Source organism: Rana temporaria, chromosome 11 (genome assembly GCF_905171775.1).
Source record: "Rana temporaria chromosome 11, aRanTem1.1, whole genome shotgun sequence".
Classification (NCBI taxonomy): domain Eukaryota; kingdom Metazoa; phylum Chordata; class Amphibia; order Anura; family Ranidae; genus Rana; species Rana temporaria.
Genome location: NC_053499.1, coordinates 48,493,253 through 48,565,341, shown reverse-complemented (window position 1 = coordinate 48,565,341; position 72,089 = coordinate 48,493,253).

Sequence of the window (72,089 nt, the reverse complement as noted above, 5' to 3'; positions counted from 1 at the left end):
TGAAAGATCAAGTCAGCAAGATTGATGAAAAGATGGATGAAATAAAAAATAGACTTTGAAGGGACAATGTGAGATTGGTGGGACTTCCGGAAAAGTGCGAAGGGTCTAACCCCATAGAGTTTTTGGAAAATTGGTTCACAAAGCTATTTGGTAGAGAGATTTTCTCTCAGTCGTTTTTAATAGGAAGTGCGCATAGAGTCCCTTTTATACCACCTTCCCCTGGAGGACTTTCTCGATCAATGCTAATGAAATTTTTTAATTACAGGGACAAAGAAACACTATTAAGAAAGGGTAGAGAGATGGGGAATATTTTTTTTGATGGATCTTGGATCCCTTTACCCTGATTTCTCACCCGCCCTACAGAAGCGGAGGGCAACCTTTATAGATGTCAAACATAAAATGCAAAAATGTTATCTCACATATGCCCTATTGTATCCAGCATGGCTACGGGTAGTAGCATTGGGCAGGACACTTTTTTTGATACCCCGAAGGGGCGATGACATGGCTGGAGGACAAAAAAGATCAGCTATCAACAGAATGAATGGGACATTTAGATCAAAGAAGGAATAAAGGATAAGTTAAAGGGGAATTAATAGAATATGTTGTTGGGGTGGGGGTGGGTGACACATGGTTGGAGGGTGGGGGGAGGGGAAAATAGGAGTGAGAACAGTGGAAGGAAGTGTGGGGATGGATGGACCGATCACAAAAAAAGCCCCTTATGCCGCGTACACACGGTCGTTTCCGGCATAATTTTTTTTAAATTTTTCATCATGGAAAAAAAACGAAGTTTTTCCAACTTCATCATAAAAAACGACGTTGCCCACACACCATCGTTTTTTCAAAATGATGAATAAAGCGTGGTGACGTACAACACGTACGACGGCACTCTGAAGGGGAAGTTCTCTTCGCCTTTGGGCTGCTTTTAGCTGATTCCGTGTTAGTAAAAGATGATTCGCGCTTTTCTGTCTGTTACAGCGTGATGAATGTGCTTACTCCATTATGAATGGTCGTTTTACCTGAACGAGCGCTCCCATCTCATAACTCGTTTATGGACATGCGCGGGTTTAAACCGGCGTTTTAGCCCACACACGATAATTTTTTACAACCCAAAAAAACACGTTTTTTCAGAAGCCGAAAAACGATGTGAAGCCCACACACAATGATTTTAAATGATGTTTTTAAAAATGTCTTTTTTTTTTCATGCCGAAAAACGACCGTGTGTACGCCGCATAAGGTTTTCCTAGGAAGGTGTAGGGAAGGGTTGAGGGGAGGGATGGAGAGTAGAGAGGGTGGTGGGAGGGGGAGGCATCAAATTGGGGTATTTTAGTGGACACATAAGGGTTTGAATATACTGAGGGGAAAATATATATACACGCAAATGGCACAAATTATGGTTAAAGGTAAAATAGCACAGATAATATATGAAAAAAGAGATAGTACTGGTTTCACAGAAAGTAATGGTAAAATACACAAATACACAAGTATACTAAATAGCAATTGGGGGAAAAACTATAGATTGGCCCCATATAGTGCTTCTTAAAGATAAGAGAAAAATTAGGAGTAAGTATGCACTAAGCCATGTAAAAAATAGGATTTTTTTGTACTCACCGTAAAATCCTTTTCTCTGAGTCCATGGATGGACACAGCTCCTTAAATCTTGACAAGTGGGTTATGTTCCCTGTTTACAGGAGATGACTAGGCAGAAACATGTTAGATAATTAAATACATGTTACATTAACAAAGTTGAACAGCCCCGCCCAAGGGGCGGTCCCTCCAGACATAACCCTCTTCACTGCAGCATGCAGCCTCAGTTCGTAACAAGCAGTACAAGCCTAAAAAAAGGAGGGGTGGGTGCTGTGTCCGTCCATGGACTAGGTGAGTACAAAAAATCCTATTTTCTCTTATCGTCCATGGACGGACACAGCTCCTTAAATCTTGACAAGTGGGACGTCCCCAAGCAGTGTAAAAAACGAGGGGTGGGAAATATATCAGTAAAACCAATTTTAACTTCACCTCAAAACTAGCAGAGCTCCTCAACGGAGGAGGTGCAACTTTAAACAGCCGCCGGCAAAAACTAGCGGCCAAAAAAGCATCAGAAGATGCACTCACAGCAACATGTAAATTCTGGACAAAGGGTGAAGGGACGAGCAAGTCGCCGCCTCGCACACCTGTGAGACCGACGCATGATGTCATAAAAAAAACCCAGGAAGCACCAATTGCCTTGGTTGAAAGTGCCGTGACCGGAAAGGGGGGCCCGCCCCCTTAAGAGCATAGGCCTGTATGACAGCCTGCCTGATCCACCGCGAAATGGTGGCCGACAAGACCGCCCGCCAAGGCCCTTTTGTGGACCAGACACCAACACAAAAGACAGTCAGAACTCCGAAACGGAGCCGTAGCAGGCTGGTACACCCGCAAAGCGCGTACCATGCCTAAAGTATGAAAGGCAAACTCCGTACCGTAGGATGCGCCGTCCGAGGACAGAAGGATGGAAGAACAATGTCCTTATTCCGGCGAAAGGCCGAAACCACTTTCGGAAGAAGGGAAGGTCACGGGCGCACCATCACCTAATCCTTATGGAGGATCAAGCATGGCGGCTTGCAAGACAAGACCGCCAACTCAGAAACCCCTCTAACAGAGGTAAAGGCCACTAAAGGGGCCACCTTCTGAGATGGTGTCAAGAGAAAATCTCTCTGATGTTTTCAAAAGGAAGATTCCTGAAGAACCGAGAGTACCACAGTCAAAACTCATGGGGGAAGAGATGGGCCAAGAGGGGAAAGATATGACAAACCCCCTGCACACAAAAAGGGACCCACCAGGGAACGGGCTGCAAAAAGGCTGAAATCTGCCCCCAAACGGTTCTTCAACCGCTTAATGACCGCCGCATGTACATATACGTCAACAGAATGGCACGTACAGGCAGATGGGCGTACATGTACGTCCCTGCCTTTCCGCGGGTCGGGGGTCCGATCGGGATCCCCCCCCCCGGTACATGCGGCAGTCGGTTCTTCCATGGGAGCGATCCGGGATGAGGGCGCGGCTATTCGAATAGCTGCCCCTCACGATCGCTCCCCAGAGCTGAAGAATGGGGAGAGCCGTATGTAAACACGGCTTCCCCGTGCTTCACTGTGGCGGCTGCATCGATCGTGTGATCCCTTTTATAGGGAGACACAATCGATGACGTCAGACCTACAGCCACACCCCCCTACAGTTGTAAACACACACTAGGTGAAACATAACTCCTTCAGCGCGCCCCCCCTGTGGTTAACTTCCAAACTGCAACTGTAATTTTCACAATACACAATGCAATTTAAATGCATTTTTTGCTGTGAAAATGACAATGTTCCCAAAAATGTGTCAAAATTATCTGAAGTGTCCGCCATAATGTCGCAGTCACGAAAAAAAAAACGCTGATCGCCGCCATTAGTAGTAAAAAAAATAATAATAAAAATGCAATAAAACTATCCCCTATTTTGTAAACGCTATAAATTTTGCGCAAACCAATCGATAAACGCTTATTTTTTTTTACCACAAATAGGTAGAAGAATACATCGGCCAAAACTGAGGAAAAAAAATGTTATATATGTTTTTGGGGGATATTTATTATATTAAAAAGTAAAAAATATTGCATTTTTTTCAAAATTGTCGCTCTATTTTTGTTTATAGCACAAAAATAAAAACCGCAGAGGTGATCAAATAACACCAAAAGAAAGCTCTATTTGTGGGGAAAAAAGGACGGCAATTTTGTTTGGGAGCCACGTCGCACGACCGCACAATTGTCTGTTAAAGCGACGCAGGGCCGAATCGCAAAACCTGGCCTGGGCATTTAGCTGCCTAAAGGTCCGGGGCTTAAGTGGTTAAGCAATTTTTAGATCCACTCCAAGCTGTAAAAACAGCAGGACCCTGGACACTGAGTACGTCCGTGGATGTCACTCCATCCCTTCGCACCAAGAGATGTAGGCCTGCCAGGTGCGACGGTAGATCCTCCGGAAGAAGACTACCGTGCCCTCAACATTGTTGAGATGACCGAGTCGGACAGACCCCGGTCACTTAAAGTCTGGCTTCCAATAGCCATGTTGAGCAAGTCAGTGACTGTACAACAGGAGGAAGTATGGGACCTCGAGACAGAGGGACCTCCCGTCCTGGCGACCGCCAGGGTACCTCTGCTACCAGGAGCCCGATATCGGCATACCAAGGACGCCAAGGTCAATCTGGAGCGATTTGAATCATCGGGATCTCAGCCTCCACTCTGTGGAGCAGCCGCGGAAGCAACTACAATGGAGGAACGGCAAAAAGTCACCGATACAGACCCCACAGGGCCACCAGCGCGACTTACGCGCCTGTACCAGATCACTAGACCTGGCCACTAACTTCGACACCCTTGCGGTGGAGACGAGCAGCCAGGTGATCCATGCCCTGTGAGGCTCACCTCCTGCAAGGGAGCCGAAACACCCCAAGCACAAAGACCAGTCGCCCTGGTCCAGCATCTGGCGACTCCAGTAGTCCGCCTGCCGATATACCTGATGAAGCCACGGCCGTGGCGTTGTCCTGCTGAAACCAGATCGGACGACCTTGCAACCCCCTCGACCACGAGGAGAAGCATAGCCTGAGCGCCTAAAATAGTAGGACAATGAATGGTAGACAGCACCTGATATTCCCAGGCGGTCTCCCACCCAGGCACTAGCCAGGCCCGACCCTGGGTAGCTACCGAGAACAGACGAGAGCGGGCACATTCAGGGAAGTGTGGCCGTAGGTCCACGCAAGTCCAGCGACTGAGGGCCGATTGGACGCCCCAGGTTCACAACCCGTGAGGCTGGCATCCGTCGTAAACACTGACCACTGGAAAGAAGAAACAACTTCCTGGATCGAAGAGTCAGGGATTTCCGTCACCAACTCAGACTCCGACTAGGTGGCGCACCGGAATCTGATGATTTCAGAGACAAGAGTATTTTACCACCTGGACAGTATTTCCCCTGGAAAACCCGAGTGTGGAACTGGGCATACAGTACTGCCTCAAAGGAGGCTACCCACAGGCCTCAGACCAGCAGGCGCCCGGAGAGAAGACCGTTTGCGTGATGCCAATCCACCAGAGTCCGGATCAACCCTAGATACTCCAACACTGAGTCAGAACCTAGCATGCCCAGGATTTGAACCCTGAATCGCACACATGGAGGGCAGGTTTGCTGCCACTGAGCTACACCTTCTGGTCTAAACGTTTAACACCCACCCGAATCTTCGGAGGGTCTGAATGGGAATAACACATCCACTAGGTCTGAGACAGAAGCTGCTCTCAGAATAAAGTTGTCCAAGTAGCCAATGAGGCAAAGCCTCGCTGTCCCAAGAAAGTTAGGATAAGTGCGAGCTCCTAGCTGAAAACCCATGGTGCTGATGCCAGATCAAAAGGGGGACCACAGGCTGACAGAGACCCTCTCTCATCACGAAGCACAGAAAAAAACACTTTGACATGCGCAAAACGGGACATGCATGTATGCGTCCCTGATGTCCGAGGACGCCAGGACGTCCCCCGGATGGAGCGCAGCTACCACCGAACGAATGGATTCCATGCGGAACTACCCAACGTTCACAAAAGGTATTTAGGGCCTGAGGCCCATAGAAAACCTCAAACCTCTTGTCCTGCAGGAAAGGTAAAATAATCCCACACTGCCCAAAGAGGAAGACACGAGGAAAGAAACCGGAGTACCCGGAGGAAACCCACGCAGACACAGGGAGCGACAATGCAAGCTCCAGGTAGATTGGCGTCAGTGTCCGGATTCGAACCAATGACTCTCTTGCTGCCAAGTAATGGAGTTAACCACTACACCACCGTGTGCATAAAACCATTCTGAAACAGAAGCCCTGGCTAACAAGGGTGCAGCATTCAATGAAGCATCACAGACCTTTATGAGGCCCTAGACCAGCTGGCCCGCTAGCCTAATAACTTCGGGAGAGAGTCGGCGCTCCTCCACTGTCTGGTGCAAAATGCTCACTCCGTGAGTTGTATACAGCACTAGGGGTCAGGACTACTCCAAGATGGCTGCCAAGCGTTCAGAACGCGGCCACAGGAAAATGGCCGACCGCAATGTAAGCTGCGCCATAGCGAGGCTACGACAAAATGGCCACCAATGGGAGTTTTCAATGTAATTGAAAAACCTCCCAAAAAATGGTGCCAGTGCCGACTGAGACCCCAGAGTAGTGGCCACAATAGGCCGCAAGTCAGACCCCAGCATGGTAAACATGGAACCGGTCGGTACTTCGGATCTTCTATCAGTCAGATTTATACAAGCAATAGGGAGAGTGGTCACCTATACATGACACCCGGAGGGTCCACCACCCGAGAAGAAGCCCACCTTTTGAGGCTCTCCTCAAAGGGGCACTGAACCGCCCGGCGGTGAGGGACTACAAAAGCCCTCAGTGGCTGTTCTCATTCCGCCTCTTAGAAATTATCAAAGAAGGGCACAGAAGAAAAAAACCTACACAGAGCGGTCTGATTTGTATGATCCAAAAAAGACCGAGCACTCGGCGGAAACCCAGCTGCACTATCCAGCTTAAGAAAGTCCCTTGCAGCAGTGAGAAGTGCACCCATAAATGCCTTATCCTGCTTTTTTTGTGTTTTTACTACCCAGGTACCTGGTCCATGGCTCCATAACAGAGCATTCCCCAGGGGATAACGGGGGAAGGAGGCACTCTTTTACCGCCCGTTCGCAGTCCACCCCCACCCTGGCACAAACGTGTCCAGGACTAACAATAAAACCTCTGTGGGAAGCCCAGGTGCTAACACCTGCTGCCACCACCAGCATGTTGGGAAGGACCCAGATACTGACTCCAAATATTAATAATATTTACATAGTGTGTATGTATAATATGCACACCTGTCCTTATAAATAAACAAAAACTCCTAGAGCCCTATTCAGGGCCTCTCACCCACTTGCTGCGCTGATCAGGGGTACCCAGGGGACTCACCTCAGGAGGAGACTGCCCAGCGCTGTCATCCGCCCTCAGCACACGGTTTGTGAGAGGAAAAGAACCGTGAGGTAACTGTGCAGCATCTGCAGGGACCTGTGTGCCAAATGGCGGCAAAATGCTGCGTTTAAACAGGAAAAGCCTCCTAGAGCTTTTTAACAGTGAAAAACCCCTCACAGGAAAGCCCCATACAATAAAGAAAAAACACAGGCCAGATAACACAGTCCCCTCAGGAAGGCCCCCTTCCCCCTGACAGCGGCAATGTTAGCAATGCAGCAAGGGAAAAAGAGCAGGGAAGGGAGGAGAAGAGGACCCCAGGAATGCCCAGCCATACCAACCCACCGAAGCTGGAGGGACTGTACTTACCCGTCCGAGCGAAGACTCTCTGACGCATTCCTGACAGAACTGCAACCGCAATGGAGGTAGCTGCCGTCCCGGTCCACTGTGAGTGAGACAACACCACAGCCCAGTCATATGTGGACCTCAGAGCAAAGCTCACCAGCCACCCCAGGAGTCATGGGGTATGGCGTGGGAGACCCAGCCTCTTTGCAAAGGTGTGCGCACGCGTGCTGGTCGGACTGAGTAGACTACAAGGATCTATATATCCAGCCTGTCTCTCAGCCGACAGTTGAAAGAAGATTCTTCAAGAAAAAGTTAAATAAAATAAAATAAAATACAATTTCTCCTCAGGGCGCTAGGCCCAAAGGGAGCCATACGTCCTTCTCCTTGCTAGGCAGAACGAAACTGAGGCTGCATGCTGCAGTGAGGAGGGTTATGTCTGGAGAGACCGCCCCCTGGGCGGGGCTGTTCAACCTTGTTAATGTAACATGTATTTAATTATCTAACATGTTTCTGCCTAGTCCTCTCCTGTAAACAGGGAACATAACCCACTTGTCAAGATTTAAGGAGCTGTGTCCGTCCATGGACGATAAGAGAAAGAGAAATTCCTTTTTTCCTTCTTTTGCCCCATTTTGCTGCTGTCAGGCGGTATATGAGTATCCTGGTTTGTAGAATTTATATGGATGCAATTTAATGCAGGATAGAATCTTGAAAATAGGATCTTGGAATGTCCGCGGGATGGGTACTCCTGCTAAAAGAGCAGTAGTATTTGATATGATGGAGGCGCATGAGGTGGGACTGATCTGCTTACAGGAAACACATTACACTAAGGAAATTAAGAAACAAGTTCAGAATAAGAAATTTCCATATCAATATAATTCAGTGCACACCTCTTATTCAAGGGGTGTGGCGGTTCTTGTAAAAAGAGAAGTGGTGTTTACCTGTAAGCAGGTCAATATAGATGAGGAAGGGCGATATGTTTTTCTCTACTGTGCAATAGAAAATATGTTCTTGCAAACATCTATATACCCCCCGCCATTTAAATTGGAAGTTATGTATAAACTAATTGATTTTATGATGGACAAAATTGGGGTTCCTGTCATAGCAATGGGGGATTTCAATGAGGTAATAAGTATAAAATGGGACAGATTTCCAAGGGAAAGTGTACAGAACGCCTCAGAGAGCCGGTTGTATCAGTTCTTACAGGAAGCAGGGTTATTTGACATATGAAGAGTGAGAAATCCAGAGGAGTTGCAATATTCTTGTTACTCTAGCTCCTATTCCATAAGGTCCAGGATAGATTTAGTCCTGGGCAATGTGGAAGCATCCCGAATAATAAGGGTAATATTATATCAGCCCAGAGGGGTATCAGACCGTTGATTGGTGACAATAACAGTAAACCTGGAAGGGAGTAGGCCGGTTAGGGTATGGAAAAAAAGTCTGCTGTGGTTTGAGTTAAAGTGGAGGTTCCATCAAAAAAACAATTTTGCTTTAAACTGTAGCTTACGACTAAAAAAGAAAAAAAACATTTTTTTACTCATCTGGAAATGCCTGTTGCTATGCGGTCCCACTAAATCTGCCTTTGAAACCACCTAGGATTCTGACATCATCTCCCTCTAATGCTCCTGGGAAATGTGTGTCATCATTTCCCAGGATGCAGTGTGCTGTCCAATTATCACTCCCCATCCAAGACTTCCAGGAAGTAAGTGCCTGTAGGCTTCACAATGCCCACAAGCAAAATGACAACGGTGTAGATATCGTTTTATAAACTATCTTTTTTGAATATCTATGCGGAGCGGCGGCAGATTGTAAAATAGTAAGTGACCAGATTTATATTATAAAAACGCAGGATGAAAGGACATACATTTAAAAAATGCTAATTGTGGTTGGAACTCTGCTTTAATGGGGGAACCAGAGGAGATACTGTCAAAAATAAAAGAGTTTATAGAGTTTAATGAGGGAACTGTGATGAGGGGGGTGATGTGGGATGTACTGAAGGCATTCCGTAGGGGTCTATTTATCCAACAAGTGGTGAAAATTAAAAAAGTGTCAAGGGAGTGGGAAAATAGGATAAGGAAGGAATTAGAGAATGTAGAAAAGGAATATATTGAAAATCCAACACTAGAGAGAAAAAGAATATGGCTGAATAAGCAACAGGAATATAAAGTTGAAATGATAAGAACATCTGAAAATAAGAGCATATTTCAAAAGCAAGTGGCATTTGGTGAGGGGGAAAGTGTTGGGAGAATGTTGGCCCATTTAGTAAGAACGAATTTCTCTCCCTCTGATGTACCTGCGATCAAAACAACTAATGGAGATATTTCCACACAAGTGTCAGTGATTACAGACACATTTAGAGGATATTACGATAAGTTATACAGGTCGCAAGGTGTAGCGGGAGCAGAGGAACTGGAATACTTTTTTGAGAACCTAGAATTACCAACCCTCACAGGGATAGAAGAAAAAGAACAAATTGAGGCCTCAATAACTCTTGAAGAGGTACAGCTAGTAGTTTCTGAGATGGCTAACCAGAAGTCCCCTGGACCAGACGGGCTCTCGGTAGAGACCTATAAGTACTATGGGAAAGTGCTACTCCCAGAGCTCATTAATGTATTTAATTGGGCGATGGAAGAGTGAAAGTTGCCCGCTTCAATGACAGAAGCTACAATAATAGTACTGCACAAGGAAGGGAAGAATCCATTAGAGACTACATCATATAGACCGATCTCCCTTCTTTGCGCAGACGCTAAAATTCTGGCTAAAATAATGGCTGGTAGGGTAAATAAAATAATTGCGAGACTTTTATACACCAGGATCAAACTGGATTTATTCCAGGTAGATCAACCAGTATGAACATTAGGAGGGTCTTTCTCAACTTGCAAATGCCAACAGAGAACAGCGGTACAAGAGCATTAATGTCTTTAGATGTGGTTAAAGCTTTTGATAGCTTGGAATGGGGGTATATCTGGCACGCTTTGGAAGTCCTTGGGTTTGGGTCAAAATTCATTAGGTGGATTAAAATATTGTATAACGGTCCCAGTGCAAGAATCAGAGTCAATAATGACTATTCAGCAAGGGTTCAGTTAGAGAGGGGCACGAGGCAGGTGTGTCCATTGTCACCCCTGCTATTTGCCCTAGCAATGGAACCACTGGCCACTGCAATAAGAATGAATAAGAAAATTAAGGGGTTCGTGAGACCGACTGGGGAGGAGAGAATCGCTCTGTATGCAGACAATGTTCTCCTCTTCCTCTGTGACACGGATCAATCTATTAAGCAGGCAATGACCATCTTTAGAGAATTTGGAAGGATCTCAGGATTGGTTAAAAATTGGGAGAAATCAGCATTATTGCCGGTGGACCCAATGAGGAGTCAGATCTTAGCAGAAATGCCACAGCTGGAGAAAGTGGGGACAATGAAACACCTAGGAATAGACATAACAAATGACCTCAACAAATACATAGGGAATAATATAGTTCCCCTTTTGACTAAATTTAAAAACAAAATTCAAATCTGGCGACACCTCCCGTTGTCAGTTGCAGGGAGATGTCTAAAATGCTGTGGATGCAGCGGTTATTATACGTATTGCATAATGCGCCAATATGGATACATAAGAAATGGTTTAGGAAAGTAGATACTCTGTTTAGAGAACAAATATGGAAATGAGGACAAGCTAGAATCGGGTTGCAAACCCTGCAGCTGCCAACAAAGCAGGGGGGAATGGCAGTACCACACCCACGTTGCTATTTCCTGGCAGCACAATTGCAGCATATAGGAGGAGGTGTTGCAAATGGAGGTTTAACAATTCTAGGGGCACCCCACAAAACAGTGGTAGATGTGTTGGAGGCCAACTCATTTATAAATAAAACCCCCACGGTTAAAATGGCTATTAAGGTATGGAAAGCAGTAAGGTCAATTGGAGGACAGGTAGGCGTGACAGAATATGCGCCACTGTGGAATAACAGGAACTTCCAGGAGCTGGAGACAGTGGGGGAAATCAAAGAATGGGCAGTAAAATGGATAGTTAGATTAGCTCACTTATACAAAGGAAGGACCCTAAAAATGTTTGCTGCTCTAATAGAGGAGTATGAAGTACCCAATAATACGTTCTATAGATATCTTCAAATGAGACATGCGTTAAATGCCCAGTTTGACAGAGCAGGGCCAATGTGGGTTAGGACCCCAGTCTCTCAAAAACTGGGAGAGAGATAAAGGGGTTTATCTCTGAAATGTATCCATACACATGTGAGGAGAGTATTGGGGGTCCAGAACAGCTTAAAAGTAGAGAGAAATGGGAGGAAGACTTGGGAACCATAACTGATGGACAATGGAAGAAGATTTTGGAGAGAGGGCATATGGCGACAGTCTTGCCCGCACAGAAGGTTTCATTTTTGAAGATGATACATAGGACATATTACACACCAAAAAGATTATTTAACTTTGGGTGGAGAGCAGATGCAAGATGCCCAAGGTGCCAGGATACACATGCTATGGAGGTGCCCGAAATTGTTTAGGTATTGGCTTGGGATCATTAATGATATAAATATGACTTACAAAACAAAGTTGGAAATGGACCCTAGAACATGTATATTGGGCTTATGGGATGAAACAAGTTGCCAGTACAATAAAAGCAGTGCTAAGGTGCCTCTTTCAGGCAAGAAAATTAATTGCTCAAAGATGGCAAGCAGAAAACCCCCCGTCACTAAGATAGTGGATTAACGCAGTTACAGAAACAATATGGAAGGAGAAGGTAGTATATACCAAGAGAAGAAATATCAGGGAATTTGAGAAAATGTGGAAACCTTGGTTGGAAAAAATGGGAAATCCCATGTGAAATAAAAATTCATTAATTCAGATGGGGAAGGGAGGGGGGAGGGAGGTGGTTGGAAAGAAAATAGAAAAATAGGGGAAAGGGAAAAGGTTATGGTATGTGTAACAAGAAATGTTTATTTGGACTAAAATAAATGTAACCTGTTTTTTATACGATGAAGAAAATTAATAAAGAGAATTAAATAAAAATTTAAAAAAAGTTAGCGTGGTAATGCAGAGATGTTTTTGAAATTACATTTTTTTTTTATGATTATGTAGTGGTGCACTGCCGCGAGTTTCAAAAGATCCACACATCACCCTGCTGTCTGACCCCGATTCCTTCATCTTGAGTAAGGATGAGCTGAACACCCCCCTGTTCGGTTCGCATCAGAACTTGGGAACACACCAAATGTTCTTGTGAACTTTAGAACCCCGTTAAAGTCTATGGGACTCGAACATTTGAAATCTAAAGTGTTAATTTTAAAGGCTAATATGCAAGTTATTGTCCTAAAAAGTGTTTGGGGACCTGGGTCCTGTCCCAGGAAACATGTATCAATGCAAAAAAAAGTTTTAAAAACGGCCGTTTTTTCAGGAGCAGTGAATTTAATAATGCTAAAAGTGAAACAATAAAAGTGTAATATTACTTTAAATTTCGTACCTAGGGGGGGTGTAAAGTCAGCATGTGAAAAAGTGCATGTTTCCCATACATAGAACTGTCCCTGCACAAAGTGTAATTTCTGAAAGAAAAACAGGCATTTAAAACCAGCTTTGCGGCTCTAATGAATTGTCGGCTCTGGCAATTACAGAGATGATTCATTCATAAAAAATTAAAATAAAAAAGCTAGGGGTCCCCCCAAATTCCATTAACAGGCCCTTCAGGTCTGATATGGATATTAAGGGGAACCCCGCCGTCAATTTTAAAAAAAATGACGTGGGGTTCCCCCCAAATATCCATACCAGACACTTCAGGTCTGGTGTGGATTTTAAGGGGAACGCCACCCCAAATTTAAAAAAAAAATGGCGTGGAGTTTCCCCAAAAATCCACACCAGACCCCTTATCCGAGCACGTTAACCTGGCCGGCCGCAGAAAAGAGGGGGGGACAGGGTGCGGCCTCCCCTCTCCTGAACCGCACCAGGCTACATGCCCTCAACATGGGGAGGATGTCCCCATGTTGATGGGGACAAGGGACTCATCCCCACAACCCTTGCCCGGGGGTTGTGGGGGTCTGCGGGCGGGGGGCTTATCAGAATCTGGAAGACCCCTTTATCAAAGGGGACCCACAGATCCTGCCCCCCCTATGTGAATTGGTAATGGGGTACACTGTACCTCTACCATTTCACGAAGGAAGTATAAATAGTTAAAAAAAAAACACACAGACACCGTAGAAAAAAATCCTTTATTAATAAAAAAAAATAAAAAATCCAGCGATGTGAATCCACTCTCGGCCCAGCCCCCCGCTCCAACGTGGTCTTCTATCCAGTGACGGATGATCTCTCCAGTGACGGGTGATGATCAGCGGTCCGGTCCAGCGATGAGAAGATCCATCCGTCCAAAGCGCAGCAGGCAGCTCCTCTCTCCGCTGGACACAGCCCAGCGGAATGACGCACTGGAGCTGTGACATTTCTTATATAGGGGAAGCGGCCACCCGTCACGTGACCCCTCCCCCTCTGACGCACCCTTGTACGTCACTGGGAAAGACCGGAAAATACCGGGCTTTCCCAATGACGTACGAGGGGGCGTCAGAGGGGGCGGGGTCACGTGACGGGTGGCCGCTTCCCCTATATAAGAAATGTCACAGCTCCAGTATTCCAGATTCTGATAAGCCCCCCGCCCGCAGACCCCCACAACCACCGGGCAAGGGTTGTGGGGATGAGGCCCTTGTCCCCATCAACATGGGGACATCCTCCCCATGTTGAGGGCATGTGGCCTGGTGCAGTTCAGGAGAGGGGGGCCACACTCTGTCCCCCCCTCTTTTCTGCGGCCGGCCAGGTTAACGTGCTCGGATAAGGGTCTGGTGTGGATTTTTGGGGGAACTCCACGCCATTTTTTTTTTAATTTGGGGTGGAGTTCCCCTTAAAATCCACACCAGACCTGAAGGGTCTGGTATGGATATTTGGGGGGAACCCCATGTCATTTTTTTTTAAATTGACGGCGGGGTTCCCCTTAATATCCATATCAGACCTGAAGGGCCTGGTAATGGAATTTGGGGGGACCCCCAGCTTTTTTATTTTTATTTTTTATGAATGAATCATCTCTGTAATTGCCAGAGCCGACAATTCATTAGAGCCACAAAGCCGGTTTTAAATGCCTTTTTTTCTTTCAGAAATTACACTTTGTGCAGGGACAGTTCTATGTACGGGAAACATGCGCTTTTTCACATGCTGACTTTACACCCCCCCAGGTACGAAATTTAAAGTAATATTACACTTTTATTGTTTCACTTTTAGCATTATTAAATTCACTGCTCCTGAAAAAACGTCCGTTTTCAAAACTTTTTTTTGCATTGATACATGTTTCCTGGGACAGGACCCAGGTCCCCAAACACTTTTTGGGACAATAAATTGCATATTAGCCTTTAAAATTTACACTTTAGATTTCTCCCATAGACTTTAACAGGGTGTTCCGCGGCTTTTTGAATTTGCCGCGAACACCCCTAATTGTTCGTTGTTCGCCAAACAGGCGACAACATGAGTTCGACTCGAACTCGAAGCTCATCCCTAGTGTCCACCATAACAGACAAAGGCTGTAATAGGGGACAACAATATGTATGACATATCATATATTAGATGTAACACTTTTCTTACTGCGTGCTTAATCCTTTGGTATTGATTATTTTTAAATAAATGACTGAATACATTGTTTTTACTTACCACCCCAGAGTCCTTCATCATTACCATTACTGTTTGTAGGCAGGTTTCAAGGTAATTTAGGGCACATGGTCTAATCTGGCCATGGACGGTAAACATGGACATTGAACACATCTGAAAGACACAAAATTATAAGACTGGAGGTTAAAAACATAAAAGTAGTAAAATAAAATGCACCAAATATATTTTATATATATAGCAGTGTCCCTATATAGTGGTAATATCATATGCAGAGCACTAATAAGACATCCTTTCAAACAGAAGACTAAAAAAAAGTAAAAAAATGTATCTAAACCTAAAAAGTATGATTTACATATAAATGAATGAATGAGTGACTTGTATAGCGCTACACATGCAAACTGAATTGCCTCTAGGCGCTTTTTGCAGCCAGTGTCTACCTGGTTGGTGTGGTTGTTTACCCCGTAGGATCTCGACACACATGGGACACACAGTCGTACACACATGAACATATATACTGGGCCAATTTGGACAGGATCCAATTAACCTACCAGCATGTCTTTGGAGTGTTTGCATAGCATCTTACTAGTCCTTAAATGTGTTGGCTGCTTTCATTTTCTTTTTTCAGGCTAAAAACATTTTCAGCAAGTACAGAAATACATGTTGAGTTTGACCAAAAAAAAAGTCTTTGTCCCTTTGCTCACTTAAAAGGAAGCACAAAGAACCCTATCTTGCTTGGGTAAACTTCTAGTTGCATCAAACAACCATGTAATGGAGATGAACAAAGGTAGACACATCTGTTAATTGTATAAGTCCAAAATAGGAAGCACAAATCAAACACTATAAACAATTCCTGTAGCGCTCACACACAAATCCTTTGTGCAAAAATGAACATAAAGTAATAAGTAACATGTATAACAATAAAACAAGATGCTAATGACAGTGGGCTAGATTCAGATAGGTTAGCGGATCTTTAGATCCGCGTAACCTATCTGATTTACGATCCGCCGCAGAAAGCACTTGCCTGTAAAGTTGCGGTGGCGTATCGTAAATCCCCCGGCGGAATTCAAATTCCGCGGCTAGGGGGCGTGTAAAATTTAAATCAGGCGCGTCCCCACGCCGAACGAACTGCGCATGCGCCGTCCGCTAAATTTCCCAGTGTGCATTGCTCCAAATGATGTCGCTAGGACGTCATTGCTTTCGACATGAACGTAAATTACGTCCATCCGTATTCGCGAACGACTTACGCAAACAACGTAAACAATTTAAAATTAGACCCGGGACTGACGGCCCTACTTAACATTAGATACGCCGCATATAGCAGGGGTAACTGTATGCCGGAAAAAGCCGAATGCAAACGACGTAAAAAAAATGCGCCGGGCGGTCGTTCGTTTCTGAATCGGCGTAACTCCTCATTTGCATATTCCTCGCGTATACAAACGGAAGCGCCACCTAGCGGCCAGCGTGAGATTGCCGCCTAAGATCCGACGTTGTAAGTGACTTACACCTGTCGGATCTTATGGAGATCTATGCGGAACCTGATTCTATGAATCAGGTGCATTGATCCGACCGACGGCACTCAGAGATACGACGGCGTATCAGGAGATACGCCGTCGTATCTCTTTCTGAATCTGCCCCAAGGTGCCTAATGACAGGTACAATAGAAGCAGAGCAAGGAAGAGGAGCACTAATCAACTTAACACAAACAGGCTGGGCCCTGACCACTGGCAACCAGCATGCATGCAACAGTATAAAAACACTGATGACAGCGCACACTCCTCAGCAATGCCCCATTACTGGTGACATCAGCTCCTGCCTATACTGACATGTTTTGATGGGATACCGCCAATCTTTCTCAATGAAGAGAAAGTTTGAGAAAGATACATCTTGAGAAAGAGAAATCTTAAGAAAGAGAAATCTTGAGAAAGAGATATCTTGAGAAAGAGAAATCTTGAGAAAGAGATATCTTGAGAAAGAGAAATCTTGAGAAAGAGAAATCATGAGAAAGAGAAATCTTGAGAAAGAGAAATCTTGAGAAAGAGAAATCTTGAGAAAGAGAAATCTTGAGAAAGAGAAATCTTGAGAAAGATTGGCGATTTCCAATCGAAACAGGAGGTGGTGTCAACAGTACAGGGGCATTGCTGTGGAGTGTGCACTGTCATCAGAGGTTTTTTACTATTGCATACATGCCAGTGGCCAAGGCCCAGCCTGTTTGTATTACGTGGATTAGTGCTCCTCTTCCTTGCTCTTCTCCTATTGCACCTGTCATTGGGTACACACATGCTTGCACTGCATTAGCAACATTGTAGCAACACAGCGCAGAAGCTGTTCTTGCATATTATTATTATTATTATTATTATTATAAATAATATTATTATTATTATACAGGATTTATATAGTGCCAACCGTTTAAGCAGCGCTTTACAATATAAAAGGTAGACAATACAGTTATAATACAATAAAATACAAGAGGATTAAGAGGACCCTGCTCAGAAGAGCTTACAATCTAATAGAGAGCTTACAATCTTAGGCCTTGTACACACAAGCAGACATGTCCGATGAAAATGGTCCTCGGAACCGCAGACATGTCTGCTGGGAGCTTTTGGTCTGATGTGTGTACACACCATCAGACCAAAATCCCAGCGGACAGAGAACGCGGTGACGTAGAAGACACCGACGTTCACTAAAGCGCAAGTTCAATGCTTCCACGCATGCGTCGAATCAATTCAACGCATGCGTGGGATTTCGGGCCGCTGGTTATCCGTCATAACCAGCGGACATGTCCGATGAGTCGTACTAACCATCGGACATGTCTGACGGACATATTTCCAGCGGACAAGTTTCTTAGGGTGCTAAGAAACTTTTGTCCGCTGGAAACCTGTCCGCTAGGCCGGAAAACTGTCCGCTAGGCCCTACACACGGTTGGACATGTCCGCGGAAACTGGTCCGCGGACCAGTTTCAGCAGACATGTTCGGTCGTGTGTACAAGGCCTAATAGATTACATACAGTGCATATGCCCCTTATCCTCATCTATATACATTTTGTTCGGTATAGATATATCTCCACAATATTTGTATACATAGAGGGTGGAAGGTGGATTCAGGAGAGCCTGTGCACCAGCGGCTGGTTTCTGCAGGTGCTTGCCTGGAGTAATGTAATTTATACATGTTTGTATTTGGATGTTAGTTGCATTGCATTGTCATGTTAATACTCATTACAGTACTCCTACAGTACAGTATCCAAAAAAGGACATGTTTGTCGAGGATAATACGGTGCCTGCCATTGCTGATTTTTGAAAATGTTCAGTCATGTTAAAGTGTTACTAAACCCACAACATTAAACTCAGTCTGTATATGCAGTAAAGCATGCTCAGTATACTCGCTGTTTGATCCTGTCTTCTCTGATCATCCCCTTCTTTTACTGTCCCCAATTCATCTGCTGATAGCACAGAGCCCTAGAAGGTGCTTTGCACATGCCATGCTCAGTTTGGGGTGTATTGTGATCAGCACAAGTCAAGACAGAGACTCAGGGTTCATGCAGCCTCATAGGACAGTCAGAGGAGAACAAAAACTTCTCCTACAAGCTTTAACCAGTGCTCGGCCAGACATTGATAGTTATCACAAGACTATTATACGCTGTATACTGCTGGTGAGAAAAAGGATTTAGCAGTTTATATTTACTAAAATAATTGCCTTTTCATGTTCTGTGTACTGTGGGAGACCAGATACAGTGAATGCAGGGTTCTGGGTTTAGTAACACTTTTAAGACAGTGGCTAAAAAAAAGAACTCACTGACTCAGAGCAAGTAAGCATATCTTGAATTACATTACTGTACTAAACCCTGTCATTAAATCATTCATTTTAACAAAAATGTTTGCGTAAGTGTATCTGTTCATTTAAAGTATTTTACCAAGTTATCTATCTTGCGAAAGCCTCTCTTTTATGGAAGTTCAAGAGCTCTGAGATTGCTGCTGGTAGCCGCCATCTTGGATGCAATGTCAGCAGTCCTAGCAGACTTAAGCCCTGTACACACGATCGGTTTGTCCGATGAAAACAGACCGATGGACTGTTTTCATCGGACAAAGCGATTGTGTGTGGGCCCCATCGGTTTGTTTTCCATTGGTAAAAAAAAACAGAACATGTTTTACATTTTTCCTATGGATAAAAAAACGATAGAAAAAAACTATCGTCTGTGGGAAAATCCATCGGTCAAAAATCCATGCATGCTCAGAATCAAGTCGAAGCATGCTCGGAAGCATTGATCTTCATTTCTCTCAGCACGTCGTAGTGTTTTAAGTCACCGATTTTTGGCACGGTTGGATTTTTGAATGATGGTGTGTAGGCAAGACTGGTGAAAGTCAGTTTCATCGGATATTGGGCGAAAAAATCCATCGGATTAGATTCCATTAGATATCCGATCGTGTGTACGCAGCTTTAGAGTTGTCATATATAGTATTCCCCTTTGCACCTCCTGAAACAACTATAATAAAAAAGTTAAATAGGGAGATGAAGGGAGGAGCAGAGGAGTTGGGCACTGGGACACCCCCAAAAGAGGCAAGGGCTATGACTTCTAATAAGGAAGGCATCTGTGCTAGAGTAAATAAGAATAAAGTGTTGCGTAAACCAAAAATAAATCAAATCAAACTGATGCTTAAAACCAATAACCTCAAATTATCCGAGGTAAGGATGAATAAAATCATCAAACAGATCATTTCACAAAACAGTGTATAAAAGTATTTAACCACCTCAGGGCACTTACACCCCCTACCTGCCCAGGCCATTTTTCAGCTTTCAGCACTGTCACACTTTGAATGACAATTGCGCGGTCATGCTACACTGTAACCATGTGACATTTTTATAATTTTCTTCACACAAATAGAGCTTTCTTCCGGTGGTATTTAATCACTTATTTTTCTTAGATTTCTGTTAGTAAATGTTGTAAATAAATAATTTTTCTCCTTTACTGATGGGCGCTGATGAGGCGGCACTGATGAGGTGGCACTTATGGGCACTGATTAGGTAGCGCTGATGAGGAGGCACGAATATGCCGCACTTATGGGCACTGATAGGTGGCACTGATATGTGGCACTGATGAGCACTGATAGGCGGCACTGATAAGTGGCACTGGTGGGCACTGATAGGCAGCACAGATATGCAGCACTGGTGGGTACAGATGGGCGGTACGGATAGGCGGCAATGATGGGCACTGATGGGTATTGTTGGGTGGCATTGATGGGCAGCAGTGATGGGCATTGATGGACAGCAGTGATAGTCAGCACTGACTGGCATCACTAATGGCCACTGATTGGTGGCAATTGTGGGCACAGATTGGTTGCATTGTGTGCACAGATTGGTGGCAATTGTGGGCACTGGTTGGTACTGATTGCTGGCACTGGTGGCACTTAATTGTAATCAGGACACTGATGATCAGTGCCCTGATTACATACCTAGCTGTCCCCCTGAGAGGAGATGCTGCTGATCGGCTCTCCTCTCCTCACACTGTGTGTTTACATGTGACCGGCTGTGATTGGACACAGCCGATCACATGGTTAAAGAGCCGCAGCTCTTTACAAAGATCGAGGTTACGCCACGTCCTAGCAACACGGCACGATCGCCAACCTGAGCGCTCCCATGGTCGTTCTGGGCGGTCTTCATATGACGTCCACTCAGAACGAGAGCCACAGGGCGGGCGACAAGTGGTTAAATAAAGTGCATATGTGTTAAAAAGTGCATAATAGTCCGTATCAGATGATAAAGTGCCCAGTTTTTCTTTATTCAGTGTAGGCAGCTTCAGTGTGACAACATAAAAAAAAATAGTGTGCTTTCACCTGATAGTGACATCTCAGTGCTCCCAGTATTCTCACCTTAATGAGTTATAAAATACGCTTTTGATGACAAATTATAGGCGTGCGCGAGGGGTGTGCCTAGTGTGCTTGGGCACACCCTAATCCTGAGGTTGGCAACCTGTCAATCGCGAGCTACCTGCTGAACATGGGCAGGTGACAGGTAAACCGTGATCCTTGCTTGTCGACCCCCAGAATCTGGACAGGAGGGGCAGCGGGGGTGGAATTCAGTGGAACCGATCTGTATTTTCCTCCTGCAGCAGCTGAAAGTAGGCTTCTCCTCCTCTTCCTCTCCCTGCCATTCAGCTGCCACAGAAGCAAAATACAGGAGATTGGAACCAATATATGCCACCACCGCCACCCCTCCTGTCCCTGTTCATCTTCTTTATGCTGCCCGGGTCCCCCTTCATCCCCCCTATTGTTTCAGGATGGCTAGTGGGGAAGAGGCCGGAAAAATATGTCACACACGCATATGTGTTGGAGCTTTGAGGTGCACACCCTAATGCAATAGGCTGCGCATGCCTATGTTACATATAAAAAACATCCTCCATCGATGCTAGCCCACTTGCAGTCCTTCTGGGTTGATTTAGATATCCCATGGTGGTGATCCCTTTAAGACTCCCCCACATGTGCTTATCCATATGTTAGGGTACAAACAAAGAAGCCTCCCATAGTGTAATATTGCTAAAAAAAACGTTTTTATTAAAGGAATATGTCAAGGGGATGCCATACACAGGTGATCAGATCATTGGACTGCACTTAAGGAATCAGGAACAGAGTAAGAGCCGGTTCACACAGGGGCGACCTGGGATCCGACTTGAAGTTGCCCCAAGTCGTCCCAAGTCGTGTGGTTGAGAAAATCAATGGAAGTGAATGGAGCCGTCTTAATACACACTACTGAAGTCGCTCCGACTTCAGAAAAGGTTCCTGTACTATTTCATTCCGACTTCTAGGCAACTTGTAGGCAACTTGTACCCATTGATTTCAATGGAAGTTGCCTCAGAAGTCTGATCACTGTCTTAACTGAAGCAACAATACAGGAAGATAACATACATTTCTCAGGCAAACCCCTCCCTCCCACAGAGCTGATTGTTGTTTGATTGGCCACTGGAAAGCCTCCTGTCTTGGAGGCGACTTGAAGTTGCCTTGTACTGTCCTGGAGGCAACTTGAAGTTGCCTTGTAAGTTGCCTGATGATTCATACTCAATTTGTGTCCAAGTTGCCTCCCAAAGTCGTGCTGGAAGTCGTGTTGCCCCTGTGTGAACCGGCTCTAAGTAAATATATATATATATATATATATATATATATATATATATATATATATATATATTTATTGAAGATAAAGACACACTTGTAACCAAACCATAAACAAGAAATTAATACAAAGAAAACCCCAAAACACCTAATCTAACTATCTAACTAATATATACAAGTAAAGGGAACACACATAAACAAGGCAGGGACGAGAGACAAGGGGAGCAGGGGACAGGTCTCAGGGACAGGATACAAGAAACGGAGTCCAGAACAAGGCAGGAAATGGATCAGGATCAGGTTCAGGCAAACGGATCAGGGTCAGGAAGGGACAAGGCTTACAGAAGGAATTATGGAGCATTGAGCCTTGGTTCAGTGCGGGCTTATATAGTTCAGCAGACCCAGATCAGGTGTGTTTGATGGCTGGTTGAAAGCTTAGCAGGGAGACACCCACTGGTGGCCATCAGAACTACACCCACTGGTGCCGAACGCAACAGTGCCACCAGCAGATGAGCCCAGTAATGACTCCATTCCTGACAGAATGACTCTAACATCAAAAAAATATAAAAAAAAAACGTAAACATGCACTTGGTATTATATACTCAGCAGAAAAAATGCTCTCCAAACATTACGTCTGGTCTGGGAATGCCCTACGTGTTACGGCACACCCACGTGACTTCATCAGGGACCAGATTGGTTAGATTGAGGCCACGTACACACGGTCATTCCAAACCAATGAGAATTGTCTGACGGGCCGTTTCCATCGGTTCACCGCTAAAGTGGCCTGATGGTCTGATGTGCGTACACACCATCAGTTCAAAATCCGATCGGGTCAGAACGCGGTGACGTAAAACACACGACATGCTGAAAAAAATGTTCAATGCTTCCAAGCTTCCAAGCATGCGTCGACTTGATTCTGAGCATGCGCGGGTTTTGAACCGATGCTTTTCTGTACTAACCATCGGTTTGGACCGATCGGTCAGCGGTCCATCGGTTCAATTTTAAAGCATGTTTTAAAATTTTGGACGGAAGGACAACGGACTGATGGGCCATACACACGGTCGGTTTGGACCGATAAAACTGAACTTCGGTCCATTCTCATCGGTTGGGAACGACCGTGTGTACGCGGCCTGACTGTCTTTTATCTATTAAAGGCTGGAAATTGTCCGGTGGCCATTTTGTTGTAGTCTCCATTGACTTTCAATGGTGGCCATGTTGGATGTGACCAGAGCTCATGAATCGACCTCTGGAGATCAGAGAAGATCCGTGTTTAGTGGCCATTTTCTTGTAGTACAGAAGGTAACTGATTATTATTATACAGGATTTATATAGCGTCAATAGTTTGAGCAACACTTTACAACATGGAATTGATATAATACATGAACAGCTACTTATGTAATCAATGTGTAAATGCAGAATAAATAATCAAAACACCCAAATCAAAGTAGTTCACAGCCACTCCAGGCATAATTAGATAAATGAAGATGGCTAAAATTAAAGATATACAATCTGTTATGGCCTTTTGAAAGTCAATGGAGACTTCAACAAAATGGCCGCCAGATGATTTACAGCTTTCAATATATAAATGACAGCTAATCTAACCAATCCAGTTTCCCTGATGGAGGTACGTGGGTGTGACGTAACACATAGAGCATCGTGGACAGGAAGTGATGTTTGGAGAGCATTTTCCTGCGGAGTATATGATACATTTTTTTTGATGTAAGAGTTATTCCTTTAAAAAAAAATGTTTTTATTACCAATATTACACATTACATTACATGAGGCTTCTTTGTTTCTACCCTAACATATGGATAAGCACATGTGAGGGAGTCTTAAAGTCAACTGAGGACTACAAGTGGGCTAGCATTGATGGAGGAAAAGTGTATTTGATTACTTATTAAGGTGAGAATACTGGGAGCACTGAGGTGTCACTATTGTGTGGAAGGACACCATTTGTCACACTGAAGCTGCCTACACTGAAGGAAGAAAAACTGGGCACGTTATTTATCATCTGATATGGACTATTATGCACTTTTTAACACATATGCACATTTTTTGATTTGATCTGTTTGATGATTTGATTTATCCTTATCTCAGATCATTTGAGGTTGTTGGTTTTAAGCATTAGTCTGATTTGATTTGTACAACACTTTATTCTTATTTACTGTTTCATTACTGGTGGGAACACACATTTTTCTTTTTTGTGGACTTGTTAGTATACACAATATTTGGTTTACATACCACTGAGGTTTTTTTACACAGAGGTAGCGCAGAGGTATTTTTAATTTATTGTTGATTGTACATCTGTGCTAGAGAATCAACTACAACATTGTTAAAATTTCCAGCAAGTTCAAAAGCACACTGCAAATGTTTACAATGTACACTGCATGTAAACTTTTTAAATACTTTGGGCCAGATTCAGGTAGAAGTGCGGCGGCGTAACGTATCGTAGATACGTTACACCGCCGCAAGTTTTCATCGCAAGTGCCTGATTCACAAAGCACTTGCGATGAAAACTACGCCGGCGGCCTCCGGCGTAAGCCCGCGTAATTTAAATGGGCGTGTGCCATTTAAATTAGGCGCGCTCCCGCGCCGGACCTACTGCGCATGCTCCGTTTCGAAATTCCTGTCGTGCTTTGCGCGCAGTGACGTCATTTTTTCGAACGGCGACGCGCGTAGCGTAGTTCCGTATTCCTGGACGGCTTACGCAAACGACGTGAATTTTTACATTTCGACGCGGAAAGGACGGCCATACTTTATACAGCAATAAGTTTGCTGTGTAAAGTTAAGGCACCAAAAACGACGACTAACTTTGCGACGGGAAACTAGACTAGCGGCGACTTAGCGGACGCGAAAATCCGTCGTGGATCGCCGTAACTCCTAATTTGCATACCCAACGCTGGTTTACGACGCAAACTCCCCCCCCCCCAGCGGCGGCCGCGGTACTGCATCCTAAGATCCGACAGTGTAAAACAATTACACCTGTCGGATCTTAGGGATATCTATGCGTAACTGATTCTATGAATCAGTCGCATAGATACTCTGAGAGATACGACGGAGTATCTGAGATACTCTGTCGTATCTCCGCTGTGAATCTGGTCCTGTATTTTTAACAGTGTTAGTTGGCGAGAGGGTGTCTTTAGGTCATTGTCTAGACAGGTGTCCAGCAAAGCAGCTCCCATGTTATTCTTAGTGCAAGTTTCTTTTAATACATTCAACAAATTTATATAAATATTCTTTAAAATTCAAGCACTGACTGGCATTAGACTGTATGATATTATAGTAGTTTAATTATTTCCAAAACAGCTTAGGTGTAATTGTTCTAAATCAGGAACAAAGATGAGAAGGTAATATTTGTCAAATTGTAGGAAGCACAGATAGACTGTTCAGTGAATTTCTCCAAAATGTTTGAACAGTGGACTTACCTTTGCTAGAATATAGGTACAATCTCCATGAAAGTTGTAACGTCTCTGATCAAATGTTGCAATGTGGGCACCTCCCTCAATAGAGCAAAGCCCAGGGCAGGGTTTACGGACACAATCCCACAATCCATTTTGGCAGGTACTTTGAAACAAAAAAAACAACAAAAATAAAATGTTGGTTGCTTCAAAATATTAGCTTATTAGTAACATACTGGATAACTTTTAGCAATTTCTAAAATTTCTTGTGGTAGTATTATTATCTGCTGCTCAGTACATGCAAAGCCGACTGCTTAGTATAGCAGTGAGTTTCCCCAAGCAGAAGGCTATTCTAAACTGAAATAACTTTTTACTTACTTTTTTTGGTTTTATACTGGTTTTGCGATCTCTTGCTGCACACATAACACATACATTTAGAGGTGTGTGGGCTTAAATGATGACAGCACACTCACTGCACGCTCTCAGCACAGAGACAGATCCTTGTCTCTAGTAATAATTGGAAGCAGGTTCTTAATGAACTTGTGGAAAATTTGCTAAGTGGGTGGCCCTGTCCTCCACCTGCAGGCAGGCACCCACCGCTGCTTCACATGGCAGAATCCTGCAGCTGGGACCTTACCTGTAAACAAGGCTTTCCAAGGCATATTCTGTATGTAAAAACCACACAAACTTACCTGTATACCTACACTCACTCATAGTGTTTTTTTCCCTCTTTGTGAATCATCCTGCATCATTAAATGCCCTAGTCATGTACTCATCTTTCATACCAATTGATAAGTTAAGTGCAATAGATGGGCTGAACTAGTCACATTCCATGGACATTTTTTTGCTGTATGCTCCTTTTAATTCTGGCTACATAGATAACCTCTGTTGAAGGTAAGGGTCAGATCCTTACGTTGGCAAAGCTCCTGGTCTCCAGTAATAATTGGGAGCTGGTGAGCCCACCTCCTAATCATGTGACCACTGTGACAGCCAATCACAGTGGTCAGGTGAGTAGACAGACCTTGATATTAGGTCACACCACACAGTGGCTGCTTGATGTATTTTAATCTCCCTGGCAGTATTATTATGTCAGATTTTTGATGCTCAAACCAGTACAATGGAAATTTGGCGTTTTATATTGTAGGCCTGTAATTCTTAGAAATAACTCACTTAAATCTGTCCAAACAAGATTCTTGTAGACAACCGGGTATGATAACATTTGAAACACAAAATCATAAATTATAATATAATAAATAACTATAAATAATTATAACAAATAATAATATAATAATAATAAAAATTATTCAATAATGTAATCAAATCAAAAACACAGAAATTTGCTCAGTTGCAGAATTGTTACTGTCATTACTTTCAGTGTTTGGTGACAAATTTTCCCACAAATCACTATCGCTCAATTCTACAAATGTTTCTAATTTATTAAAGCTGTTTTCTAGCTGATCTAAAACCACTTTTGACTTAAAGGGACAGTTTTTGGTTGCTATGGACAATCTCCTGTTACAATCAGAAGCAGGTATTGTGATGCTTAGTGGGGCCAGCTGTAAAGGTATAATTGCTGCATTGAGAGGTTCATCCTTCTGCGCTTTGTAACTTGGATAGAGGAATCTGATTTTTTTTTGTTCAGCCTACAGGCTAAATAGAAAAAAATCTATAAACACTGTATATAGTCAACGTTGCTCTTAAGTAGGGATGGGCTATCTGTTTGAGTGCCCTGTTTGGCTCACATCCTTAATTTAATGGTGCAGCGGTTCTTGTGCAGGTACCCAGGCTTACAGGATCTCCTGAGGCAGGCCAGGAAAGTCTGTGGGCATTTCAGCCAGCTGACCTCCAAAAGGAATGCAACCTGCCCAAGAACTGCCTCATCTGTGACATGCCCACTAGGTGGAACTCAACGTTGGCAATGCTGCAGCGGCTGAAGAGGGCCATCAATGAGTACCTGTGCGAGTATGGCACCAGGACAGGGTTTTTTCCACCACGCCAGTGGTTTATGATGCAATGTCCTGTCACCATTTGAGGATGCCACGAGGATGGTGAGCAGTGACAGTGCGTGCATCAGTGATACTGTCCCTCATGTCTTCCTGTTGGAGCACACGCTGCATGGAATAATGGACAGGGCACTTGAGGCAGAACAGAGGGAGAAAGAAGGAGGACTTCCTCATCTCTCAAGGCCCCCTTTATCCAGACAATATTTCTGCGGGCCTGCCTATCACACAGGAAGAGGAGGAGGATTGTGTCAGCATGGAGGTGGAGCCTAGCACTCAGCATCAGCAGCAGTCTTCATGGGATCGTTTACAGTCCCCAGAAACCCATGGACTTGTACGTGGGTGGGAGGAGGTGGCTGCGGATCATGTCACCCTTAGTGACCCAGAGGACTGTGGTTCGAATGCCTCAGCAAACCTATGCTGCATGGCCTCCCTGATCCTGCAAAGCCTGCGAAAGGACTCTCAGATTCGTGTGATCAAGGAGAGGGATCACTACTGGCTAGCAACCCTTCTTGATCCAGGTTACAAGGGTAAGGTTGCGGAACTTATCCAGCCTTTGCAGAGGGAGCAGAGGATGAAATATCTTCGGGAGGCATTGCAGAAAGGTTTGTGCAATGCGTTTCCAGAGCCTGGGAGGTTACAATTTCCTGTTGTATGTTCAACAGCGGCATGTAATTACAATTCTTGATATAATATTTTACATCAGGGCCCATTCCTGCGCCCACAGAGAGTAACTGTGAGGACTTACAGTGTTGTGGCACCAGCATCATCACCACCACCACCAAAGGCCTAATTTTTCTGACCCTGTACAACAGGGGCATGTAATTACAATTCTTGATATAATAGTTCACAGCAGGGCCTGTTCCAGCGCCCACCAAGAGTAACTGTGAGGGCTTACAGTGTTCTGGTACCACCAACACCTAAGGTCCAATTTTCTGCAGAGTATATAGGGCAGGCCTAATAGTATATACACTGCTCAAAAAAATGTAAGGAACACTTTTGAATCAGAACTCCTGGGATATTGATCTGGTCAGTAGCAGAGGGGGAGGGGTGTATACAAAGGGGGTTGTTAATCAGTTTCAGCTGCTTTGCTGTTAATTGAAATTAACAACACGTGCACTAGATGGGCAACAATGTCTGCCATTTTTTTCCCCTACTCAGCTTTTCTGACTGTTTTTCACTAGTTTTACCGTCCTTTGAGTAATTTTTTCTGTCTTCTAAATTTACGGATGTGGCAAATGTGGGTGCTCCCCCCTTGTCCTATTTTTGGTAGCACAAGGTGATACTTGGACCCTATAAAGGTTGCACAGGTAGTCCAACTCCTCCGGGATGGCACATCAATACGTGTCATTGCCAGAAGGTTTGCCATGTCCCCCAGCACAGTCTCAAGAGCATGGAGGAGATTCCAGGAGACAGGCAGTTACTCTAGGAGAGCTGGACAGAACCGTAGAAGGTCCTTAACCCATCATCAGGACTGGCATCTGCTCCCTTGTGCAAGGAGGAACAGGATGAGCATTGCCTGAGCCCTACAAAATGACCTCCAGCAGGCCACTGGTGTGAATGTCTCTGACCAAACAAACAGAAACAGACTTAATGGGGGTGGCCTGAGGGCCCGACATCCTCTAGTGTGCTCTGTGCTCACTGCCGGACACTGTGGAGCTTGATTGGCATTTTACATTGAACACCAGCATTGGCTGGTCCGCCACTGGTGCTCCATGCTTTAGACAGATGAGAGCATATATGACAGATGTGAAAGGGTCTGGAGAAGCTGTGGAGAACTTTATGCTGCCTGTAACATTGTTCAGCATGACTGGCATGACTGGTTTGGTGGTGGGTTAGTGATGGTCTGGGGAGGCATATCCAAGGAGGGACGCACAGACCTTTACAGGCTACTCAATGGCACCCTGACTGCCATTAGTAGGGATGAGGTTCGGTTCGCACCAGAACATGCGAACGGACCGAAAGTTTGCGCAAACTTTCGAACCCTGTTAAAGTCTATGGGACTCGAACGTGAGAAATCAAAAGTGAGAATTTTAAAGGCTAATATGCAAGTCCTAAAAAGGGGTTGGGGACCCGAGACCTGCCCCAGGGTACATGTATCAATGCAAAAAAAAAGTTTTAAAAACTGCATTTTTTCGGGAGCAGTGATTTTAATGATACTTAAAGTGAAAATAAAAGTGAAATATTCCTTTAACTATTGTACCTGGGGGGTGTCTATAGTATGCATGTGAAGTGGCGCATGTTTCCCGTGTTTAGAACAGTCTCTGCACAAAATGACATTTCTAAAGGAATAAAGGTCATTTAAAACTGCTTGTGGCTTTAATGTAATGTCTGGTCCTGGCAATATGGATGAAAATCATTGAGAAACACGGCATGGGTACACCCCCCCCCCCCCAGCCCCTTTGGGTCTTGTATGGATATTAAGGGGAACCCTGCACCCAAATTAAAACAAGTAAAGGTGTGGGCCCCCCAGGCCATATAAACTCTGAACAGCAGTATACAGGCGTGCAAACAAGACAGGGACTGTAGGTTTGTCTTAGGTAGAATCTGTTTGTAATTTAGAACTGGTACATTTCTAAAGTGTAGCTCCAGCCAAAAAATCTATTTGTAAGCTTTTTGGAAAACATAGGGAAGGGTTATCACCCCTGTAATATTTGTTTTGCTGTCTGTGTACCTGTTCAGAACATTTCACCTTACTTTCTATCCCAATGACAATTGTTTTTTGAAAATGTGTTTTTTTTGGTGAAACAAGGATTGGTGATAAAGCATAAGTGGAGAGGAGACATGTTTTTCCCATATTAACTCTTACAGGAGAGAATTTCCCTTCCTAGGGGTAGATTTCCTCTCACTTCCTGTTGTCTCCTTCCGTTTGCAAGTGGGAGTCATTTGTAAGTTTGATGTTTGAAAGTAGGGGCCTGCCCTATATACTCTGCAGAAATGTGGGCCTTAGGTGTTGGTGTTGCCACAACACTGTAAGCCCTCACAGTTACTCTTGGTGGGCGCAGGAACGGGCCCTGCTGTGAAAATTTAGATCAATAATTGTAATTACATGCACCTGTTGAACAGCTTCGGAAAAATAGGGCCTTTGGTGGTGGACGGTGTGGTAGTGTTGCCACAACACTGTAAGGCCTCACAGTTACTCTTGGTGGGCGCAGGAACGGGCCCTGCTGTGAAATATTAGATCAAGAATTGTTATTACATGTCCCTGCTGAACAGGGGCAGAAAAAATGGGCCTTAGGCACTGGTGCTGGTGCCACAACACTGCAACTTCTCACAGATACTCTAGTTGGAGTCCAGGAATGAGCCTTGCTGCAAAGTATTGCATCACAAATTGTAATTACACGCCCCTGTTAAACAGGGGCAAAAAAAATGGGCCTTAGGCACTGGTGCTGGTGCCACAACACTGCAACCCCTCACAGAAACTCTAGTTGGAGTGTAGGAATGAGCCCTGCTGCAAAGTATTGCAGCAAAAATTGTAATTACACGCTCCTGTTAAAAAGGGGCAGACAAATTGGTGCCCAGAAGAAAATATGTTTTTAGAAGCTATCAGCATGATCATTGAGAAGGAAGAGGATAGTCACTCAGCATCAGCATAGGCAGTCTTGAAGGGATCTGACATTCAAAAAAAAATTATTTGGTTACATCAGCATCAGGTGCTTGGTAGCTGGTGATCCAAGACTGATTCATTTTTATGAAGGTCAGCCGATCGACCGAGTCAGTGGACAGGCGCACCCTTTGATCGGTTACAAAGCCTCCAGCAGCACTGAATGTGCATTCTGAAAGAACGCTGGATGCAGGACAGGCCAGTAGCTCAATTGCATACTGTGCAAGCTCTGGCCAGTGATCCATTCTCAAGACCCAGTAATCCAGAGGATTTTCAGTGGGAAAGGTGTCCAAGTCCGATCTTGCCCCTAGGTATTATTGCACCATGTAAATCAGATGCTGGCGATGGTTGCTGGAACCGATCATACCTTGGGGCTGCGGACTTAAAAATGGTCTGAACGCATCGGTCCAGGATCAGGAATTTGTAACCTCCCAGGCTCTGGAAACACGTTGCACAAACCTTTCTGCAAGGGCTTCCGAAGATTTTTCATCCTCTGCTCCCTCTGTGATGGCAAGACAAGGTCCGCAATCTTACCCTTGTAATGTGGATCAAGGAGGGTTGACAGCCAGTAATGATCCCTCACCTTGATTCCACGAATATGAGGATCCTTCTGCAGGCTTTGCAGGATCAGGGAGGCCATGCAGCGTAGGTTTGCTGAGGCATTCAGTCCGGAGTCCTCTGGGTCACCAAGGACAACATGATCCGCAGCCACCTCCTCCCAGCCACGTACATGGGTTTCTTGGGACTGTAAATGATCCCTTGAAGACTGCTGCTGATGCTGAGTGCTAGGCTCCACCTCCATGCTGAGACAATCCTCCTCCTCTTTCTGTGTGATTGGCTGGCCAACAGGAACACTGTCTGGATAAAGGGGGCCCTGAGAGTTAAAGAAATCCTCCTCTTCCTCCCTCTGTGCTCCAACAGGTGGACAAGAGGGACAGTTTCACTGATGCATGCACTGTCCCTGCTCACCATCCTTGTGACCCCCTCAAATGGTGACAGGACAGTGCATGCATCCCTGATCATGACCCACTGACGTGGCAAAAAAACAAAGCTCCCCTGACCCTGTCCTGGTGCCATATTGGCACAGATACTCATTGATGGCCCTCTGCTGCGTGTGCAGCCGCTGCAGCATGGCCAAGGTTGAGTTCCACCTAGTGGGCATGTCACAGATTAGGCCGTTCTTGGGCAGGTTGTATTCCTTTTGGAGGTCAGCCAGCCGAGCACTGGCATTATATGACTGGCAGTGGAAATGCACACAGAGTTTCCTGGCCTGCCTCAGGACATCCTGTAAGCCCGGGTACCTGCCCAAGAACCGCTGCACCACCAAGTTAAGGATGTGAGCCAAACAGGGCACATGGGTCAGTTGTCCCTGTCGGAGGACAGAGAGGAGGTTGGTGCCATTGTCGCAAATCACCATTCTTGGCTTAAGCTGGCATGGTGTCAACCACCTCTGAGCCTGCCCCTGCAGAGTTGACAGAATCTCTGCCCCAGTGTGACTCCTGTCCCCCAAGCACACCAGCTCAAGCAACGCATTGCATCTTTTTGCCTGCGTACTTGCGTAGCCCCTTGAACGCCTACGGAGCACCACTGGTTCCGAGGATAAATCAGCACAGGAAGAGGCCATTTAGGAAGAAGAGGGGAGGGAGTGGAGGAGGTGTCAGAATCACCACTAGTAGCATTTTGGAGGCGTGGTAGCGGAACAACCTCCAACACTACTTCACCCTGTCCTGCATCCTTCCCAGCTGCCAGCAGAGTCACCCAATGCGCCATGAAAGATAGGTAACATACCTGTCCATGCCTGCTAGACCATAAGTCAGCGGTAATATGCACCTTACCGCTGACCACCCTGTCCAGCGAGGCCAAGAAATTGCCTTCCACATGCCAGTAGAGAGCCGGAATCGCCTTCCGTTTGGGAACCTGCCACTGAGGAACCGCACATTCCACAAACTCATGGAAGGGGGAAGAGTCTACCAACTGAAAAGGCAGCAGTTGAAGTGCTAGCAATTTAGCCAAGCTAGCATTCAACCGCTGGGCATGTGGATGGCTGGGAGGGAACTTCTTTTGGCGCTGCAGCACATGGGGCAGGGAAATTTGCCTGGTACAATCTGATGTTGGTGTACCGATAGCAAGTACTTGGCTGTGACACACCTAATTCTACACCTTCATTCCTCTCAGTGCAGGTTTCTGAGAGGACTGAAGGTATAGTGAGTTTGGAGATCCCAGCTGATGAGGAGCAAGGAGAGGTCCGCTTTGTTCTTTGGTGTAGGTCTTTTGTGTACGCTTGCCAAATGACTGCATGGCAGGTTGACATATGTCTGGTCAAGCATGCCCAAGCGTGCCCAAGCGGCTGGTGTTTTGGCCACACAAGATACGCTCGAGACTTATGTTACGGTGCGATCTGATGCACACGTCTCAAAAAAGCCCCACACCAAAGAACTTTTGGAATGACGTGTACATGCGGTACCTGCACATGCGGCGCTCTGCGGTGTGATGCAGTCGGTGTGCTGCCCTTAAGCTGGCCCCTGGAGGGCATCCTGCCTCATCGGAGATGTGCCTCCTCCTCCTCTCTCCTATCAGGCACCCATGTAGAGTCAGTGACCTTATCATGCCCTCCCTCCTCGTCACTGGAGCAAACCTGGCAGTATGCTGCAGCTGGGGGAACATGACTGCCAATTTGCTGTCGTTCTTGGGCACCCCCTCTCTCTGGGCTCACGTTACTGCCTTCTTCAAGCTGGGTACCATCATCGGAGCCTTCAAAATGCTGCGCATCCTCCTGCAGCATGTACCCAACACTGTGTTCAAACAGTTCAGGGTACTCCTCAGGAGGACATGGTGGGGCTAGAATTTGGCGCGAACGGCCCATATTGTGCGAAATTCGGCAAAGCTCATCCCTAGTGTTCAGCAATATCTGGGATAAGTCATTTTATGAGAGATTTCACTGCTGCTTGCATCTCTTTTTTAGATTCAGGGAGCCCCCTAATCCTAAAGTTATAGCGTCTCGATCTGTTCTTGAGGTTGTCAATCTTTGCAAAAGCTGTTTCCAGTTGATCCTGAACATATTGCAGCCTGGCAGAGTTCTGGTTGATCTGAGCCACAGATTGATCAGCTTTTTTCTCTATTGTATCCATCCTCATCCCTATTTGCTGCAGATCAGCATGGATGGATGAGGTAATCTGTGCTGCATTCAATGCTAAACTTTCAGAGAGCATTTAAGCAAAAGCTGGCATCATGGAGGGGAAGTCAGTGGGGGTGGGAGTAGCGTCATTTGTTTCACTGACAGCGAGGAGCAGGCCTGTGTGAGGATCCAGCATGGGGGTAGTGGGGAGGCCAGAGCTCATGCTGCCCAGCAAGGATTCTGTGGAAGCCGGGGATGTGACCAGGGGCAGAGGAGGATAGTCAGTACCTGGAGATGGCGGAGGGATCAAGTCCTTGTCCGATATAGAGTCCTCTGCAGTGTGAGAACCTCGTGGAGCCACCACCATCTTAGCATAGCTGAGCGGGCCGGGCACTGCTGACATCTGGCATGACAGATTCCTCTGGGCTTGCGCCGCAGTCATCGGAGGGTTCCAGGGAGTTTCCTCTGCTCGAATATCCCCATGAGAGGATCGAGGGAGCGCTCTGTGAGCTCCGGTGGCTATTTAGGGGCCGTGGTGGAGCTCAGCTCTAGACGCCGGTGGTTATCTTGTGGGCTGCCACTCAAGCACCCCGACCAAGTTGGTTTTATTCTGGGACGAGAAGCAAGAGATAACACTACAAAGGCTATAAATCTCCACCACTGGATGACCACCAACAAACATAGAGGGTTCTTCCTATCATTGAATGCAGAGAAGGCGTTTGACAGACTGGCCTGGGACTACATGGGAGTAGTACTAAGACACTTAGGACTTCAAAACAGTGGGCCAGATTCATGTAGCTCATCGGATCTTTAGATCCGCCAGATCTACCTGTTTTATGATCCGTTGGTGCAATTTAGCGAGGCTAGTGCATGATTCATAAAGCACTTACCTCGCAAATTGCACCGTCGGATCCTAACTCCCCCCGGCGGAATGCAAATTCCGCGGCTAGGGGGAGTGTACAATTTAAATCAGGCGCGTTCCCGCAACGATTTAACTGTGCATGCGCCGCCGGCGAAAAATCCCAGTGCGCATGCTCCAAATGACGTCGCTAGGACGTCATTGTTTTCGGCGGCTAGGTTACTTACGGCCATCCGTATTCCCGACGTACTTACGCAAACGACGTAACAAATTTAAAACTCGGCGCAGGAACGTCGGCCATACTTAACATTAGCTACCCCTCATATTAGCAGGGGTAGCTCTCCGCCGGAAAAAGCCGAACGCAAACGACGTTGAAAAAGAGCGACGGGCGTACGGACGTGAATCGGCGGTTCTCCTCATTTGCATATGCAACGTTTAAAAAAAAGCGACGACACCTAGCGGCCGGCGGGAGATTACAGCCTAAGATTTGACTGGTGTAAGTCACTTACACCAGTCGGATCTAAGGGAGATCTATGCGGAACTGATTCTTATGAATCAGTCGCATAGCTCCGACCGTGGGATCTCACAGATCCGACTGTCGGCTCTCACAGATACGACGGCGGATCAGGAGATCCGCCGTCGTATCTCTTGATGAATCTGGCCCAGAATGTTCAACTCAATTATGTCCCTGTATACGACACCAACTGCCAAGGTCCGGGTTAATGGCCAACTGTGGAACCACTCTTAAATTGCCTCAGGAAAAGCAACAACATCAAAGGTATACCCATAGCGGATCACATTTATAAATTAGCAGCTTTTACAGACGACATTTTACTATCCTTATGCGAATCACTTATATCAATCCCAAATCTATTGAAAGATTTCAAACTATTCCAGAATCTTTCCAATGTCAAAATTAACTTTACATAATCCCATACCCTTAATATCACCCTCCCACGAGAGACGGTCAAACAGTGTGAAAATGATTTCCCCTTCCAATGGCGACAAGATGTGATACAAATACTTCCTAACAGTGAACCTCTCAGATCTTTTCACCAAAAACACCCGAGAATATCATATGACCTTTTGACACGACCATTTGTCTTCCGGATCTGAAGAAATACTACTGGGCATGCCATCTGTCCAGAATTGTTGACTGGGCACTACATAGTAACTGCAAAGATTGTGTGAGACTAGAAAACTCACTGTCCCCTCTACCAATACGATCAGCACCCTGGCTGTCGCTTAACCATATCCCCTCCACACTCAAGGAACATCCTCTCATCGAACCGACACTTCGTTGTTTCAGGGAAACATGTATAAAACTGCACATCTCTTCCGTTTTGGGACCCTTAACTCCTTTGAGACTTAACCCCGCCTTCCTTCCTGGTATGTCCGCACAATTCCTAACAAACCAATGGCAACACCCAGAAATACTAGAACATGAATTCTTTCACAACGGCTCTCTCCTAGAACGTCTCGTGTTAGAACCTACTCTCACCAACAACCCTCTCCTGCTCTGGACTAATTTCAAATCCGTCACTTTCTACAAGAGATCAATCGTGATATTTCATGAGCATTCACTCCATTTGAACACTCATGCTCCCAATGTACAGTAGCCCCCAACAACATTTGATCTCCAATATATATACCATGCTATTTGCAGATATCTCCCCCAAATGCCTCGTACACACGACCAGTTTTCCCGACGGGAAAACTGCCATGTTTGCTTTTGGTTGGGAAAGCCAGCCATGTGTATGCTCCATGGCAACAGGAAAACTGCGAGCAAAAAAATGAGAACGTGTTTTCTTTCAAAATGCTCTAGCAAAGCGCGGTTACGTTCAGCACGTACGGCGGCACTCTGTTCCATTCAAGCTTGCGTCATAACTTGCTTCTGAGCATGCGCTGGTTTAAAAACGTTGTTTTAAACTTTGTTTTAACCTACACACGATAATTTTTTATGACACAAAACAACATAAAAAATTGAAGCATGCTCAAATTTTTTTTTGTAGTTTTTTAGAAGACATAAACAACGTTTTCCCCACACACGGTAATTTTAAATGACGTTTTTAAAAATGTCGTTTTTTTTCATCACAAAAAACTACCGGCTGGGTTCACATCTAAGCCGCATGCGGCTCACAGCAGGGGTCTGGTACGGTACGTCCCTGTTCACAGTTTCAGGTCTGATTTCAGCCCAAGAACCAGGTGCAAATTTCCCCCAGAGCCCCAGAGCAGAGATATGTGAGCCGGTTCCATAGAGAGCTGGTCATAATCTCCTGCTATTGTGAATTGGATGCACATTGGAACCCACATCCAATTTGCACTAGTGTGAACCCAGCCTCAAGCACATCAGAGAAACAGACATCTTCAAAGATAAAGCAATGGCTTTGTCAAATATCACAGCAAACAATGACTTAAGACCCTTTCACACTGAGGTGCTATAGCGCTAAAAATAGCATTTGCAAAGCGCCTGTAAAGCGCCGCTCCTGTCACTCCAATGTGAAAGCCTGAGGACTTTCACACTGGAGTGGTGCACTGGCAGGACGTAAAAAAAAGTCCTGCAAGCAGCCTCTTTGAGGCACTTTAGGAGCGGTTTGTACACCACTTCTAAAGCGCCGCTGCCTATTGAAATCAATGGGCAGCGCCACTACTGCAGTAGTGCTTTTAACCCTTTTTTTGCCAGCTAGCGGGGGGTTAAAAGGGCCCCGCTGGAGGCCAAAAAGCGCTGCTAAAATGATGGTAAAGCCGGCGATCAGATGCTGTGAGTGTGGAAGGCCTCTTAGGCCTCGTACACACGACGGGACATGTCCGATGAAAACGGTCCGTGGACCGTTTTCATCGGACATGTTTGCTGCCGGATTTTGGTCTGATGGCTGTACACACCATCAGACCAAATTCCCCACGGACAGCGAACGCGATGACGTGGCCGCGCCATCGCGGCGGCGATGACGCGGCGACGAGCGCGACCCTGGAAGGTCAATGCTTCCACGCATGCGTCGAACCACTTCGACGCATGCGAGGGCTTTCGGCCGAGCGGACATGTCCGGTGAGTCGTACAGACGACCAAACATGTCCGACGGACAGGCTTCCAGCGGACATGTTTCTTAGCATGCTAAGAAACATTTGTCCGCTGGAAACCTGTCCGATCCGCCAGAAAATTGTCCGGTCGGCCGTACACACGACCGAACATGTCCGCGGAAACTGGTCCGCGGACCAGTTTCAGCAGACATGTTCGGTCGTGTGTACGGCCCATTAGAGTTGAACTAAAGGTAAATCTTTTCCTTTGCCTTTCAATGATACAGAGAGTGAATCTCCCTAATGGGGGCACAGACAGCAGTAATAACTGACTCCCTGCTGTATACATCCCACTGCATATACTGTCATGTGATAAAATACAGATCAGTTTCATGTGATAAATAATACAAATTTATAAGGAATAATGCAAGCTTGATTTTATGAGCTTTTTTTTGATAAAATGCTATTTTTTTTTTTAAAACGCTATGAGCTATTTTACCTCTGACGTTTAAGCAGTAGAAAACTTTTGTGAATGGAGCCCACTGTCTTATTAATTATCTGTGGCACTTTGACTTAATTGCGCTGACAACATAATATGGAGCCGTTAAGCCCTCATTCATGGGCGTAATAAAGCATGCAACTGTGTGAAGTACCGTATTTGTCTGAATGGGATCCATAGGTGTTACATACATCCCTGTGGAGGCAGTCCCATGACATGTCAATTGTGATGCAAAGTAACAGCTGCATGGACATCTGTGTGGGTGCAGGTGTTTTTGCGGGTGCATGTCCTCAAATGCAGACAGTGTGATCTGCACCCACATCCACACAGATGTGACATTAGGAGCAGCAGCTGTCTCTATGCAGCCGCTGCATCCCAATTGGTATGGATAGAATTGACTACACACAGATGCACATAACACACATTCCGTGTGGGCAAACAGGGCCCTTTGCACAGGTGTATGTGTTGACGCTTAGGTATTCCTGTGTAAATTAGGCCTAAAGTAATACCAAAAAATCCATATTGCTTACCAGTTTTCACATGGGAGGCTCAATGAATCTCCTGTAGCATAGGCAAGTCCAGCGTATTTGCAGGAGCACTGAGAAACAGGAATACATCCTGTTTCTGTAACATCATCATACACAGTGCCTGAAAGGAAAAAGTTTTCAATAAAAGGTGTATAAGTTACAAAATATTTATTTATTTTGTCCTGATTGGCTGGTTATGACACACATTTAAGCTGATATGAAATATGATTTTTTTTATGCTTTTTAAAGAGATGCAGGATCAGTAATTATTCCGATGTGACTGGTCCTATACTATCACCCTAAGGAGGAATTGGACACTGGCAAACAAAAAATATGTTGGTCAGCCAGGTATGACTCCCTAATGCCAGGTACAGACAAGCTGAAAATCATCCAGAAATGGTCGGTTTGGCAAGGAACCGGATGATTTTTGTCCTGTGCATACAGCTCCTGTCCAACAGAAAAAACAGAATCCAATCAGCATGCGAGCACTAACTGGTGTGTTCTGGCGGGGGGCAGTCCCCCTGAAAGAACACAATAGCACAGAAGGGAAGATTGGTGTACTAACATCACTTGTGCTAGAACAGGGATCGGTCATTTATTTTTATTTTCGTTCAGCCCACTGGATTGAACGAAAAACAAAACAAAAACATATATAGCCAGATTCAGGGAGAGATACGCCGGCGTATCAGTAGATACGCAGTCGTAACTCCGAATCTGCGCCGTAGTATATTTAAGCATATTCTCAAATTGAGATATGCTTAAATGTTGCTAAGATATGACCGCCGGCGCCGTCGTATCTTAGCTGTCTGTTTACGCTGACCGCTAGGGGTGTGTACGCTGATTTACGCCTAGAATGCGCAAATCAGCGAGATACGCCTATTCACAAACGTACGCTTGCCCGTCGCAGTAAAGATACGCTGTTTACGTAAGGCGTTTTCAGGCGTAAAGATAAACCGCCAAAAACATGGCGCAGCCAATGTTAACCACTAGAGGCCCGCGCTATATCCGAATGATGGCTACAGCGCGGACCTGAAAATCCAACTGGAAGTCAATTGACGTCCGCCCCTTTTGGCATTCCCCGCGCTCCTGAGCACGCAGCGGGGAAACTCTGTGTGGGCCGTGTCCCTTGGACACATCCAATCACAGATCGCGGCGAACGGCCAATCAGAGTGGCTGTTTGCTATGCGATCTGTGCAGCCAATGAGAGATGATCTCAAACCCATGAACCCATGAGTAAGTCGCGTGCCTGTGACGTAACGCGTAGGGAGGAGCCTGCGATTGAATCCGAGTGCATCGGATCGAGCTGAGGAAACAACATACTGAGTGGCGTTTTCATGCTTTACTGAAAGCCGGGATTCGTGAGTGCATATGTCAATGCTCTGATTAAATTTTTTGATCTGTCATCGAATATTGCGCAATGAGATTTTTTCTCTTTTCTTTCATGCAATCCCTGTCTGTGAGTGCCTGTATCATCTGATCACAGCGGTGGAGGGCTGGATTAGCATTCAGATTGAAGAGAGTGATTTTTTCCCTGCATGGAATCCTGCTAATCACTGTGCACTAATTAAGGACATATTAGTAATTCACAGTTTATGGAGTATTCTCCCTGATTAGTTTTTCTTTGTACGTTTTATCACCTTTTAAGTTAATATTAGCGCATCTATATTTTATATGTTTCAAATGTAAACATTTGAGATCATCTCTCATTGCCGGCTCACACAGAGACAGCGTCCTGTCTCTGGAGAGAAGACCGATCTGTGTCTCCTGTACATAGGGACACAGATCGTCACCTCCCCCAGTCACCCCCCTCCACCTACAATTAGAACACTATACAGGGAACATATTTAACCCCTTCCTCGCCCCCTAGTGTTAACCCCTTCAATGCCAGTCACATTTATACAGTAATTAGTGCATATTTATAGCACTGATCGCAGTATAAATGTGAATGGCGCCAAAAATGTGTCCGATGTGTCCGCCATAATGTCGCTGTCCCAATAAAAATCGCAGATCGCTGCCATTACTAGTAAAAAAAATAATAATAAAGAAAAAACAATTCTGTCCCCTATTTTGTAGGCGCTATAACTTTTGCGCAAACCAGTCGCTTATTGCGATTTTTTTTTTTTACCAAAAATATGTAGAATACGTATCGGCCAAAACTGAGAATTGTTTTTTATTTTTTTATTTTTTTAATTGGGCTATTTATTATAGCAACAAGTAAAAAAAGTATTTTTTTTTTCAAAATTGTCGCTCTTTTTTGTTTATAGCGCAAAAAATAAAAACCGCACAGGCGATCAAATACCACCGAAAGAAAGCTCTACTTGTGGGGAAAAAAGGACGTCAATTTTGTTTGGGAGCCACGTCGTTCAACCACGCAATTGTCAGTTAAAGCAACGCAGTGCCGGAAGCTGAAATTTCACCTGGGCAGGAGGGGGGTATATGTGTCCAGAAAGCAAGTGGTTAAGTATGGACATCGGAACCGCGTCGAATTTTGAAATTTTTACGTTGTTTGCGTAAGTCGTCCGTGAATGGGGCTGGCCGTAATTTACGTTCACGTCGAAACCAATGAGTCTTTGCGGCGTAATTTGGAGCATGCGCACTGGGTTAAGTGCACGGACGGCGCATGCGCCGTATGTTCAAAACGTCAATTACGTGGGGTCATGTCTTATTATCATAAAACACGCCCACCTCTTCCCAATTTGAATTAGGCACGCTTACGCCGGCACATTTACACTACGCCGCCATAACTTAGGATGCAAGTGCTTTGTGAATACAGCACTTGCCTCTCTAACTTGCGGCGGCGTATCGTAAATACAATACGCTAAGCCGGCTCAAACATACGCCGCCCTACGTGAATCTAGGTAATAGTGTGTACCAGGCTCAACATTCCCAGCATGCTTCAGTTATGTAGAAAAGCAGTAATTAGAAGTGGATCACAAGAATTTCAAAAGATGGAACCTCTGTCCCTGAATGAATTTCAAGAAATGGATTGTACGTTGATGCCGCGTACACACGATCATTTTCCAGGTTGTAAAAAATTTAGTTTTTTTAATGTCATTAAAAACGATCGTGTGTGGGCCTCAGAGCATTTTTCGGGTTCTTAAAAAACGACCAAATTTTTTTTCGAACATGCTCTATTTTTTAACAACGTTTTTAACTTTGTCGTTTTCCGGGTTGTAAAAAATGGTTGTGTGTGGGTTTTAATGACGTGAAAAATCTGCGCATGCTCAGAAGCAAGTTATGAGACGGGAGCGCTCGTTCTGGTAAAACTAACGTTCGTAATGGAGTAAGCACATTCATCACGCTGTAACAGACAGAAAAGCGCGAATCGTCTTTTACTAACCCAAAATCAGCTAAAGCAGCCCAAAGGGTGGCGTCATTCAAATGGAACTTCCCCTTTATAGTGCCGTCGTACGTGTTGTACATCACCGCGCTTTGCTAGAGCATTTTTTTTTCACGATCGTGTGTAGGCAAGAGCCTGAAAAACGTAATTTTTTACAACCCGAAAAAATGATCGTGTTTTGGAAGCTGACTCTTCTGCTACAGAGCTGCTTAAAGGGTGCATCACTCTGGATAACACGAGGGAACTGTTGGACCCCATTAACTCATTCCCTACTGCCAACCAACCTATTTTGGACACCACACTGAAAGATATGTTGTCTCCCTCCGTAGCTCCCTGCACTCTGAAATGATGACCTGTATGCAAAGATGTGCTGATGCGGGTACATTTTTACCACATTAAGGACCAATTTCTGTCGGGATTCCGCAAATGTTCCCAACCTCCTAACAAATATACTACAATCCAAATCTTCACAGACCTCTCCCAATATACTATGCAAAAACGCAAATCCTTACTACCTATCACTAAGGCTCTGTGCAACCACAGCATGTTCTACCGTTAGGGATACCCCACTAAACTTACAATCACCCGGAATGTATCATCCACCGTGATCACATCCTTAGAGGATGGCCTACAACTGCTACGCTCCTGGGATATCCTTCATGAGCAGGAGCCTACTCAACACCCTCCTTCCCAGAAGCTGAACACCCAGGAGGACTGGAAGCTGGTGTCTCACAAACGCTGCAACAAAAAATAACATCCTCAAAACCATCTTATAATAAGCGCAACAAAACCCATTGGTGCTTAGGAGCTCAAAGCCCACTTTCTTACACCCAATTAAAATGAGCAGTACCACTGCTAACGGATTCCTGTTGGGATCCCCTTTTTTATCCCTTTACTATATTGTTTGTTTGACGTTTTTACTTGTTGACTTTTTTTTTATTCTTGTTCTAACTATCTAAAGTCCAAACTACAGGCTGCAAAATAGTTCCTCACCACTATCTGCTCGCTGCTAGTCTACTTGCATCTGATGTCCTATCTTACTCCTCCCGGCGGGGATTAGAACCACTCCACTTCGCACATGAGTCATTTGAGGTACTGTTCATTATCTCCTTTATACAATATAAATGATAATTAAGTTAATCTCTTTTAATGTCAACAGATTAAATCACCCCGCAAATCGCTCGGCACTATGGAAAGAAGCCCTTAAACTAGGAGCTGACATTCTATGCTTCCAGGAATGCAACTTCCAGGCATCCAACGATCCAACCCTTAATCATAGACTATTCCCTCACATCTACCTGGCCTCAGCACCTACGAAACAAAAAGAAGTAGGTATAGTTATTAAGAACTTGGTTGCCTTCAACTTACTAGAGCTCCATGCTGACCCAGAGGGTATATACCTAGTTCTCATTTGTGAGCTTAATAACAAGACCGTTACGATCGCCAATATCTACTCCCCCAACTCCAGTCAGCTCAGATTTATTGATTATTTATGATTATCTGCAAGGACTTCAACATTACTTCAACATTACTGATGATGAAAAGAAAACCCTAATTTAGTGTGCATCAAGCGTAAGGTGATAATACGGATGCACCGGTATTAGGTGTGCCAGTTCAATTCAACATTACTGATGACCCCACTCTGGACACAACCACTAAAGCTAAACATCCTTCTTCTGCATTACAGCGTATGTTACATGCCAATGACTTATATGATGTTTGGAGATGTCAGCATGCCAATGAACATGATTACTCCTTTCATTCCTTAAGACACAATTTGTATTCTTGTATAGATGCAATTTTAGATGTTAGAATGTTACTAGAGTCTATGTCTTCCTTCTCCATCCACACAATATCATGGTCCGACCATGCTCCGGTCTCAATTGTGTTGCAGGAGGAAAACACTGCTAACCCGACCTTTATTTGGCAGGCAAACTCACAAATAATTAATTCACCTACATATGCAGTTTCAATAGCAAAGCAGCTTACTGAATTATTTACAATTAACACCCCCTCTGTCTCCAACCCCACTACTCTGTGGTGTGCCCACAAGGCCTTTCTCAGAGGAATAATATTACAGACCGTTTTCATCAGACTAACCTATCGTGTGTGGGCCCTATCGTTTTTTTATCCATCAGTCAAAAAACTAGGAACTTGTTTTAAAATTATCTGATGGATAAAAAAACCTATAGAAAAAAACAATCGTCTGTGGGTACGTCCATCGGTTAAAAATCCACGCATGCTCAGAATCAAGTCGACGCATGCTTAGAAGCACTGAACTTCATTTTTTTCAGCACGTTGTTGTGTTTTACGTCACCGCGTTCTGACACGATCGGTTTTTTAACTGATGGTGTGTAGGCACGACTGATTATCAGTCAGCTTCATTGGATAACTGATGGAAAAATCCATCAGACCGTTTTCATCAGAGGAACTGATCGTGTGTACAGGGCATTACTACAAGGTATTCCTCGCTAACCTCAGTCCATCCATTGCCTCCGTCTAATCTAACGCAATATCCTCTGCATCGTTCCCTCCCGAGATGTTACAAACGTACATTGTCACCATCTTAAAGCCTGTAAAAGATCCTGAATACAGATATAAAAATGTATGCAAAAATACTTGCCCTTAGATTACTCCATATTCTCCCTCATCTTATTAACCCTGACCAGACTGAATTCACCTCAGGTAGACAAGCATCAGACACAACCTGTAGGATTATTAACATAATCCACCACTCTAAAACTCGTCACACGCCTTCTCTGCTCCTATCGGAGAAGGCGTTCGATTGGATCCATTGGAGCTATATGATGCAGAATCTTATCGTTTGGATTCGCTGGCTCTATCCTCTCTGCCATTCTAGCCTTATGCCCCATACAGACGGTCATTTTTTGTGATGAAAAAAAAATGACGTTTGAAGTGATGAAAAAAAACGACATTTTTGAAACTTCATTTTCAAAAACGATGTAGCATACACACCATCATTTTGAAAAATGATGAACAAAGTGACGGCACTCTAAAGGGGAAGTTCTATTCGCCTTGAGGCTGCTTTTAGCTGGTTACTTGTTAGTAAAAGATGATTCGTGCTTTTTTGTCTGTTACAGCGTGATGAATGTGCTTACTCCATTATGAATGCTAGTTTTACCTCCCGTCTCAAAACTTGCTTCTGGGCATGTGCGGGTTTAAAAACGTCATTTTGCCCACACACTATCATTTTCATTGACACAAAAAATGACATTTTGAAAAACGACACAAAAAATTCGAGCATGTTCGAATTTTTTTTTTGTCATTTTTCAGAAGACATAAAATGACATTTTGCCCACACACGATCATTTTAATTGACATTTTTAAAAATGTCATTTTATTTCATCACAAAAAATGACCGTCTGTACGCGGCATTATACTTATCCCCATCTGCACAGGTCTATATTTCAAACACCCTATCAAGATCCTTTGCTATAACCAATGGACAGGAATTCCCACTATCCCCCACCATATTCAATCTTCTTATAGAACCCCTAGCTGTCGCTATTAGAGCCCCCCCAAGTATTCATGGTTTTACATTTCAGGACAGGGCGCATACTATAAATCTATTTGTGGACGATGTTATTTTATGCTTAACCAACCCTATCTCCGCCTTAACTAATGCCCACATGATATTGACTGCCTTAAGTGAGATTTCATATTACAAAGTTAACTATAGCAAATCCATAATTCTAGGTATGAATATAACACCCCTTATTAAATCTAAACTTCAGTCTTCATTCCCCTACCTGATCAGGATGCCTAGCTTCATTTAAAATTGTATGCCTTCCCCAAAAAAAAAAATGTTTTCACAATCAAAAGCAAATTCTATACTTATTTCGTACTTTACCGACCCCCCTGAATAACAACCACTTAGGACCACTACAGAACATACTAAAACAATACTTATGGCAATCTAAGCGTCCCCAATGTTCCCAAACTCTCCTCACAAAACATAGAACAGCGGGAGAGATGGGTGACATAGATCTCAAGGATTACTACCATGCATCTCCGCTCACACAACTCAGACACTGGTTCTCCCCCTCCTTTGATATTCTTTGGTCCCAAATAGAAAAGACTCTCAGTCCTGGAGGGAGCTTGGTTCCTTCTTACTGACTGATATATCAACAATTTTCACCTACTATCCAAGCCTCCCTGATGACCTGGAGGGCAGTGAGGAGAATCCAACCTTCCTCCACTCCCCAAACCACTTTACCCCTTCTCCTTACAATTCTAGAAAGACTAATCTCAAATTTAAATGTATTCACTGGCAACAGAAAGGTATCAGTTCAATAACAGATCTCCTCTCAACCAAGAGAATTAAAACATTTGAAAAACTCTCTACAGAGGTTAACCTTTCCCCCACAGACTGCTATTTTCACCTTCAAGTTTCCCACCTCTTGAGATCTCAACAATCTCATGAATTATATCTACCTTATGTGGCTTGGAGGTTCCACACTGCTCTCCCTCCTATACCTAAGGGAATAGCCATATTTTATAATATTTTCCAGGATAAACTCACTTACATTAAATCAGCACCATAATTGAAATGGGAAACAGACCTAGGAACATCCTTTGCCCCCCGAACCATTGGGAACTTTCCCAAAAAATTGCATTGAGATGGTATCTTATCCCTCTACGCATATCCAAGTATTTTACTTCCTCCTCACCTCTTTGTTGGAGGGGATGCGGAGATGTTGGACACCTATTGCACATATTCTGGGCCTGCAAGAATATTACCAGCTTCTGGGAAAAAAACTTTTGCCTCATCTCTGAGGCCTCGTACACACGACCGAACATGTCTGCTGAAACTGGTCCGTGGACCAGTTTCCTCTGACATGTTTGGTTGTGTGTAGGGCCAACCGGACCGGATTCCCGGCCTAGCGGACAGGTTTCCAGCTGACCAATTTTTCCTAGCATGCTAAGAAACATGTCCGCTGGAACCATGTCCGTCGGACATGTCCGATGGTCAGTACGATTCATCGGACATGTCCGCTCGGCCGAAATCCCGCGCATGCGTCAAAGTGATTCGACGCATGCGTGGAAGCATTGAACGTCCGCTTTAGAGAACGTCGGTGTTGTCTACGTCACCGCGTTCTCTGTCCGTGGGGATTTCGGTTTGATGGTGTGTACAGCCATCAGACCGAAATCTCCGAGCAGACATGTCCGATGAAAACGGTCCGCGGACCGTTTTCATCGGACATGTCCCCTCGTCTGTACGAGGCCTTATATCACTGGCATCCCTACCTCACCAGATCCAAGTCTGGCTATACTCAACTTAGGTATTGACAAATTTCCCCCCCTCCTGCCACTCATATACTTTTGGCTGTTAGACTACTCATAACAAGGGGGTGGAAATCAGACAAAGCCCCAAACCTCTCGGAGGCAGTGGAAATTGTCTGCATACACTACAAATACAAAGCTATGCTTGCTACTAAACAGGGCGCTGGGAAGAGTTTTGATTCACAATGGAAACTATGGTCTGATAGATCCACAGTGAACTAAGGTGTTATATTGGTTTTATCTGATAGATTCTTAGTGAGCTAAGTGTTATAAAGCTCCTGTTTTTATGTCATTGAATTACGTGACAGCCTCACACTCCTGGACCTAACCTTCTTTGTACTTTCTACTTTTGTATTTTTCTATTTTTTGTATAAATGTTGTATTTACTTATGTACTCTTTGTACAAATTTGTATCCCCTAATCTTGAAATTACTAAAAACGAATTGAATAAAAAACAAAATTCCACTAAAAGAATGGGGGGAAGCCATTTAGGCCCCCCTTTCTTGATCATACATCACAGGACACAGAGCCTTAATTACTTAATGGGTTATGTAGTCACCACAGGTGATTGGACACTGGCAAACCCAATTGAAATTGAGTTCCTCCCCTATATAACCCCTCCCAAATGGAGAGTACCTCAGTTTTTTCGCCAGTGTTAAGGTGGTTGGTCACGTTCAACATGTGCTAAGAAGAAAAATGCTCATTTGATGGTCTGGCTGTGGAGACCTAGGAGCTATAACCGGATCCATTCCTCAGGCTGATATCAAAGGCCTTAGATGGTTGGTACCAGGGCCTTGTGTAAGAAGAAACGAGATTTGCCTGTAATGTCTCTCTGCGGAGGTCTGGGATCTGGGATCCAGGCTTTGGTGTACTAATACATCTGTGGCAGAGTCTTCTACAGGTCCAGGTATGAGGTTTTCTCTAATAAAACCCTTTGTAAACCTGAAGGTTGGCACAACTTGCCTGCCATGATGGGTGAAATCTGGAACTACTTTTAGTAGCTTTCCTGCTGCGTGGATCAGGTAAGAAGAAAATAGGCCCAGATTCACGTATCTGGGCGTATCTTTGTGTGGGCGTAGTGTATCCTGTTTACGCTACGCCGCCGCAACTTAGACAGGCAAGTGTAGTATTCACAAAGCACTTGCTCCGTAAGTTGCGGCGGCATAGCGTAAATGGGCCGACGTAAGCCCGCGTAATTCAAAGTAGGCTGGTGGGGGGCGTGTTGTATGGAAATTAATCGTGACCCCACGTAAATGACGCGCCTAAAGAACGGCGCATGCACGCACATGCTCAGTATCACGTCAAATTTACAACCTAAGATACGCCGGCTCAATGCCTGTGACGTGAACATAACCTACGCACAGCCCCATTCACGTACGACTTACGTAAACGACGTAAAAAGATACGCTTGTTCCGACGTCCATACTTTGCATTACCTGCCCCTCATATAGCAGGGGTAACTTTACGCCGGACATAAGCCTTACGTAAACGGCGTAGCAGGCGCAAGTACGTTTGTGAATCGGCGTATCTAGCTCATTTGCATATTCAACGCGGAAATATACGGAAGCGCCCCTACTGGCCAGCGTAAATATGCACCCCAAGATACGATGGCGTAGGAGACTTACGTCGCTCGTATCTTGGCCAAATTCTAGCGCAACTGATTCTAAGAATTAGGCGCATAGATACGACGGCGCGCATTCGGACATACAACGGCGTATCAGTAGAATCTGGCCCACTATTTTTATTTATGTATTATCTTCGTTGGAGTAGGATGTCTTTCCTGGTTCTCACCACTGGAGGGAGTAAGTGCAACCTAGTGTTTTCTTACATAGCCTTCCAGGATAACATGCTCAGTGAAGTCGGTCAAATATAACACCACTCACCTCCTTCCGCTGCAGGCTCTGACATGATACGCATACAGGGGTCCACAAGATGTCCTCCAGTAATCTCTCCCCCTTTTCCTCGTCCTCATGGGTGCCGCCATGACAGTGACACATGTATGCCGGGAGCGCACGTTTTCTGTCAGCATAGAGACATGGATGGTAGTGACCGTGCGCAATGCAGGACACCTGTGTGCGGGTGCCAAGAGGCTGGTTCAAAAGCCCAGCATGCCAGAGCCTTCTGTAAGCGGCATGGACACAGAGCTGTGGGCTGTAAGCATCCCTGTGGATTGAACCAGGCAAACCTAAGACTCCTACTCATCAGCATCAGGTTGTGCAGTGAGCTGATAATTTTGTGTATTGTAAGACTATAGCACAACAGTGCTTGCATTTATATTTGTGGATAGTACCTTTGCTTTGCAGTAAGGACTATGGGCCAGATTCACAGCCAGCGGGCGCAACGTAAATTTTCGATTTAAGTTACACCACCGCAAATTACACAAGTTAGTGCCCGATCCACAAAGCACTTACCTGGAAATTTGCGGCGGTGTATCCTAAATCAGTCCGGCGCAAGGCGGGCCAATTCAAATGGGGCGAGTCCCATTTAAATTAGGCGTGCTCCCGCGCCGGACGTACTGCGCATGCTCCCGATGCTATTTTCCCGACGTGCTTTGCTCGAAGTTACGATGCGCCAAGGTTTTGTGAATCGCGACGGGTAAAAAAAGTTGCGTCTGGAAAAAAAGAGTTGCGCCGGGAAAAATAAAAATGTTAAAAAAAAATTGACAGCGACGCGGGAAAGACGGGTAAACTTTTACATGGTGTACTAACTTTACACTTTGTAAAAGATACCCTATCTTTGCGACGGCAAACTAACACTTACGGCGACTTAACGAAGGGAAAAAGCTTTGTGGATCTCCGTAAGTGCCAATTTGCATACCCGACGCTGGATTATGACGAGAAATGCCCCCAGCGGCGGCCGCGGTACTGCATCCTAAGATCCGACAGTGTAAAACAATTACACATGTCGGATCTTAGGGATATCTATGCGTAACTGATTCTATGAATCAGCCGCATAGATAGAAACAGGGATACGACGGCGTATCAGCAGATACGCCTGCGTATCCCTTTTGTGAATCTGGCCCTATGTCCCTGAGAAGAGGGACTAGGGCGAGTAAAAGAGGCACTAGAAAATCCCTGCATACTGTTAGCCTGATAGCAGCCTCACAGAATGAGCCCCTGTCTGGTTTTGCAGCTTCTCCTATGGCAGCTCCTGTATACGTCACTGAGGACGCTTTAAAAGTTGCTTTGGATGGCTTGGAAGGAAGGATTGCTAATATTGTCGCAACCTCCTTAAGAGATAGCGGAAAACTGCTTATCTGCTCTGGTTCTCCTTTCAGATGAGCCTTCTGAGGGTGAAAAACACCTGGCGGAACGAGGTTCAGGACTAGTGGATCATCGCCACAGTGTCCTTAGGCTACAAGCTAGAGTTCAGAGAACTTCTGCCACCCCATTTTCTGAGATCAAGAGTTGCCAAAGATCCAGAAAAAAGAAGGCCCTTACTATTGGCCTTGGAACACATGTTGTCCCAAGGGGTAATCTTGGAGTTAGCCCCAGAGGATCAGGGGTCAGGATACTATTCAAACCTATTTACGGTTCCAAAACCAAATGGGGATGTCAGACCTATCCTAGATCTAAAAAGTCTGAATCAGGTTCTGAACATTCGCTCCTTCTGCATGGAGTCTGTCCGTTCAGAGAATTCCTGGCATTAATAGACATCAGAGATGCATATCTACATGTGCCAATATTTCCCACTCACCAAAGGTTTCTAAGGTTTGCGGTGGATCAGTGCCACTTTCAGTTTGTGGCCCTTCCTTTCGGGCTAGCTACGGCACCTTGAGCGTTCGCAAAAATACTGGTCCCGGCTCTGGCAAGGCTAAGGGCACAAGGCATAGCGATAACAGCCTACTTGGACGATCTGTTGATCATAGATAAGTCCGCTGCATGCTTGGGCCACAATGTGCATAACACAGTGGAATATTTAGAGTACCTAGGCTGGGTCCTCAATCTGAAGAAATCTTCCTTGCAGCCTCAAAAAAGGCTAGAGTACTTAGGCATGATTATAGACACATCCTCAAGCAAGTTATTCCTTCCCAAGCCAAAGGCAAAAGCCATAGGAGACTTGATCCGAGTGGTAAAGGTGAAAAGAAGGCCTTCCATCCGTCTATGCATAAGATTGTTGGGAAAGATGGAAGCCTCCTTCGAGGCTGTCCCTTATGCCCAGTTTCACTCAAGATCGTTACAGGGCAGAATTCTGTCAGCTTGGAACAAAGATGTTCAGACCCTGGATCTTCCTATGAGCTTATCTCAAAAACCGATTGCCTCTCATTCCCTAGTCAGGGCCTTTGTTCAGGGTGCACTGCGGTTGAATCCGCCGATTAAGTCTCCTGTGTGCCCATGGGATTTGAATTTGGTGTTGTCTGTTTTACAGAAGATACCTTTTCAACCTTTACACCAGGTTTCTCTAAGTCTCTTGACACAGAAACTGTTTTTTCTTGTAGCCATATCCTCGGCTAGGAGGGTATCGGAATTGGCGGCTCTTTCGTGTAAAGAATCTGCGGCCTCACTCAAATTTATTACCTAAGGTGGTTTCAGGTTTTCATCTGAACCAAGATATAGTCCTACCGTCTTTCTTTCCAGATCCGCAGTCTGTGGAGGAAGAGAGTCTACACTGTCTAGATGTTGTAAGAGCGGTAAAGGTTTATCTGCAAGCTACGGCTCAGATAAGGAAGACTGATTGTCTATTTATTCTGCCACAGGGCCCAAAGAAGGGCCAGGCAGCATCAAAATCCACTATTGCAAGGTGATAAAAGTCATTATTCAGGCCTATGGTTTAGAAAAGAAGATCCGCCCTTTTCAGGTAAAAGCGCACTCGACTAGAGCAGTTGGTGCTTCATGGGCAGTGCATCACCAGGCCTCCATGGCTCAGATCTGTAAGGCAGCTACTTGGTCTTCAGTCCATACATTTACTAAATTCTACCAGGTAGATGTGAGAGGTTACGAGGATGCCGCCTTCGGGCGTAGTGTGCTGCAGGCAGCAGTATAGATCCTCTGGCTCGATGGCAATCTTATTCTGATCTGTGTCTCCCTTCCCTCAAATTTTAACATTGCTATGGGACATCTCATTAAGTAATTAAGGTTCTGTGTCCCGTGATGTATGATCAAGAAAATAGGATTTTTTAATACAGCTTACCTGTAAAATCCTTTTCTTGGGAATACATCACGGGAGTCAAAGTGGAACACTTATTGCTTTGCTACAAAACTGAGGTACTCTCCATTTGGGAGGGGTTATACAGGGGAGGAACTCAATTTCAATTGGGTTTGCCAGTGTCCAATCACCTGTGGTCAGGTAGGTATTGGTCAGCTAAGGTCAGGTGACCTTTCAGAACCTTCCAGAAGGCCTTTTAGGTCTATTTAAAGAGCTGCTTCCCAGGGTTTTCTGCCAGTCCTCAGAGAAGAGACAGCGCAGGGATCTCCAGGCAAGAGAGTTATAATAATGCCAGCTCTTGTGGTCCTCTCTGGCGGCATAAAGATGCTGGTACGGCAGCTCTTGAAAGGAGCAGAGAAGGCAGGAGGAGAGGACTGGATATGGCAATGGCTTGCCTTACCTGCGAGTCAAGACGGGGATGATCTGGAGGAGTGTTGCATTGATTTGGAGCCGGCATCGCAGAGAAGTGGCACGGAGGGAACACACCAGCGGCCATGTGAGGGTGAAGAAGAGGGGGAGTTTCCGGTGGAAGAAATTGCGTAGGTGGTTGGGCAGGAAGGCATCATACAGAGGAAGAGGAGCGACAGCGAGCAAGCAAAAGGAGGCAGTAACAGAGGAGGAGCTTCAGCTCGGCTCCACCTACCATGAATGGAAGAGGCAGATTGAGAGTGTCATCGACATTGGGAAGATGCTGCGCAAGCGTAGATTCAGCGAGCAAAGAGAAAAGTAGGAGGAGCGGAAGGCATCACCAGGAGTCAGATCATCACCTAGGCAACGTAGAATTCCTGGCGATCGGCCGGGGATACGGGAGATAGGACAAGAGGCAGTCAGCAATTCCAGAGCCAAATTTCCTCAACAGGCGGGTTTAGAGAAAGATGGTGGTCCCATGCCTGTGCAGTGTGCTTCACCCTTGTCTCCTCCTGGGGTCATCAGCAATCCTATGAATGATGGCGTGTTTAACACTGGGTCACAACTCTCTGCTGTATCCTCTTCTCTAGAACAACTTATTTGTGTGTTGCGTGAACAATCTAGGTTGCCACCTAATATTGCTGGAGGGAATGATAGTGGCTCTGCAGGGGTCTGGTCTATAGTTTTGTCAGCCCCAAAGTCTATTTCTTAGAATCCTATTAATTTACTGTCTTCTGAATCCATGAAGCTCAAACAAGTTCTGGGACTTTTTTAGGTTGATTTGGGCGTTTTTCTGCTTTTTACATTGGTGACCTTTTGACCTGTACAAAATCGCGGCAAAAACACTGTAAAAAAACGCTGCAAAAAACACCGCAAAAAATCACGGTAAAATTGCGTGACTTTCTGCCTGAAAACGCTATGTTCAGGTGTGAATGGGGCTTAATGCACTGATTGCAAATGCGGATATAAAGTCAGCCTTTTGTCTCCTTCCACTTAATCTGAGATGTTTTAATTATTTACCCTCATACTACACCAAGTCACCTGGATTACTACACTGTGAATGAACTTTCCATGAGATTTTTTTTTCTGTTTTCTAACATCAACCATCACCTTTATACACTTATTTTTTCGACTATATTCCACTTTTTCACTCTCTCTTGGCCGGTTGTCCGGTCAATCATATATCGCAATTAATTTGTGTGTACACTTATGTGGTGTTTGGACACTGGTCCTAGTTATTATTATCTTTGCACAGATATTTATGTATAGTTTACCCGCTGTTCATAGAAGGTTTATATTTATACTTAGGTATCCCCTTCAGGGATATGGACTTCACTTTTTATAGGATATGATACATATTGGTTTATATCAGTCACTTTAGTGGGACCCTCATTATTACTATTATTATCATTTTTTAGATACACCCCAGGTAGCGCCATTACCCCATCCTTTTACACTTTACAAGATTCCTGTGTGGAGCACTATAGGGGAGGCAGCAACCTTTCCTCATTTTTTGTCCTAATTGCGGTACTCTTCTGTTACAAAAATAGGTACAGACTAACTGCACAGTCGCTGACATGTTACACACCAGGCACAGTGCTTAGTCATAGCTGTAGTAGATACATAGTAGGTGAGGTTGAAAAATGACACAAGTCCAAGTTTTTATTTATGGGTCCAGCTCGTTCAAATGATTGTCTTTATTTATTACAATCATTCTATCTAGTTTGGAATCATTTTGGGATCCCTTTGGCAGAAGAGAAAACCTTTTTTTTCCACGACATGCACTGAGTTTTTAGGTATAACATTTGACACAGTTGCTATGGAGTTTCAGCTGGCTAGTGAAAAAATCTATAGGCTTATTCAGTTATTATTACTTTTTATCAGAAAAAAAAAGGTAACATTAAAAAAAATACAATCTCTTTTAGGCCAATTAGCTTTCACATCCAGCGTTCTTACAATAGGAAGAGTTTTTTCAAGGAGGCTATGTGTGGCAAGTTCTGGGTTAAAGAATCCAATGGCACATATTAGAATTACATCTGATATGAAGGAAGATATATTAATTTGGTTTAAATTTTAGAACATTTTAATGGGAAAGATTTGTGGCAGCAAGATTTTGTTACTGACAGGAAATTCTGCCTAAGAACTGATGCAGCTGGCTTGGTTGGATGTGGGTCAATTTGGAGGAACCATTGGTGGGCATCCACTTGGCCATCTAGGTGGTTTTGCAAAAATATAGTACTGCTGGAATTGTTCCCTATTATTGTTTCTATAGAGATCTGGGGTTCTTATTTTTCTAAAAAGAGGTTATTAGTTAGTACAGATAATAAAGGAGTGGCATTCACAGTCAATTGTCTTTCATCCAAGTCTCCTCAGGTGGTTTCATGTTTTACGTTATATGGTTTTTCTGTGAAAATGAACATATGGATAAAGGCTAAGGCCCGGATTCTCAGTGGAGATACGACGGCGTATCTCCAGATACGCTGTCGTATCTCTGCGTTGCGCAGTCGTATCTATGCGCCTGATTCTTAGAATCAGTTACGCATAGATTTCCTGTAGATCCGACTGGCGTAACTGTGTTACACCGTCGGATCGTAACTGCATTTTTTTGCTGGCCGCTAGGTGCCGCTTCCGTCAAATTCCACGTTGAGAATGCAAATTGGCTAGATACGCGAATTCCCGAACGTACGCCCGGCCGACGCAGTAAAGTTACACCGTTTACGTTAGGCTTTTCCCGGCGTATAGTTACCCCTGCTATATGGTGGCATAAGTGCGGCGTAACAATGTTAAGTATGGCCGTCGTTCCCGCGTCAAAATTTGAAAAAGTTACGTCGTTTGCGCAAGTCATCCGTTAATGGGGCTGGACGTCATTTACGTTCACGTCGAAACCAATGACGTTATTGCAGCGTACTTTGGAGCAATTCACACTGGGAAATTCCATGGACGGCGCATGCGCCGTTCGGGAAAAACGTCAATCACGTCGGGTCACAGAAGATTTACATAAAACACGCCCCCCTGATCCAAATTTGAATTAGGCGGGCTTACGCCAGCCGATTTACGCTACGCCGCCGCAACTTACGGAGCAAGTGCTTTGAGAATACAGCACTTGCCCGTCTAAGTTGCGGAGGCGCAACGTAAATCAGATACGTTACGCCCGCACAAAGTTGTGTGTACAAGAATCTGGCCCTAAGTATATTCCAGGTAAGACTAATGTAATAGCTGATGCTCCCTCTCGCCTGCAGATGGACCAGTTTTTCTCGTTAATGCCAGAGGTGGATCAAGTCAGAGCATCTTGCCCTTCCCATTTATGGGATCTGATTTAATTTTCAGAACATTAAACAATCTGTGGCTGATTACACCTGGAAACATTAAACTCATGCATGGCTACTGTGGGCAACCTTTTTGTCTTCCCTCCAAGATAATACATATTCAGAGCACCTTGTGCTTTTATTTCTTCAATATTTAATGAAAAGGAAATATTCATGGTCGCATATTAGTAACATTTTATCTGGCGTTTCTTTTTTCCTACGCCTTTTTAGCCTGCCTACATACAATATTTTTTTCTCAGCTCAGTAAGACAGGCTCTAAAGGGATATAAAAAGGCAAACTTGAGAAAGGATAATAGATTCCCAATTACCCCAGCTATTTTAGCACAACTTTGTGTCACTACATTAATGATTTGCTTGTCTAGGTATGAGGCAATTATTTTTAATTCAGTTTTTTCAATGGCTTTTTATGCCACATTCAGAGTTTCTGGAATTTTACCTCCGTCAAAGGCTAGTAAGTAATCTTGTTATCAAATATTATATTATTTGAGGAGAGTTTGAGAATTTTTCTACAATTTAGTAAGATGCTTTAGGTATGGGATCCTGGATAACATTACAGAAGAGTCAGGATGAAAACATTTGCCAAGTTAAAACTTTATGATCATATGTTTGCTTAAGGCCGGAAATTTTTAATGTATTGTTTATTCACAGTGACGGTTCACCGTTGACAATTTATCAATATTCATTGTTCTAAAAAAATGTTTGACACATCTTAAATTAAGTCATCTCGGGATAACAACTCATTCTTTTTGAATTGGTGCAGCTACTGAAGCTGCTCGGATTGGTTTAGAAGAAAAAGCCATTAACAAAATAGGTAGATGGAGTTCAAACTCATTTAAATTGTATATGCGTCCTTATTAATTCACTGTTCTAATTCAGTAATTCAGGTAATCATCATACAGTGTGGATTTTGGGACATTCGTATATTTTTTTGGGCGCAGAAAAGAGCAGCTGCTAGAATTTATTCAGATAATTTGGGCCGGGATCCTTCTTCTTTTTCCATTTATTGGCATGGAAGTAGGGATATGGTTTTGGAAAAGTTTGTTTTTGAGTTGGGCAGACTTTATGCCATTTTTCCTACTCCAGATATACTTATAGTTCACCTTGGTGGGAATGATATTGGAAACATTTTAGTTAATTACCAATATGAAGGAGACATTTAAGTTCCTTAGGGTAACTTCTCCAAATACAGTTTTAGTGTTTTCAGAAATTATACCAAGATTGAGATGGTTAGAGTCTGTTATATTCAAGCCACTTGAGAAGGTGCATAAGAGAGTAAACAAAGTGTAAAATTCTGGGGAGTGTGGCCGGCAGCCGAGGGAGATGGCTGCTCAGTGATTCTGCTCCAGCTCCTCAGGATCTGACAGGTGACGCACGGTGAGATAAGCCAGAGATATGAGGGGGAAGAGGAAAGAATGTGAAGGACCCTACATCTACAGCCTGACGGGATCACAGTCCTCACAATTCGGAGTCGCGGCTCTCTCACAGAGGAAAACAGGGACAGCAGCACCAATGAAGTATCCCTCTAGGCAGAGTGTGTCAGCAGTGCAGGACAACAGTGATTGCTCTCCTCCTTCCACCTTTAACAATCCAGTGAAACAGAGGAGGAAACTGACAGCAGATAGTGACACAGTGAGTGATTCCCCTCTAGACACTGACGGCCGGTCACAGTGACATTAATGGCTTCAGTGAGAAGCTGGAGGCCGTTCCTACTGTGGGCCAACCTATATCAGATTCTGCTCTTAAAAATATGCTCATTACTCTTCGTGGAGCATTATAGCATGATATGTCAAATTTTATGAGACAAACAAATAGGAAAATAGACGCCTTGGGAGATAGAGTGGACCACATAGAGAATAAACTGAGCGACTACAAACTCACACATAATGAAGTGGTAGATGCCCATGATGATCTCACAGAAGAAATACGCAACATGAAAATCAAAATGGTGGATATCGAGGACCGAACAATATGAAATTTAGAGGCATTCTGGAATCGGTCTCCAGAGCAGAGCTCCATCCATACTTGCAGAAAATTATAAATAAACTGCTCCCAGCTACAAAATCCCACAAATTGACGATTGACAGGGCTCAATGTCTCCCCAAACTATCCTACCTACCAGAGCGCGTTCCAAGAGACGCGATAACAAGGATCCATTACTTCCACATAAAAGACCAGCTAATGGATTTCTCCCGCAAACAAACTTTCTACCAGAGCCCTATTTGGGAATCTCACTATATATAGACCTCTCACAAGCAACCATACAAGCACGCAAAAACCTCATCACTGTTACCAAGATCTTGAGAAACAACAATATTCTCTATGAATGGAAATTTCCGACTAAGTTGTCCATTGAAAGAAACAACAAAACCTCAATCATATTCACTCTAGAGCAATGTTTGGAGCTAGTGAAATCATGGGGTCTCCTCCCATGCGATGAAGAAGACATCTCGGACCCGTCGACTCATACCTTTTCTAAGCCAATTACAAGAAAAAGAAAAGAGGTGTTATGGTAGCAATCAGAGACTCAATATCCTTTAAGCTACATGCTTCATTAATCGATGAAGAAGGCAGATACGTAATTCTGACAATGTGTTGCTGATATAGGATATGAGTGCCCTGGATAACCTCTATCACCACTGCGCCAATAAAAATAATGTGAAAAGCTAAAGCTGCCACTTAATGAATGAATAGTAAAACAAAAAAAAATTAACTTAAAACAAGGATAAGGAATTTGTAGCGCTACTAAATAACTAAAATAATGTAAAAAATGCAGTGACATATAAACTCAATAACACCACGTGACAAGTGATAAAAAGTCCACAAGATAAATGACATACATTTCTTGTTTCTGTAAATCTTCCACCACAACTCCCCTCTGAAAAATGCACTCACTGAATGGGCCTGCCTTTCACTTTTGTGTTAGGCTAAATCGCTTGTGTATGATCCCACAAATGAAAAAAACTAATCTCAACAGGAACATCGTGATAATTCTCGATATTTTCACATATAAAGACAAAAGACGTGCTCCAATAGTGTAAAATTGTACCACCAGTTTAATGAAAAATCACAGCAACACTTCAATCATTAAACTCACATGTAAAATATAAGAAATCAGCTTCAAATAAAAACCACAGCAAACATTTGTGATAAGTTGGCTTTGCAGTGCTATGCGGCCACGGCAGACCTGAGGTGTGTGCTTAGTTGGTAAAATCTCACCACACTCCAGAGTCCCGCCTCACAATAACGGTATGTTGTTTGGACAGCAGCGACGCCTCTAGTCAGTGAAGCTAGTGTTACTGTAGCCACGCCCCAACATGTTTCGCAATGTATGCTTAATCATGGGATTGGCTACCAGGTTCTCCCTCACTTCCTTTATAAATTCCCCATATCGATCACGTGGGTGTCCATCTCGTGTGCGCGCACACGCACGTCATGTCCCCATGATCACGAAGCACAGCAATCAACGGAGCCAGGATGTGAGAAACTGCCCGATGAAAACACACTCCATCACAACAGCCTCACATCCATTACTGCACCAACTTAATCTGCAGAGTGGCAAATGGCATATGCATAAAAAAATAAATCGACACGTGGGGTTTCTTTCTTTTATACCACTCTATCTGGCCCCATGTTAACGACTAAAACACCTGACATGTGTAAATTGGAAAAATACCTGATTACATTTTTTTCTCTGCAGCAATGGTTGAAATCCATACAAATGAGCCTCCCTATGTCATCTTGTGTGGAGCACTGGGAAAATGTACCCAAAATTTACCATAGATGGTATATGACTCCATACAGGATGTCCAAAATATTCAAAGACTCCACGAATACAAGCTGGAGAATGTGTAACCAAATTTGGAATCTGTATAATTTTTTTTTGGAATTGTCCATAAGAGAATTCAGGACCGAAAGTGTCTCATCGTAAAGGAAGGTCTGTGGCAGAGACTGTACTTTATTCCGTGTGCCATTCCGGCTGCTAGGCCAGTGAGAGGGACCTATCCGGGAGAGCAATACCCACTCTGGCTAGAGTGGCGACGAGAACTGTTCGCTGGAAACAGGAGTGTTTACGAATTGAGATTATGCACCTGAACCTATCTATTTGTTTACCTACTACGAGAAAAATAACCACAAGGGTTAATATACAATGTCAATATAAAAAATTACTGGCATTTAAAAAGTTTAAAGCGCCACATTTTATGAAAGTATGGCAAGCTTGGTTCCATCATCCAGAAGTAGCCAAAGACCTGCAACCTTAGCTTACCATACCTGCAGGAAATATTTGGTATCTTAACTATACTGAATATGGTGGTATCAGAACGAAATGTTGGTAACTGTACTGACACCATTGAAGTCATTTATTAATAAAAAAAAAAAAAAGAAAAAACCTCCAGCGGTGAGAAATCCACTCGTTCCCGGCTTCCTGCATTGTCCTGATCCTGCGACGGCTGCGGGTGATCTCCAGCGATGAGAAGATCCTGCGTCGGGTGATCTCCGCTCCGGCGATGAGAAGATCCATCCATCCAGCGCAGCAGCATCCCGGACCTCCTCTCACCGCTGGGCACAGCCCAGCGAATGACGCGCTGCAGCTCTGACATTTCTTATATAGAGGAGGCAGAGCCACCCGTCACGTGACCCCACACCCTCTGACGTACCCTCTGCTACGTCACTGGGTAAGCCCAAGGTCTTTCCTCTTCTTGGGCTACCCCAGTGACGTAGCAGAGGGTACGTCAGAGGGGGCGGGGTCACGTGACGGGTGGCTCTGCCTCCTCTATATAAGCAATGTCACAGCTTCAGCCGCTCATACAGTGTACCCCATTACCATTTCACACAGGGGGGGTCAGGATCAGGGGGTCCCCTTTGTTAAAGGGGTCTTCCAGATTCTGATAAACCTCCCGCCCGCATACCCCCACAACCACCGGGCAAGGGTTGTGGGGATGAGACCCTTGTCCCCATCAACATGGGGACATCCTCCCCATGTTGAGGGCATGTAGCCTGGTGCGGTTCAGGAGAGGGGGGCCACACTCTGTCCCCCCCTCTTTTCTGCGGCCGGCCAGGTCAACGTGCTCGTATAACGGGTCTGGTTATGGATATTTAGGGGGAACCGCACGTCATTTTTGTTTTAAATTGACGGCGGGGTCCCCCTGAATATCCATACCAGACCTAAAGGGTCTGGTTATTGAATTTGCGGGGACCTCCGCGCATTTTTTTCCCGAAATCCGATCCTGGACCCGAACTTTTTTCAATTATTCGGGTTCGCTCAACTCTAATCCTAAGCTTTAAAATATTTATAAATACATCTCACTACAATTATGCCATCCAAATGGGCTTGAACTACAACTCTAAAACATGTTCATACAGTTATGCTGTAAATCTGATTAGTTTATAAAGTCTTACCTTCTGGGCAATAGCAGCCAGTGACACACTTCTCAATACAAACGCCCACGTCCTGATTGCTACAGGTTTTTTCACAAGGTGATCCACATTCTCTATACTCCCTGTTTGATGGACATTCTATTCCTGAAAAGAGAGATTAAGAGAGGTACACCTTTCATAATACTGTATATTCTCTGCTCCTCAGTAGTGTAGCAATGTACAATGTGATAATGTGACTTACATCATGGAAAGTAGGCTTTATAAAAAAAAACTTAAAATGACTTTTAATAAATTCTAAATGTTACATTTATTGTTTTATGCATTTATGAGAGGCACCAATCTTAATCCCTTTTTACTGCAATATAATTGTATTTTTTATTTGGCACACATGCAAAATTGTATACTTTTTACATTGTCAGAACATTTGGGGTTAAAAGAATACATATAATGTCGCACATAATATATGTTTCATAGTGTTCCCTATTCATGTATATGATGAACTGAAGGACAGCCATTTTTCCCTGTTAAAGTTTAAACATAGGTTCTCAGGCATGAATCGACATTGTTCTTAGGTTGTAAGGAGCCTAGATGTGCCATCTCCCAGGTCATATCTATTTTGGGTTTGACACTTATAAGATAAGAGAATGGTGAGGAGTTCTGGTTTCATGTGAGATGAAAGGCCCTGCACAGCATGACACAAAACATAGTATTGTTTTTGTATAGTGAGGCCTGGAGGCTCACCGATTAATAAGCTATCGTATTATCCAATCTTAAATAGTATTGTCTCTTTGTAATGCCTTAACAATATATGTGTATTAGTAATTCATATATAAACCTGTTTAATACATAGACATTACTAGGGTCCCAAAAATAAGATCCTATAATAGCTTAGAAGTATTAGACTGCTTTGATCAAATTTCCGGTATCAGTTCAAAGGAACCTCCCAGACCATTTGTGTGACCATAAAACCTTATCTCAATCATAAATTCAGAATTTGCCAAAATATCTGGGTTTTTTGTCGTTTTGTTTGACATATAGGACAACTTATTGCGACTTTTATAGGCCCAAGTCAGGGGGGACCATAAATCCTGATTAACTCTGGTTTACCCTATCATTAGGAATAATTCCTTATACACCACTGCCCCCTACAGGTTAATATTGGCATGGTTCAAGATGGTCAACCACCAAAACATATTGTCATGTGACGTTGTCAATCACGTGATAATGAAATACACACCCACTTCTTTGGGGAGATAAAAAGTGATTACACAGGACAGGAGAGGGATCTGAGGGCTAGGCTGATCTGAGATGGGTAGGCTGATGGGATCGCGAGGCTGATGGGAGCTGATCTCTGAAGGAAGCTGGAGGGCAGAGATTGATCGCAAACATGTAGCAATGGTTCAAAGAGAGTCATTCATTAGGACTCTCACTTCTCAAAGAGAAATAACTCTTACATATTGGTAATGTATAATTTTGATTATTTACCTTTTGGTAATTAGAAGGTTTTCACATACACACCACTAAGACCATTTAAATATACTTGGCAAACATAATTTGGGAGTTGGTTATTTCTAACTGCAGTATGAGATAATTAAAAGCAAGGTGAATTTGCGCTTCTCCTAAATAACAAATATAAAAATAAATGAATTAGTGATGGCAGGTAACCAATTAGTGAGTGATACTAAAAGGTAAAATCCAAATTAGGACACTTCAGGACTCTAATTGGATTCAATGTGTGAAAAAAGAAAAAAAGGGGTTTTGAGATGAAAAAATTTTCAATATGGTGCTGCAAAAATAAGGTTTGCTGGAATATTCAGCAAACAAAGGTATATTGGTAGAGTGATAGTGCGCAACACACAAACCTAAAATTAAAACAATTCTATATATAAGGAAAAGGTAAAAATAACATCTGGTAAATTAAACCAGAAAAAACAATTCTATACTGCAAATTCCTGTGTTAAAAATTAAATCAAAAGCACATAGGGGCTGGTAGTCCAAAGCACATAAGCTAGTAATGAATGAAAGGAATCAATCATAGTCCATAAACCGACATTCCTAGCTTCTGACACCAACGATCCACTTGCTTGAACATAGAAATGTTGATACATCCATATAGTGCAGATAACACAGTGAATAATGTAGATAGATGAGCCTCTTACCAGAGAGACATTTTCATGGGCATATCATCCCGGACCTAGGAGCTGTAGTTCATGCAGGTAGAAAATAAACTGGCGTGTCTGAACTTCTCAGGTGCAACAGCGCTTGTAATCCACTCCTCAGTAGTAGAACAGTCAGCATACACAGCTCTCCCGGATATTTAAAATTCAAGTAGCAACAAAGTAGAAAAAAGAAGAGGACTTCATAGTGTGATACTTTCCAGCAAAAAAAACACTTCTTTAATAAAAGAGTTTCTGAATACAAACAATATTGATACTTTTAAAGTAGCAATTGGAACAGAAACAAAAATAAAAAAGGAAGCGGTGTAATAAATCCAGATAGCCACGGTAGCAACCAGCAGGCTAATAGATATATATTGGCAACGTCTTTGAAAAATATACTCCAACCTACGCGGCGTTTCGCCTTTCTAACAGGCTTCAACTTGGGAAAGGAGGCAGTCTCTTGCCTCCTTTCCCAAGTTGAAGCCTGTTAGAAAGGCGAAACGCCGTGTAGGTTGGAGTATATTTTTCAAAGACGTTGCCAATATATATCTATTAGCCTGCTGGTTGCTACCGTGGCTATCTGGATTTATTACACCGCTTCCTTTTTTATTTTTGTTTCTGTTCCAATTGCTACTTTAAAAGTATCAATATTGTTTGTATTCAGAAACTCTTTTATTAAAGAAGTGTTTTTTTTGCTGGAAAGTATCACACTATGAAGTCCTCTTCTTTTTTCTACTTTGTTGCTACTTGAATTTTAAATATCCGGGAGAGCTGTGTATGCTGACTGTTCTACTACTGAGGAGTGGATTACAAGCGCTGTTGCACCTGAGAAGTTCAGACACGCCAGTTTATTTTCTACCTGCATGAACTACAGCTCCCAGGTCCGGGATGATATGCCCATGAAAACGTCTCTCTGGTAAGAGGCTCATCTATCTACATTATTCACTGTGTTATCTGCACTATATGGATGTATCAACATTTCTATGTTCAAGCAAGTGGATCGTTGGTGTCAGAAGCTAGGAATGTCGGTTTATGGACTATGATTGATTCCTTTCATTCATTACTAGCTTATGTGCTTTGGACTACCAGCCCCTATGTGCTTTTGAATTAATTTTTAACACAGGAATTTGCAGTATATAATTGTTTTTTCTGGTTTAATTTACCAGATGTTATTTTTACTTTTTCCTTATATATAGAATTGTTTTAATTTTAGGTTTGTGGGTTGCGCACTATCACTCTACCAGTATGAGATAATTGTATTCCAAATATTAAAGACATACACATTACGTTTGTCTTTGAAAAGCTAAGTGCCAACGATGGTAAATCGGTTTTAGAATGAGGTATGTAAAAATATATTCTCTCCAAATTTAAAATAAGCTTGTGTACAATATGACATTTGTTCTGTACACATATATAAGTAGTAGCAAGAGATCTGTTTGTTATTGAGAAGAGATAATACAATGTCAAGGTACAAGCCACCAGGTTTTAAATACTCCAGGACGATTTAAATAAGAGCTATGAATATACCTTGTCATAAAATGTAAATATTATCTGAACATTCAAACATCAAGTATCTCTGATTGTAGAAGCATATCAATTAGTTGTTTTATCACAAATTGTACCTGATTTTAATTTTGCACAATATCTTTAGTTAATAAATATATATATTTTAAATATTCATTTGTGTTGCTTGTCCTCAAAATAGCACGGATTAAAGAATTTTGATATCTTGTATTGTAGGAAAATTGTATATCTCCCAAAGCACATATTTCCATATTTGCATAAATACAATAATATTTTATAGTTCAGTATAAACATTCTGACTGTATATGTAGGCTCTAAGCCGAGATACGTCAATGGTTCTGACAACATCAACATTTATTTAAAAACCCCAAACTATATCAGTTGCCTGAAAGCAGAATACCTTTACAATAAAATTAGGGAAGTTACAACATTTTATGTTGCACAATATTTGAGCAACTGTTATTAAATCTATATGTTATAAAAATGCACTAAAATTTATTTTCGTGCATACGAATAATAAACACAATAAAGTGTGATTCAAAAGGGATGGTGAAAAAAGTAAAGATGCTTTATTAATAATGTAATGAACCTAACACAGCAGTAATTACATGAAAAGACACATTACATGTCTAAGTTTTACCTCTGCACTACAAATGTTTGATGTGAGCCCTGTCGGTGACATGACAGATGTCAAGACGGTACTCCAGTTCTTATTCCAGCATGTCCTCAGGTATTGACTCCATTGCTTCTGTGATGCGCCGTCTCAGGTCCTGTGGCATTGGGGGACATACACCAAGTCCTCGTGTTCCCCCATAAAAAGGAGTTGTAGGGTGTTAGGTCTGGCGAATTCAGAGGCCAGAGCGACATTGGTGAATCGTTATTTCCTACATAGCCGATCCAGCATTCTGGTAGGGTTCTGGTATCGGTGAACATCCAAGTGGAACTGAGGAGAAGCCCCATCCTGCTGAAATATAAGGTTGGACAGATCTTGCTCCGTCTGTGGCAATAGCTGTTCTGTAATCATGACCAGGTAGAAGCAGCTAGTGACAGTATCTTCACCAAAAACGGCAATGGTAAAAATCAATCATCTGTCGTTTCATGGACGGGGCTCACATTGAGTATTTGTAGAGCAAGGGTAAAACTTGGACAGTCAATGTGTCTTTTCATGTTAATTCAGTTGCATTAGGTTCATTCCGTTATTATGAATAAATCAGCTTAAATTGTGCACCATCCAATGTGTAGCACTACCCCCGAAGAAGCTGCTGGTTTACATTTGGGCCTGCCACAGCAAGCAGGGGGGAACTCCTCCCACTTGCTCTCTTTAGCACTTAGTTTGCAGGCTTTTCTATTCCTTGACTCCGACCACGGCCCATGTGGTCCCGAAGTTATCGCAAGTTTCTTCCCCGTTTTAGTGCAGTCTTTCTCCCTCTATAGAATAGGACTCAAATAAACAGTCCATTTTATTTTTAGAGAGGTAACGGCAAATCCCGGACAAGCCCTAGCACTATCCCCGAAGGAGCTTTAGATTTGGACCTGCCATTTCCTTACTGTTCCATGCACTCGTCTCAGAGGTCCTCCTTGAAGAAGTGGTTAAAGGAAGAAATGTCTGCACCAATCACCAAGTCTCTTTTTCTCCCCCCTGCAGAGAGGGTTTTTATTAAAGACAACTTCAGAAAAGAGGGATGGAGGTGTAGGGGAGATTCAGGCATCTGACTTGCAAACCACAGATATTACTTTTAGGTCCAGAGGAACAGCCGTTTCCACGCTGGACTCAGCGACCACCGGATAGACCCACTCTCACTGGTCTAGCAGCCAGTGCAAAGCTCGATCAAAGAATAGTCTCTGCCAGGATCTTTCAGCCGTTCTGGCAGCACTGTGAGGTAAACTTTGAGATCCGGATGTGTCCTCCAATTTAATCCTCAATTGCTCGGTCCCTTCCAGCAGGTAAGGCGACACAGGATCATCCCTGTATCAGTAGGCCCCAGCAGCTCCTGGGCCTACATCTCAGTTGCGAGGCCTCGGGCCAAAGAGGCCCAGAGGCGGTAACTGCCAACTCATCCCTGAGGCCAGGAGGGCCCTCAGGGTGGGATCGGAAGACAAACAAACAAAATGGTGTCTGCCCCTTAAAGGGGTTGTAAAGGTAAAAAAAATTCCCTAAATACCTTCATTTACCTTAGTGTAGTCCTCCACTTACCTCATCCTTCAATTTTGCTTTTAAATGTCCTTATTTCTTCTGAGAAATCCTCACTTCCTGTTCTTCTGTCTGTAACTACACACAGTAATGCAACACTTTCCCCCTGGTGTGGAGAAAGTCTCTTGAGGGGGGAGGGGGCAAGCTGAAGTGTCAGGAGGCTATCGACTTTGTAGATAGAGAAAGGAGCCGTGTGTTAGTGGGCATCCTGACACTCCTGCTTGCCCCCTTCCCCCTCAAGAGGCTTTCTCCACACCAGGGAGAAAGTGTCCCATTACTGTGTGGAGTTACAGACAGAAGAACAGGAAGTAAGGATTTCTTAGAAGAAAAAAGGACATTTAAAAGCAAAATCGAAGGATGAGATAAGTGAAGGAGAACTACACTAAGGTAAAGGAATCTATTTAGGGAACAAAAAAATGTACGTTTACAACCCCTTTAAGTACCCTATCCCAGAATGCACAGCGGGTTAACCACGCCCCCTGGGCTGCTTCTGGGAAAGAAGATACCCAATGCATCCAGCCTGTTGCCTTTCCAACTTTGACCAGCGGTGACAGCGACACCCACAGTCAGAGGGAAAATCATACAACCATCCAAACTGGAACAAAGCCATGAATTTGAACAAAATCTCCCTGGGCTAAACTACTGCCCAGGCTACTATAGTTTCAACATATAGCACCCACTCATTGGGAGCAGGGTGCTACAAATGTATGATACAATTTATGTAATACATGTGTGTTAGTCTGGATTATTTTTTTATTATATCTACAGTTTATTTATTTATTAACTTTATTCTTATCACAATTATCTGTATGATAGTACACTGGATATCATAATTCCGCTAGCAGACTAGAGGTGACATAAAAATCTGCAAAGTTGAAGCAAAAACTGGGGTTTTACCTACCTGTTGTGGCTACCAATTTTTGTTTAATTCTGTTTAACAGGTTCTATCATCCAGATACCCTTGTTAGACATTACAGCCAGGAATCTTTCTATGTCAGCTAAATCTAGTCAGTAGATGGGTGATCCAGGAAGGTATACATGTGAAACCAAGAAGTAAGTAGAGTGATTGTTTTGGCTGTGCAGTGTAGCAGAATTATGAAAGTAAAAGAAATGGCTTAACAGTAGTGTAAGTAAAATAATAAAAATGTAACTAAAGGCAACATTTTTTTTCCTTTTTCTCCTTTTTGGATACACTATGGGAGGGTTATAACCCTGCAAGGTTTATTTTTACTTAGTCTCATTGCCCTTCACTTCCCAAACAGGAAGTGAAGTGAGTGAAAATCCCTCAAAGTGGAGAAATCCATGGTTGTCACCAGGGCCTTCAGAACTAGTATCCCATTAGAAAATATTCTTACTATTCCTGTTCTGGAGACAACCACAAATTTGGCATTGTCTTTTACTTTAACTTTCAGTGATAATGGTGATAACAGGTAAAGAAAAAAAAAAAGAGGGTGCCTCTAATCATGTGTATTTTCATGCATTTATACTTGTATTTATGCGTGTTTACAGACGTATGGCATTTATAAGCTTATGTGTGAAAACTCATTCTATTGACTATAATATTAATTTATTCTAGCCAGTACATGTATTTATTCCAGCCAATGGAATACATTTATGTGCATACATGTGCATTTATGTGTGCTTAGACACATTTATACACGTACAACCCTAAATTATGCCTATATGCACCATACACTGCTTTGGGGGAGTGTTTTATGCCCCCTAAATGCTGTGCGCAAATACATGCATAAATGCCTGCATGCCCCAATAAATAACATACAGCTGCGTTCATGGGCATAAAAAAAATGCCAGAATCCCCTAGCTGTGGAATTTTTTATCACCCAGGTGCATGAACCCTTAATATAAACAAGTGTACTGCTTTTGATAAAGGATCCAAATTGAGAAGTTTAATAAAACAGACAAGCATTAGGAAGGGTGTAATATTCAACCAAAAACTTACACAACTGTTAAAAAAGCAAGTCTATTGCTACTTCAGTATATGGTCACATGTACTCATGCAGCAGAGGCAATGCACAGCGATGATGATGTCAGCAGATTCTTCAGAGAATAAGAACTTTGTTGACATTGGTTCCCTCGTTGCAAGACTGTTTTGGAACCCGAGCAACACAGGGTGTGCTTCTCAAATCTATTAGGCATTTCAGGACCCTGCTTTCCAAATGTCAATGCAGATAAATACATTTTATTAGCAGGAAACTAGACACAGCTAACATTATTGGTAAACGTTGAAAGAAGTTCACAGTCTTGGATACTCACCACATACTTTTGGATCTCTCCAGTTTTGTGGTATCCCATTGGCTATGGCACACTGCTTGGAAAATTCACTTAGTGTGGCACAAATACAGAACATTTTCTGACTATCACTTGCAGTACAAGCACAGCTGTCCTGGTTACAGATCTCTAGATAGGGTTTCATATCAAACATTGAAACACAGTCAGCAAGATGGGGGCTGTTCAGTATGTTTCTGCAAGCATTATCCTGTAACACAGTAAATACATGAAATTAACTTATTTAATTTGAAGGTTTAAATACAGATAATGACATAATACTGTCAATAAATTTTATTGTCAAGGGCCATTGAGATCTAGGTTGTAAGCTGCGTGTTTAAAAAAACAACTATAGATCCTTGTTGGACTCCCCAATGTCCCTTACAAGATGTCTTTGGAGGTGAGAGAGCACCTGTCCTTCGATGTAATCAATGGTGTCATTAGTTAGAAATAAAATGGCTTTAGGCCAGTCCAGCTAGGAAACGATTAATTTACAACCATTGCAGAGACTTGTGATCTTCTAGTAGAATTTTTAAAATAAACCAATCTTGTTTATTAGTTACATATGAGTACAATAATTTAGTAGTGTATTAGGGGTTAGTGCAGTTAATAGTTTCCTTCCTATTTGCAGCAAAAGAAGAATCACTGTACCCACAAGATTTTCAAGCTTTGGTGGTATCTGTGGTTCATGCATTGTGTGGGCACTTATTAAATCTCAACCTAATGTAGGGTTTACCACTACCATAAAGTCTTATAATGCCCAAATTTCAATAGATTGGTTACCACCGTTGTGCATTTTATAACCGCTATCAAAAGTGCTCCATCTTCATGACTGGTCATTAAGGAGTCTTTGAAACAAGTAGACAGTGCAAGGATTGTGCATTATACTATTTGCACATTTGATTGAGCTAAGCGTTGCAGATAACAATACATTGTGATCCTCAGTCACCTACTGATTCTGTCTATGTACAATTGTAAGCACTGATTTATTTGACCTGTATGTAGTTTATTGTTTACTTCTCAAAATGGTTTTGCTCTCTAGTTTCTGTTTGCTTACTCACTTGGTCAAATATATCTTTACTGTGTAACTTGCTACCTTCATTGTTGCTTTGTTTCTTTCTTTTCTCTGAGCTGCAATCAACAAAATACTTATTTCGCACCAGTGCTCCCAAAGACAAATATATTTTGTAGACTCGACTTTTAAACTTAAACCTGGATTTTGCTTGCCAATGTGGTATTAGCTTGGTGAAGTTTCATGGTAAATGTTATAAATGTGTATACTGATACAGAAGTAACTAAACAAATGTCAACATGCTTTAATGAAACATTGGCACCTACTATATGTACCATTAATGATACTTTGTGGGGTACAGGAGTAAGTACCTTTATGTTGTTTGTGCATATATTCCAAAGCTGTTCATAAGCCACAATGAATACTTTCTTTTCTATATGTAGAATATTAAAAGGCAACAACTAACATATGATTATTACTTCCCTACCTCTGTACATTTAAAAAGTAAAAGGGGTAAAATGAAAACAAGAATATATGTACTATGCAATATATACAGTGGGCCAAATCCTCAAAAGAGATACGACGGAGTAACTGCTGTTACTCCGTCGTATCCCTGGTCCTAACTATGGAAATGATCCACAGAATCAGTTTCACATAGTTAGGACGAAGATCCGACATGTGTAATTGAATTACACTGTCGGATCTTAGGATGCAGTACCGCATCCGCCGCTGGGGGCATTTTGCGTCGAAATGCCGCCTCGGGTATGCAAATTAGGACTTACGGAGATCCACGAAGCTTTTCAGCTTCGTTTTTACTCCGTAAGTTATATTTTGCAAACGCAAAATTAGGGCTGCTTTTACAAGGTGTAAACTGTTTACACCTTGTAAAAACAGACCTTTCTTGCTCGCGACGCGATTTTTTTTAAATTTCAATTTTTTTTTTGCCGCCGTATCTTTTTTTTACCCGACGCAACTTTA